General features: G+C 38.4%; 7 protein-coding genes and 2 non-coding genes across 12 annotated transcripts in view; 7 read left to right on the top strand and 2 right to left on the bottom strand.

Annotated features, from left to right (window-relative positions):
- thrb (thyroid hormone receptor beta) overlaps nucleotides 1-3649 on the bottom strand; it is a 27567-nt gene extending 23918 nt beyond the window's left edge. The window contains exon 1 of the mRNA XM_058046779.2: nucleotides 3360-3649. The gene's annotated coding sequence lies outside the window, so the exon portion shown is untranslated. The remainder of the gene's footprint in view (nucleotides 1-3359) is intronic.
- A 2406-nt stretch (nucleotides 3650-6055) lies between these two features.
- Nucleotides 6056-9962, top strand: rab42a (RAB42, member RAS oncogene family a). Its single transcript, XM_058046782.2, has 2 exons — nucleotides 6056-6375; nucleotides 7836-9962. Exons 1-2 carry the CDS (start codon nucleotides 6092-6094, stop codon nucleotides 8275-8277), a joined length of 726 nt encoding a protein of 241 aa, XP_057902765.2. The 5' UTR covers nucleotides 6056-6091; the 3' UTR covers nucleotides 8278-9962.
- Nucleotides 9963-11435: 1473 nt separating this feature from the next.
- LOC131102459 (U11 spliceosomal RNA) lies at nucleotides 11436-11570 on the top strand. The gene has a single exon (XR_009119453.2). It is a non-coding gene; the product is annotated as a U11 spliceosomal RNA (small nuclear RNA).
- An 807-nt stretch (nucleotides 11571-12377) lies between these two features.
- Nucleotides 12378-12512, top strand: LOC131102458 (U11 spliceosomal RNA). The gene has a single exon (XR_009119452.2). It is a non-coding gene; the product is annotated as a U11 spliceosomal RNA (small nuclear RNA).
- A 1085-nt stretch (nucleotides 12513-13597) lies between these two features.
- gmeb1 (glucocorticoid modulatory element binding protein 1) lies at nucleotides 13598-21430 on the top strand. Of its 3 annotated transcripts, XM_058046771.2 has the most exons (11): nucleotides 13708-13730; nucleotides 13878-13974; nucleotides 15529-15707; nucleotides 15843-15895; nucleotides 15968-16083; nucleotides 16870-16973; nucleotides 18221-18366; nucleotides 18603-18725; nucleotides 19784-19921; nucleotides 20028-20150; nucleotides 20274-21429. In XM_058046771.2, the coding sequence occupies exons 3-11, from the start codon at nucleotides 15580-15582 to the stop codon at nucleotides 21047-21049; spliced, it is 1707 nt and encodes a 568-aa protein (XP_057902754.2). In that variant the 5' UTR covers nucleotides 13708-13730; nucleotides 13878-13974; nucleotides 15529-15579; the 3' UTR covers nucleotides 21050-21429. The 3 variants fall into 3 exon arrangements, with proteins under 3 accessions (XP_057902755.2, XP_057902754.2, XP_057902757.2); XM_058046772.2 differs by lacking the exon at nucleotides 13878-13974 and having other exon boundaries at nucleotides 13598-13730; XM_058046774.2 differs by lacking the exon at nucleotides 13708-13730 and having other exon boundaries at nucleotides 13850-13974; nucleotides 15971-16083; nucleotides 20274-21430.
- A 2404-nt stretch (nucleotides 21431-23834) lies between these two features.
- On the top strand, nucleotides 23835-26338 carry tmem97 (transmembrane protein 97). The gene is made up of 3 exons (XM_058046784.2): nucleotides 23835-24030; nucleotides 24103-24247; nucleotides 25899-26338. The coding sequence occupies exons 1-3, from the start codon at nucleotides 23914-23916 to the stop codon at nucleotides 26174-26176; spliced, it is 540 nt and encodes a 179-aa protein (XP_057902767.2). The 5' UTR covers nucleotides 23835-23913; the 3' UTR covers nucleotides 26177-26338.
- Nucleotides 26339-28290: 1952 nt separating this feature from the next.
- stmn1a (stathmin 1a) lies at nucleotides 28291-32473 on the top strand. 2 transcript variants are annotated; one of them, XM_058046982.2, is made up of 5 exons: nucleotides 28291-28408; nucleotides 29694-29735; nucleotides 29819-29991; nucleotides 31530-31721; nucleotides 31799-32473. In XM_058046982.2, exons 2-5 carry the CDS (start codon nucleotides 29720-29722, stop codon nucleotides 31874-31876), a joined length of 459 nt encoding a protein of 152 aa, XP_057902965.1. In that variant the 5' UTR covers nucleotides 28291-28408; nucleotides 29694-29719; the 3' UTR covers nucleotides 31877-32473. The 2 variants fall into 2 exon arrangements, with proteins under 2 accessions (XP_057902965.1, XP_057902964.1); XM_058046981.2 differs by having other exon boundaries at nucleotides 28335-28460.
- A 3658-nt stretch (nucleotides 32474-36131) lies between these two features.
- Nucleotides 36132-62638, top strand: LOC131102185 (immunoglobulin superfamily DCC subclass member 3). The gene is made up of 14 exons (XM_058047688.2): nucleotides 36132-36180; nucleotides 44386-44691; nucleotides 46573-46717; nucleotides 47809-47939; nucleotides 49002-49139; nucleotides 49224-49382; nucleotides 55706-55871; nucleotides 57167-57417; nucleotides 57491-57655; nucleotides 58568-58756; nucleotides 58980-59093; nucleotides 60579-60705; nucleotides 60780-60873; nucleotides 62540-62638. Exons 1-14 carry the CDS (start codon nucleotides 36132-36134, stop codon nucleotides 62618-62620), a joined length of 2115 nt encoding a protein of 704 aa, XP_057903671.2. The 3' UTR covers nucleotides 62621-62638.
- A 6685-nt stretch (nucleotides 62639-69323) lies between these two features.
- The window catches only part of gnrhr1 (gonadotropin releasing hormone receptor 1), a 9963-nt gene continuing 7954 nt past the window's right edge, over nucleotides 69324-71332 (bottom strand). Inside the window, exon 4 of the mRNA XM_058047304.2 lies at nucleotides 69324-70892. Coding sequence (XP_057903287.2) covers nucleotides 70477-70892 — 416 coding nt within the window. The 3' untranslated portion in view covers nucleotides 69324-70476. The remainder of the gene's footprint in view (nucleotides 70893-71332) is intronic.

Genomic DNA, 71332 nt, shown 5'->3' with positions numbered 1-71332 from the left:
AATATATATTAAAATAAATCTAAATTTCTATATATATAAAAATGGGATATCGGTTTGATATCGATATAAAAAGGGAGCAGATTCGCTTTCATAGCCACCGTTTTGCTGGACGCAGACGTTACAGGCACCAACAGAAACCTTACGATCGCTGATCTGATCATCAGGCGTTTTTTTTCAATGGCGTCAAAACAACTTCATGTAATCTATTACTCTCCGTGGACTCACCCAAATGACTCCATCGGCTTCAAATCTTGACGGAAAACAACATCTGCTGACCTTTTTGTGATTGGAGTACCATGATGATTAGACTGTATCAAGTTTCATTGCGCAAAGCCGAATCGTAAATGAGGCATTAGGGGACGACACACGCGCCGCGGTCTGTGCATCACATATTGACTTTGACTCAGAATAGAACTTCTGATCTGATGCACGATCCTAATCGAGGCGATCATTTACTGCTTTTCATTCATTGCGATGTGAGATTAAATGTGTACTCCTAGTAGGGCTGACATTTAGACGTAGATTATGCACTCATAACGTTTGTTAGCCATCTTCATTGTGGGTCAAGTTTTCACCGGAGTCGTCCACATGAATGTCACAGAACCATAAAACTTGGGGCTGCACGGCGGGCAAGTGGTTGGCACGCACACCTCACAGCTAGGAGACACGCGTTCAATTCCACCCTCGGCCATCTCTTGTGTGGAGTTTGCATGTTCTTTCCGTGCATGCGGGGGTTCTCTCCGGGTACGCCGGTTTCCTCCCACATTCCAAAAACATGCTAGGTTAATTAGCGACTCCAAATTGTCCATAGGTATGAATGTGAGTGTGAATGGTTGTTTGTCTATATGTGCCCTGTGATTGGCTGGCCACCAGTCCAGGGTGTACCCTGCCTCTCGCCCAAAGACAGCTGGGATAGGCTCCAGCATCCCCCGCGACCCTCGTGAGGAAAAAGCGGTAGAAAATGAATGAATGAATGAATAATAATAATTATTGTTATTATTAATTTTTTTAGTTGGCCCGTGGAGTAATTATTATTATTATTATTATTATTACTCCACGGGCCAATTAAAAAATATATTATTATTTGTGAAATCTATATGAATGTGAGTAATATATATTATATATATATAGATATATAATATAGATATAATAGATATATATAATATATAATAGAGATATATTATTATTATTAATAATAATACAAATATCACTGTGTTCATCAGTTATACAGTATATCAAAATGAAATCATAGATCAAATTCATTATTAATTATAATGCTGTAAAGCAGGGGTCCCCAACCGCCGGGCCGGGGACCGGCACTGGTCTGTGGCACATTTGCTACCAGGCCGCACAGAAATTATAAATAATTTATTAATTTTTATTATTAAAAAAGTTTGGGGACCTCTGCTGTAAAGAAACCAAAACAACATGGATGTCTCCCAGGTGAGTCCATATTATGTCTTATTTTCTCTTATTATGTCTACTATCTTGGGTTATACATGCACAAACATTACTATAGGGGTGTTATTTCATGTCTACAGGACTCTAATAAAGTTTATAACTCTATTTGGAAGGTTGTAAACAGGTTTTCCATGCTCCAACTACGGGAATATTTAATTTCATACATAAGGAATCCTAATGTGCGGAAATTCACTTATCATGGTCGAGGAATGTTTTATGAGGCAGATATTTTTTTATTAGCTGTAAACGCTAATCATCAAAATCATTTTAAAAAAATGACACACATTCTTGAAATGTTTTACTTGTCATGTGACTCTATGAAATAGAAAAGTGTGTATTATCTATCTAAAGATATTTTAATAAGAGATATTCGACACTGACTGTTATACGGATATCCATATATCGATAGAAATTATACAGCTCTTCACTCAAACTAAAGAACATCTGATGCTTCTTTTGCTGTATGAATTTCATAAACAAACACTGTTTGTGCAAAATAAAACAAATACTACAATACTACAAGCTCTAGAAAAAGTGCCCCTTTCTTCAACACTTAGCCGTTAAAAGCACGCCTGTGTCTAAGCGCTCGACACAGTGGTCTTGTTTTGATAGCACTGAGAATCGAATGAACGACACGGTCAGCTGACATCAAAGTCCCAGTGAAAATCCCCTCAGGCAGAAGCAATCAGCAGCATGCAAAACTGCATTTTTCATCTTTGTTGCTGACTTAATCCAATGCTGGTTAACAAGTCATTGATCAATGTAGAGTTTAATGCCGAAGTGGGTGTGTACACCTGAAACGTTTTCATATACTCGTCATATTAAAATTTTTTGCATGGGGGCCCGTACTTGCTCACGGTGCCACAAAAAGAAAACACAACGCAACCCAAAATGTGGGCCGAAAGAGTACCACAAGCTACCCAGCATGCTCTGCGGCAGAAATATAACAGTGTTTTTTTGCACATTCCAAAAACATGCTAGGTTAATTAGCGACTCCAAATTGTCCATAGGTATGAATGTGAGTGTGAATGGTTGTTTGTCTATATGTGCCCTGTGATTGGCTGGCCACCAGTCCAGGGTGTACCCCGCCTCTCGCCCAAAGACAGCTGGGATAGGCTCCAGCACTCCAGTGACCCTTGTGAGGAAAAGCGATAGAAAATGAATGAATGAATGAATATTATTATTTTTAGTTTTCTTGTTAAATTATGTTTTTAGAATGTGTCGGCCACACTTCCGACACCCCTGTACTGAATTGAACCGTGAATCTTCTGTATCACTGCACCCTTAATAAGTTTGGATTTGTGTACTTTTTGGCATTGGCAGTATTTTTATTATTATGCCCTCCCACTGGGGGGCGCCATAACCCGAGCCATGTCAAAACAAGCTCCAATCCTCAAGCAGCACAAGTATGCTTGGCCTCTTGTATGACAGAATCTCTGTCCAAATATCCCTCGATTTTAATAACACCACTTTGAATTTTTCCAATTCTGAAGCGGATATCAATAAAGGTATATTTCCTCACAATGTAAACACGTCGCTGTTCAATTCGGCATGAATAAGAAGCCCGCAAAAATGGTGTCAGAGCGAAAGTTTTTCATCATTTCAGCTTTCATCCGAGCCATCCCATCTCGCAGACGAACGTCGTGGGCGGAAAATGGCAGTCCTAAGTCCGCTGTCAATTGTCAATATTACTGTCAACACATCCTATTTGTTGTATAAATTGTCCCTGGAATTGTCCAAAAGGATGATTTAATACCGAAACTACCCAAGTCTGTCTTAAAATAGAATAAACTAACCCGTATATTTCGACACAGACTGAGGTTAAAAAGATAAAAAAACAAGCGACTAACTGGCTGTTATGGCCATCCGTTTCACCCCAAAATCAAACCAAAGCTTACCGCAGAGTCGATGCAGGTCTCACCGTCAGCGGCGGTGCTCCTGCGTGTCCATTCGTCCTCCACGGCAGCCTGAGACGACCTCAGCCGGCAGAAGAGAGCAGGACGCGGCTGTACTTTCACCTGGAATGACCCCCCTCCCCAGCTAGCTTGTTTGTCGGCGTGGAGCTAGCAAGCGCAAAGCAGGGCTGTGGGAGGAAAGAAAAAAAAAACACACAGCACTTCAACTCAAAGGCAACATTATTTCACACTACGACCGGATAATCACGCAGCTGAAATAGGACTCCGACAACACAGGAAGCCTCGCCCATGTTACTGTTGCTTTTTACTATTACTTTTTTTTGTTTGCTTGTTTTTTTTTTTTTTGCAGTGGGGCCTTCCTGCTACATTATCTTGCAAGTTGTCTTTGCGTAATATATGTGCACATCTTTCTTTCTCCATGGTGTCCAAAGTGGGGCCTGGGGGCCATTTGTGGACAGCAACACAACAAATTACCATAGCAGACGGGCTTGTGCAAAATTCAGTTTTGCTGTAAGATAACTGTCGTACAGATTATTCTTGTTGATATCATTTTTGGGGCTGTTTTTTTATTAAATATATGGTATCATAATGAGACTAGGGCGGCACGGCGGTCGAGTGGTTAGCGTGCAGACCTCACAGCTAGGAGACCCGGGTTCAATTCCACCCTCGGCCATCTCTGTGTGGAGTTTGCATGTTCTCCCCGTGCATGCGTGGGTTTTCACATCCGGGTACTCCGGTTTCCTCCCACATTCCAAAAACATGCTAGGTTAATTAGCCACTCCAAATTGTCCATAGGTATGAATGTGAGTGTGAATGGTTGTTTGTCTATATGTGCCCTGTGATTGGCTGGCCACCAGTCCAGGGTGTACCCCGCCTCTTGCCCCAAAGACAGCTGGGATAGGCTCCAGCACCCCCCGTGACCCTTGTGAGGAAAAGCGGCAGAAAATGAATGAATGAATGAAAAATAATACATAATAATAATAATAATAATAACAATAATAATAACAATAAAAAAATGGATTTTGGGCTGCACGGCGGCCATGTGGTTAGCACTCAGACCTCACAGCTAGGAGACGCGGGTTCAATTCCACCCTCGGCCATCTCTGTGTGGAGTTTGCATGTTCTCCCCGTGCATGCGTGGGTTTTCACATCCGGGTACTCCGGTTTCCTCCCACATTCCAAAAACATGCTAGGTTAATTGGCCACTCCAAATTGTCCATAGGTATGAATGTGAGTGTGAGTGGTTGTTTGTCTATATGTGCCCTGTGATTGGCTGGCGACCAGTCCAGGGTGTACCCCGCCTCTCGCCCGAAGACAGCTAGGATAGGCTCCAGCACCCCCGCGACCCTCGTGAGGAAAAAGCGGTAGAAAATGAATGAATGAATGAATGTTCTGATGACACCTAGTGGCCAAAGTAGAATGCTACAGTATACTGTAGTAGCAGAACTTCCTTCTGCCTTGTATTTATTTTAGTCAATTTTGTTTTTTATGCGCAGAAATACTTAATTTGGACTCAGAATACACACAATTTGCATAAGTATGCATTCATCTTTCTCACAATAGGTCATATTCAACTACAAAATAGTGAGTGTTTACTTTTGACTTTTTTTTACTTTTTACTGTTTACTTTTTGGCTTTTTTGGGATTATGATCCAAACTAACCGCATTGCTTTGTTTTAAAAACAAATCGTCACTGTTGTAAAAAGTCCCATTTGGAGTCCGCAACTAGCCAGATTATTTTAGCTAGCTAGCTGGTTAGCTGCGGCCATCAACAGCAAGGCAAAGTGTGTAAAGAAAGATGCAAGAGAGGTTGAACACCAATAAGTTTGGGAGTGATCAAACTTATGATTGGACTGGTCGTGCCTGTGTGCAATGGCTCAATATGAAATAAACACAGAAGAGAGTGAGCATCTTCTCAGATATTAAGCCTCTTTGTGCCAGTCACGGGGTTACACGAGTGCTAGCAAAGTGGCGAAATTTTTCATTTTTCATTTTTCGTAAGGGGTGCTGGAGTCTATCCCAGCTGTCTTCGGGCGAGAGGCAGGGTACACCCTGGACTGGTGGCCAGCCAATCACAGGGCACATATAGACAAACAACCATTCACACTCACATTCATACCTATGGACAATTTGGAGTCGCTAATTAACCTAGCATGTTTTTGGAATGTGGGAGGAAACCGGAGTACCCGGAGAAAACCCACGCATGCACGGGGAGAACATGCAAACTCCACACAGAGATGGCCGAGGGTGGAATTGAACCCGGATGTCCTAGCTGTGAGGTCTGCACGCTAACCACACGACCGCCGTGCAGCCCTCATTGGAAAACTGCTAAAAAGAAAACACCCACAGCTTAGCTTAGTGTTATAGATAATAATATAAGAATACAATATAATATATAATAATAATAATATTCATTCATTCATTTTCTACCACTTATCCTCACGAGGGTCACGGGGATGCTGGAGCCTATCCTAGCTGTCTTCAGGCAAGAGGCGGGGTACACCCTGGACTGGTCGCCAGCCAATCACAGGGCACATATAGACAAACTAATAATAATAATATAATAATAATAATATAATATTATAATAATAATAATACATGTTACTATTAGAATAAGTCGATGCTAAAAAAAAAAACTGGAGCCGCAGGCCGCACAGCGTCCCCGGGCCGCCCTTTGGACACCCTGCTGCGGCTCAGAGCATCTGCTGGGCTTCATGCAAAGAAGGTCGGCGGAGAGCTTTGTTCGCCACTCGCACATCGGCGGCACGGCGTCGAGTCATGAGATGGATATTTTGTGGCAATATCAGTTCAGGATGATATTACTCGGGGATTCCACGGTGGGGAAGTCGTCGTTGCTGAAGCGTTTCACGGATGGCGTTTACACCGACGTCGCCGACCCCACCGTAGGGGTTGATTTTTATGCCCGCTCGCTGGATATCGAACCTGGAGTGAAAATCAAGCTGCAGCTTTGGGACACTGCGGGCCAGGAACGATTCAGGTAGGAAAGGTTTCTCGGATTCAATATATGTTTTTATATTTGATATTCATATTCATCGGCGTCATTTGGAGGAGTCGCGCATTGCGGTCATTCACGGTGTGTGTGTGTGTGTGTATTTGGAAATAACACTAACGTACTGTGCAACATAGGCCCGTTTACATATTTATATCTTTATAGATATAGATACAAATGTATATCTGTCAAAATGTGTCAATCATATCCGGACAATGCAACAATCGTCGCTTTAAATGATGAATAATGTATCATCATAAACCAAGGCTACACAGCTGTCAACCTATAGCATATTGACGTATTGTCGTTAGCATTGTTGATTTTATGCTGCATATTCACAATGGTGTCCAAACTGCAGCCCAGGGGCCATTTTGGGCCCGTCACTTGTTACATCTTCATTATTAACTTTAAAGTTTGTCTATATGTGCCCTGTGATTGGCTGGCCACCAGCCCAGGGTGTACCCCGCCCTTCGCCCGAAGACAGCTGGGATAGGCTCCAGCACCCCCTGCGACCCTGGTGAAGATAAACGGTAGAAAATGAATGAATGAACATTCTTAGAGCCCTGTAGACATGATATAACACCCCTATAGTCACGTTAGTAGTCGCAATGAGAGAAAAGAAGACATAATATGTTAGCATGTTTTTGCAACAGTTCTCTTCACTCAGATTCCCAAATAGACAGCTTACTGGTTTCCATGTTGTTTTCACCTCTAAATGTAGTCTATGCAGGCAAAACCTATCCTTCCCAATCTGAAAGCGTAGAGGTCGAGCAGTGGTGTTCAAAACTCCGCTTTAATGTCGATCTCCTTCAGATCGAGAGGAGTTAGTTGAGGTGGCTCGGGCATCTAGTCCGGATTCTCCCAGAAGCCTCCCTGGCAGAGCTAGGACACACGCTGGAGGGAATATGTCTCACAGCTGGCCTGGGAACGCCTTGGTGTCCTCCCGGTGGAGGAGGTGGTTGAGGACCGGGAAGTCTGGGCTTCCTTACTGAGACTACTGACCCCGCGACCCGGACCCGGATGCCTCCCGGACGCCTCCCTGGTGAGGTGTTCCGGGCATGCCCAGCCGGGGAAAAGATCCCGTGGCAGAGCTAGGACACGCTGGAGGGATTATGTCTCACAGCTGGCCTTGGAACGTCTTGGTGTCCTTCCGGTGGAGCTGGGGATCGGGAAGTCTGAGCTTCCCTACTGAGACTGCTGTTTTCGTGACCCAGAACAGGATAAGCGGAGGAAAATGGATGGATGGATCAGGATTTCAGGTTTATTCTCCCAGTTAGATCCTCACACCAGACGGTCTATAAGATCTATAAGTATGGGTCAGGGAAGTTAGGGTTGTCTTCACAGGAAGTAACACCCAAGAGAGCATTACCAGGTAACGTTGTGTGGTGGTCTTGAAGGGGTTTTCATATGGGTTGTGGCTAACACGGCGTTATCTGTCCATCCACCAGGTCCATTACAACATCATACTATCGGAATTCTGTAGGAGGGCTTTTGGTGTTTGACCTCACCAGCCGCAAAAGCTTTGAGCACGTACGGGAATGGCACCAGGAAGTGAGCGAGCACATCTTGCCCCACCGAATGGTCTTCATCCTCATCGGTCACAAAAGTGACCTGAACAAGGACCGTAGAGTCGGGCGGGACGAAGCCGAACAACTGGCGTCCGAGCTGGGCATTCGCTACGTGGAGACGTCCGCCAAGTGCAACAGTAATGTCGACCGCGCCTTCGAGCTGCTAACCAGGGACATCTATGAGCTGATGAAGATCGGCGCGGTTGTCACGCGGGACGGCTGGGACGGCGTGAAGAGCGGTCTCACGGCTAAGGTCCTCTACCCGACCGATGATGAAGAAGAACAAGCCAGGGCGTCTGCTGAGAGGAGCTGCCATTGCTGACTTCTGAAATCACTTTTTCTTGTCTCACGGTCGTCCGCTCCACCCATCCTCCACTTCCTTGTGCTGTGTGCCTTCTTCGTGTGTGACTTGTACTGACGACAAAATGATAGACACAGTTCACGCGTATCTACCAGTCATCATGTCGAGGAAAAACAAAACCAAGCATGGTCCAGTTTTTTAGGATTTTCACCACCACATGTATCCCAGAGGGTTTGGACATACATCGTATTCCAAGTTATTATGCAAATTGTGTTTAAGTGTCATAAAGGTCAAATATTTTGTTGGATAGTATTGTGTCTCAGGGCTCTTTGGGTCAGTGAAATCATTAAAATATCTAATTATATTAAAATAATGAAGTCTAATTCAAGGGAAAAACTACTTAAAGGGAACCTATTATACTCATTTGTATTGAGTTGTGGACTCCTACAGAGCAGCTACACACAATAACCAGCATAGAAACATCTTCCGGACTCTGTACCTCTTCCAGCGTCCTGCCTCCTTTGGTAACACTCCCAAGCACTCCAGAGAACTTCCGGATAAGTTTACGTTGACGCGTTGGCATAGTTTAAGACAAGAAAAGAACATTTTAACATTAATAGTTCAGAAAAGAGGAATAGCATAATAGGTCCCCTTTAAGAAGGACGTTGCAAATAATGAAGCAGAAGCAATATGGGGAGAAAAAAAAGGATCTCTCGTGCCAAAAAGTGTGAAATACTGAAAATGTCTTGGACAAGGTATGAAAACCTTAGATATTTCACGTTTAGGGTTACGCATAAAGCTTCGATTCGGCAAGCGGAAACAGCTCCAGTGGGCCCGTATTCATTTCCAAGATGGTCAAAATGGATGGATTGGTGGATGGTACCTGGACAGTCATTGTGTCCCAAAAAGGCTACTCATCAATCAATCAATAAGGTGTGATATGACCCGTGTACAGTATGTTCAGTTTCTCACTGACCACTAACTTCCATTGTAACAAAAATCATCTTCACGCATGACAACGCACCATCTCATGGTCCAGGGAATACCTTTGAATCATTGGCTGCTGTGGGGGCGTAAAACGGTGTGGCCTCCATCAACCCTACTGAGAACCACTGGAGCATCCTCGGCGACGGCGGGACAAGACATTCTGTAAAGAAATTCAAGCAGAAACTCAGTACAAACTCCCCAAGTCCAATGAAAGTAAGAATTGTGAAGCTCCTATCAAGTACGGAGTCCGATGTACAAATGTAACATGGCCTGTTAAGATGTATTGAGTGAAATAGCTTTTGATTTTTTGTAAATATGACCTACTATTCTGATTTCACAAATGACCATTTTCAGTTCCTGACATGAATAAAATGGTTTGAAACTCTCTTGAGCATAATAAATTATGTTTTTATTTTTGAAAAAGATACTGTTATCATTGGGAGGTTTGTTCAATAGCATTCAAATTGTCTGGAAATTCATAATGTAATTTATATGGACTATTTAGCAAAATTAGAGAAACACAATCATCTTCAGTTTATCCTTCCATTTTTATGGCTAAAAGTACATTTGTTTGGACAGATAAAGATGCTAACAAAAATAGCTCATAGAAATGGTATCTAGCAAAGTATCTAGCTACTTTTGTTATTGTTATATTTGCCCATGTTGTGTCAGGCATTTAAATAAACAAGGAAACTGATTAAACAAAGTGATCTAATCATTTTTTTCCATGACTGTATATAATTTGCATAATCATTTGGAGCACGGTGTATGTTTATATGTGGCACGCTCTCGTAACCTGCAGTGATCTTAAGAGGGAGGATGGATGGATAGATGGATACAATTTGCACTCGATTCTAATATTTTGATTTTATTCTCATAAAATTTCAGCTTTTTTTTTACATTATCCAACTACTTAAACGTTTTTGTCATTTCTTTCTCATAACTATGACATTATTCACATAATATTTTCACTTTTCTGTATTACTATTTTCATAGTAATACAGTAGTCCCTCGTTTATGGAGGCTAGTTGGTAATGATTTAATTTATTTGAACATGTTACATTCAAATACTTTCACAGTTGTCCAAATGGAGTAAAAAGAAGCAAAGCTAATTGGTGACCCGAATGTGATAAATTAATTGAAGCAAAGTAGGATTCCTTCAGAAATGTAATATTAAAGTAGCTATTTATTCTACTTAAATAAATATATATAATAAATATAATATAGTACAAATATAAGAATAATATCTTAAAACATGCGTAAAATTAAAAAGTAAAAAATTGTGAAAGAGCGGCCAGGTTTAGAACTATTTTAGCAGCATTAGGGCAACATAAAAAAGAAATACGTATATCTGCGACATAAAATAAAAAAAACTCACTTAATTGTGTGAAGTTAACGCCTACCAACCTGTTTGGATCACACCACAACCTTAATCTGTGACAACTAAATAACTAAGGCTAAATCAACAAAGTAATTTACATTATATACAATAAACACCGTCTGCTGTAAGCTAGGCTTTCACTTCCTGTTTATATTGGCGCCTTACGGAAACAACCAATCACACGCCTTCTTCTTTTTCTTCTTCTGATTGATTGGCGCGGACATCTTAGTATTTCTCGCACCGATTGGCTGCTCTAAAACAACGAAAATGACTAGAAACACACGGCCTATCAATTTTCTTTCTTTGTGTGAAGTACAAACATTTGAAAGACGACTTACGTGTGCAACACTGCTGCCATTGACACGATTTTTTAATTGCATTGACTGCACAAGAACATTTGAAATTGAATTTACAGCACCACCTTCTGGCAGTCTAAGAGAACATCAATAAAGCATCACCATGATGAATAAGTTGCCCGTTGTGGTATCAATGGTAAAAATGCATGCATTCTGTTAATTATAAAGTGATGGCCATTGACATGCTAATATGCATACCGATGTCTATACGAATGTCACAAAAATGAAAGTGAAACTACAGACCTTTACCCATCATGCTTTGCGTCAACCGTCTCAGTGAACTGGTCATATTATTGGCAATGCCGTCACTAGTACGGACTATATGTAAACACTCTGTGTGTATATTAAGCTGTATATAGTGTGTAGTAAAGCGTATTCGAGCATGTAGGATCATGGCACCGTGATAGAGAAACGTTGTACTATTGGACATGACTCAAGCAGTTCCAACGATCCGACAAAAGGGCTTCAATTACGAAAGTGATTCGGATGCAGCCAGCATTGGCTGTCGTTCGCGGAATCTAAATCAAGAGATTTCGGAAGCATAATTTTTGTTCTAGGGATCGCTATTAATCTTAAGTTATGGCGTCCCACTTGAATTGTCAAAAGCAATTACAACCTCAATTCGTTTCTCTTCGTTCACGAAAGCGAGCTGTTCAATAGAGCCGATTCGTTCGTGAACTCTCCTAAAAGATCCGGTTCTTTCTGTTCCCAGAGGGTTAAACTTATTTAATGTTGCTTAAATTGATATAATAATACCAAAAAATAATAATCAAAATGAGTTAACGATACAGAAATACAATCCAAAATTTTGTGTGTATATATATATGTGTGTATATATATACAAATGGCATTTTTATATGCTCAACATGGAACAGATTGCTACAAAAAACACATGATGACACATCTAAATTAGACATAAAGGGCCTAAATCTTAAATTGATATATTAACAAAAAATAAAAATTAAAATGAATTAACGATATAGAAATATAATCCAAAATTTTGGTTATTTATATATGGCATTTTTATATGCTCAACATGGAACAGATTGCTACAAAAAACACATGATGACACATCTAAATTAGATATAAAGGGCCTAAATCTTAAATTGATATATTACAAAAAAATAATAATTAAAATGAATTAACGATATAGAAATATAATCCAAAATTTTGGTTATTTATATATGGCATTTTTACATGCTCAACATGGAACAAATTCTTACAAAAAAACACATGATCACACATCTAAATTAGATATAAAGGGCCTAAATCTTAAATTGATACATTACCAAAAAATAATAATTAAAATGAATTAACGATACAGAAATAAAATCATGGCACCGTGATAGAGAAACGTTGTACCGTTGGACATGACTCAAGCAGTTCCAACGATCCGACAAAAGGGCTTCAATTACGAAAGTGATTTGGATGCAGCCAGCATTGGCTGTCGTTCGCGGAATCTAAATCAAGAGATTTCGGAAGCATAATTTTTGCTCTAGGGATAGCTATTAATCTTAAATTATGGCGTCCCACTTGAATTGTTAAAAGCAATCACAACCTCAATTCGTTTGTCTTCGTTCACAAAAGCGAGCTGTTCAAAGTGAATGCACAATAGTGAAGATATTGACTATATATGCTTATACATAAATAGGTAAAAATCCATTATACTGCAGAAATATGACCTACATGTTGATGTAAATTTTATTTTTTTTTAAAAAAGATTTTTAAAAACCTGGTTATTTTTCATGACCATAAAGAACCGCATTAAGGTCCAAATGTGCAAAATGTATATTTTAGTAATTTTTCAATTGGTCTTATGATTTTGATCAGGCCTGTATTACAATGTATATTTTTCATTTAACATTTCAACCATATGCTAATAAAATTACAAGTTTATTCTTATAAAATTTTGATTTTTCTCTCTCGTTACAATGTGACTTTTTTCTCCTAATATCCATGCATCCATTTTCTATGCTTTCTCATCATTATGACTTTATTTACCTAATATTTTGACTTTATTTTTGGGACATTTCCCCAAAAATTACAACTTTAGTCATTGGGTTGTTTGTTTTTCACAATATTTTTACACTTTATTTATATATTTCACAATATTTTTACACAAAAAATGTCTTTCTTTACTAATTCAACTTTTCATACTAAAATTACGTGTTTTTAATTTTCATTAGATGTCAAATTTTCTTTATTCTTGTAAAATAACCGTATATTTTCCATTTTGCTGTGTTGTTTTGGGGGGTTCTTGTTAAATTATACTTCATATACTTTAAATTATACTCACCCCTGGACTAGACCGTGACTCAAACTCTATTGATCATTATCATTATCATTCATCGGTTGATCTCCATTTTCTACTTTAATTGCAAAAAATAAAAATAAAAAAACAGGATGGTTGGCAATCAAAAAAATAATGTATTTGTGAAGCGTATAACAATATATAAATCCAACAATATAGTAGTAGTTCAAGAACTAGTACCGCAGTTTGTAAATAAAACAACTATATATAATTATAAGAATATCATCAATGTAAAAATACCACCAACACAATAATAAAATGAAAATAAACTCTATAAACCTAACATATACGTATTTCCCCTCCAGTCATTTACGGTGGTGGACTTGAAAGTTTCTGTGTGCGTGACAAGTAGGTCTGTTTATACCGGAAGTATTCCTACTTTCGTGGACAGCGCATGCGCACCATCTTTAGGACCTTGGGATGCAATTGTACTCATTCGGTAAGGAAAGAGCTCTTAAATATAAAAAATAGATATGTGGTTGTAAGTTACTAACGCGTTTTTACGACGCGAACAGCACGTTTAAAGTGTGTGAATCACGAGTTGTGAGTGTGAGTGGGTTTTTTTTTTTTTTTTTACAAAATGGAGGACTGCGTCGCCTGCTTGTCCGCCGTGCGTGGCGCCGCACGGGGAGACGTCACTTCAGGGGGGAGCGGAGCGTTAAAATGCGGCGTTACGGAAGGACGTACGTATCATGGATAAGTAGCACGTAACGGTCACGCGGTAACGGACGCTTTAGGAAGGATTCGGTCGTCTCGGGTGGCCCGGGTTCAACAAATACCACGGAGTCATTGTGTTTGTCGTAATGGCTTCCGGATTTAAACACTCCCGGTGACTACAGTGTCTCATTTTGGCATCCACGACTTTGTCGGTTGTAATCAAGTGGATGGAAATAGTTTTTCCGTGTCACCAAACGTGACGTGACGTCGACAAAATATAATACACGAAAAGCAGGGGTGTCCAAACTTTTTCAAGGGCCACATGGTGAAAAAATGAAAGGACAGAAGGGTCACTTTGATATTTTAAGAAGTTTCAAGAAATAAACTGCAGTTTTGTGATATAGATGGAAAAGTCCATAATCACTATCAACTGTGCTCATTTTTCTGCAATTTTTGCATTTTTTTTCCAAATATATCAACTTTCTTCTTAACTATTTTTGTAAATCTTCTTTTTGCAATATTTTGATTTTATTCCCATAACATTATAACTTTTTTTCCTCAATCAAATTTGTCAATATTGCTGAATTCAACTCTATGCTATGAAAATGAGCCAATTGCAGCTTTTGTTCTCATTGGAATATTACTTTATTATTTTAATATTTTTATATTCTCGTAAAATTACAGCTCTTTTTCCATTTCTCCATCTGTTGTCTTTTTTTTATTTTCCAAAAATTACATCTTTTTTTCTTGTAATGATGATTTTACACCCATAATATTTTGACTTTATACTCGTAACATTAGCATTTTTTCTACAACCAAATTATCAAAAAATTTCAACTTTTTTTCTTGTAATGATGACTTTATACCCATAATATTTTGACTTTATTCTCGTAACATTAACATTTATTTTCTGTAACCAAATGATCCGAAAATTCAAACTTTTTTCTTGTAATGATGATTTTATACCCATAAAATTTTGACTTTATTCTTGTAACATTAGCATTTTTTTTCTGCAAGCAAATGATCAAAAAATTCAAACTTTTTTTCTTGTAATGATGACTTTATACCCGTAATATTTTGACTTTATTCTCGTAACATTAGCATTTTTTTTCTGCAACCAAATTTTACAAAAAATGACAACTCATAATTTAGTAGTTTCTCATAGTATTTAAAAAATGTATTTCTGCTTCATGCTACTAAAACCACATTATTTTTCCTCACAATATTATTCTCAATGTCATTCTCAGAAAATTATTATATTTTCTGTTAATGTGTTGACTTTTTAGGTTTTTTTTTTCTGTTTGTTAAATTATATTTTTTCAATGTGATGTGGGCCAATAGAAAAACAGTTGTGGGCCGCAAATGGCCCCTGCGCTGCATTTTGGACACCCCTGCCTTCAGCTATTAAAGGTTTACTCTATCAAGGTAAACCTTTACATTTCAACCAAACACCTCATTACAATGATTAAACATGTCAGTGTTCCATATGATGGCCGCAAAACAAATGTTTCTATTTACATCAGCAATAGAATGTTTGCAAGATGAATTGTTTATGTTTTGAATATTTTTTTTTTTTGTAGGACAATGAAAGGCTTATAGTATATGAATGCCCGTAGCAGTACAACAGTGGGATGGCAACCACTGAGGATGTGAGCGTGTCCACGGGGCAGGTGATGATGGTGAAGACGGAGGATGGAAGCGACGCCGACGATCTGAATAAAACCCAAGTCATTCTCCAGCTGCAGTCCATTACTGCTGGGTAAGTTACCCTAAGAGTCACAGCGCTTTTACCTGGGACTAATAGTACTAATACTAGTGGTAGTCTAGTACTAGTACTAGACTAATCTGGCACTGATTAGACACCATTTTAAATTAAATATTACAAACGTTCCAGAGACCAGCCTGTTGAAACAGATGCATCTGTCATGGCGGATCAAGAACAAGCCGGTGAGAGAGTCGCTTTACCAAATGGTCACCATCACCGTGTTCATGTTTCACGTGTGTTTTTCATTCTGGTAGAAGAGACCGACGAAGGAGATGTGGAACTTGGCTGTCCGATAACATGCGGAGACAGTAAAGCCATGTTGCTTGTGAAGAAATTTGTATGCCCAGGAATCAACGTGAAATGTGTAAAGGTTAGTTTATAATTTTGCTAAGTAGTTATGATTAGATCATTCTTCAGTAATTTTAACTTCTGGTACAAATAAAGGTACCTTTGTTTTGACAGATATCATGATAACAACAAAAATAACCCGTATTGGTTTCATTTTTGGCAGTACAATGCTATAACTTAGTGGTTTTCAAACCGTGTGGGCCCGTTGTTATGTCTGATCCACTTGTCATACTTATAATTTTCATAATTTTCAGCGAGATATCGAACACTGCTGCTGTCTACGCTATTAGAAGTATATTTCCTTTAGCGGATATTCTCCCGCGGCTGTGGCTACTTCCACGTTTTTTGTTTTTCTTCTCATATTATTAGCTGAAAACCTGAAAGAAAAGCAGGTTTGCCTACCTCTGCTGGATCCCTCCAGTCGCATCCGCTGCCGACTCCATCTTCTGTGCCTGGAGAAGAGAGACAAAATGCCATCACTCGTTCGTCAGCTTGGCAGCGCTGCTGAAATCAGTGTGCACAATGCACGTTTCAAGCGCGGCCATGTTATCTATATCTTCAAGCTATTGCAAAAGGCAAATCAAGACGTTTTGAAGGGATTATGTCATGATGGAGATCAGATTTCATACACTCCCTGGATTTTCGCCCAGGTTTATTCTATTATTGTCATATTTCAAATCCATTGTTGTAGGAAAGCAAAATCATCATGAACCTCTCTATCCATATATATAAGTAGTCTGTTGTTTATCCTCTGACATGAAGCAAACTAATCATGGCTACCTAACCTTCCCAATACTCCCATCCTCAGTATGAAGACCAGCTGATCAGTCCAAAGCAGTTTGTACATATTTCCGGAAAGGCCACACTGAAAGACTGGAAACGAGCTATTCGGATGGGTGGAGTCATGTTAAGGTGAGCTAGCCATTACCTATATTAGCCTCGACCTATAAATACAAATCTTTGCGGTCAAGTGTTCGGGTCTATAAAGTGTAGTTCATGCTCAAAGACTAGGTGGGACACACACACCATTCAGACTAGATAGGACAGCCTAGTTTAGTTCATGTTCAAAGACAAGAAGAAAGACACACCAGTCGGACTCGATAGGACAGCGCTAGTCTAGTTCATGTTTAAAGACTAGGTGGGACACACATCAGTCAGACTAGATAGGACAGCTCTGGTCTAGTTCATATTCAAAGACTAGGTGGGGCACACACTAGTTGGACTAGATAGGACAGCGCTAGTCTAGTTCATGTTTAAAGACTAAGTGGGACACCCACCAGTCAGACTAGATAGGACAGCTCTAGTTTAGTTCATGTTCAAAGACTAGAAGAGAGACACACCCCAGTTGGACTAGATAGGACAGCGCAAGTCTAGTTCATGTTTAAAGACTAAGTGGGACACCCACCAGTCAGACTAGATAGGACAGCTCTGGTCTATTTCATGTTCAAACACTAGGTGGGGCACACACCAGTCAGACTAGATAGGACAGCTCTGGTCTAGTTCATGTTTAAAGACTAGGTGGGACATACCCCAGTCGGACTAGATAGGACAGCTCTGGTCTATTTCATGTTCAAACACTAGGTGGGGCACACACCAGTCAGACTAGATAGGACAGCTCTGGTCTAGTTCATGTTTAAAGACTAGGTGGGACATACCCCAGTCAGACTAGATAGGACAGCTCTCGTCTAGTTCAAAGACTAGGTGGGACACACACTAGTTGGACTAGATAGGACAGCTCTAGTTTAGGTAATGTTCAAAGACTAGAAGAGAGACACACCCCAGTCGGACTAGATAGGACAGCTCTAGTCTGAGCCTGGTGCAAGATCCAATGGCAGGTCCAGACAGGGATAGTTGACGGTTGTTAGGATACGATGGAGGGGGGCCTTTACCCGCCCAGTGAGAGTCGTTTGGGTGATCACCTTGGTTAGCATCCCATTCAGATGGAACAATGATCATTGACCCAATTGACCTTGGTTAGCATCCCATTCAGATGGAATGATGATCATTGACTCCATTGACCTTGGTTAGCATCTCATTCAGATGGAATGATGATCATTGACCCCATCTGAATCCAAGGTGGCTATTCGTTGTTTACTTCTTAGATGCTAATAAAGGCTAATATGTTTTTCACCAATAATAGTTGTGTCCACTCCCTCCAGGAAAATCATGGATTCAGGCCAGCTTGACTTCTATCAACACAGTACGTTGTGTACAAACACTTGTCGCAGCACCAAGTTTGACCTCCTAATCAACAACACGCGGTTCCCACCTGACGGCAGTGGACTCACAACCATATCATCTCAGGGTAAGTCCTGTATGATGTCTTATGTAATGTCATGTAATGTATTCTGGTTTTCATGTTGTTTTCACTTCTAAATCCAGTCTCCCCATGCAAAACCTATCCTACCCAATCTGAAACTGAGTGTAGACGTGCTTTTTATAAGTCATGTGATCGGACACGCCTGGGCAACAAACACTATACTGGGTGTTTGAACTTGTTTCAGTGAAGGTATGAAATGTTGTCTTGCCTAACCGTTGCAGCTCAGGAGTCCTTGGAGGATGCCCGGACCGGAGGTGACCATTCCACGGAGAAGCCAGGCAACAAGGTGGACTGGGTCTCGAGTTCGCTGGAATCTGGAAACAAGGACTCACATGAACTCCCAGGTACCCAAGCACGACAGTATTTCAAAATACATAACACGAGGGGGACCTCACATTTCAGTAACTACGGTATTTGTATTACAGTATATACAGTGAGGATGGAAAAAATATATATGTATATAGTACAAGCGTAGTATAAGCGTGTCCAAAATCTTTCCAGCAGGGGCTGCTGTGATATTTTGTAAAGTAAATATGCTAAGAAGTTGTATATATTTCAAGAAAAAACAAAGCAAAGTTAGAGCATAGAAAACCTGTTAATGACCTTCTAAAAAAATGTTTGTTTTACATTAGAGCCTTTCAAACATGAAATAACACCCCTATAGTCACGCTTGTACTTGTATTTTATTCATGACAATCTGACACGCTTCTGCCATACATAGACATACACTCCGACAGTACCGCTAGCTGTGTTTACATCATATTGCGCACCGCTTGTGTTTTAAGTGACACAAGAGACAGACGGCGCTTTAAACATAGCAACTCTGCATTCCGAGCTGACGAGTTAGCTTCCAATTTATTTATCCTAAACGTAAAAATGGGTAGGGAACTGATGGACAAAAATAAGCAGGCAAAAATGTACCACTTCCACACTGAATTATAGGCTGTAGTTAACCACAAAACAGTGATCATTTATGAATTGTTAACAGTAATATAGTGAGGGAGCAATATTAGAACCACTATAGTTTTACTTTATTATTGCAACATTTTTTTACAATTTTACCTTTCTTCTCCTAAATTTAACTTTTTCTCCATAATTGTAATAACATAATATTTTTTTGCTACCACATTTTTTGTTTGTTTCTCATAATTTTCACAATACTCACAAAAATCACATCTTGGTTCTTGTACTATTTCAACTCAATGCTACTAAAAATGACTTTTTAGGCTATTTTTCCTCCTAACATAACAACGTTATTCTCTTAAAATGATGACTTTTTACTGCTTAGATTTTACTTTTATTGTTGTTGTTGGTTACTTTCTGTCATCCAATATGGAGCATCCTTCCTCGGTACTGAGTCGTACCCAAGACAACTTAGTCTAACTCTTGTGGTGTTCCCCAGAGGATACGCTCAATTTCTGGATCGGGATTGCCGATGTGGGTTTGCTTGGAGAAGTGGTGTCCAAAATCAGCAGCGAGCTTCTGGATCTGTTAAACGGAATGCCGTTGCTAAAGGAGTCGGCTGTGTTACAGGACACAGGTACGTGGATGTTTGGGTTTTTTGTTTTGTTTTTAAACTGAGCGCTAGAAGTACCAACAAAAGGGTAACATGGATGAGAAATAAGATCTCACCTCCTCCCTGGCAGACATCGCTGTGCTCAGTAATCTTGGTCAGGTGTTTGGGCTCCTGGACACGGTGAAGAAGATGCTGGAGAAGAGGAGGCAACAGACCGATTCCAACCAGGAGCAAATTCTCAGCATCCTCAGCAGTGAGTGATACACACATTTAATCAAATTATTCATACAGAATATTATTTAAAAAATGACATACCTCCTTTAGTTAATGGACTCCAGGTATGACTTCAAGGTGTTTTTGTGTTGGTTCGGTGCAGACTTGGACTTGCAGTTGTCGGAACAGCGGAAGCAGCAACAGGTCCAAGCTCTTCTATCCAAGCCTGCCAAAACAGTCACGGCCACAAAGCGTCAAACAAAGCGTCCCCGTTTACAGAGGCCCGTGACCCCCGCCGCCACCCTCCTGACCTCCACCTGCAACAATCAGACCGTGGCGACGCCGCCGCAGTTCACCATCCTGTCCCCGATCTCGTTATCGTCGCTGGGTCAGCCGTTCACCGTTGCCGACCTGCCCATCACGTCCCTGGCTCAGCCGTCCAACACGGTCACTCTGCTCCCCGCCGGGTCACAGCTCTTCACGCGCTACATGGTGACCGGGGACGGAAAAGCCGACAGCATCACGCTGGTGGACGCCAGCCCGGTGCAGGACCACGCCCACTTAGGTACAATGGTGAGCCCTGTGGAGCTGGTACACCTCAGCCAACAGACTGTGGGTGGCGAGGTGCTACCTATGGACGGCGCCATGTTGGTGCAGGGGGAGGTGGACGCCGGCCAGGAGCACACGGTTATAGAGATCAACCCACCTCCAGTAGAAGAAGACATAGGAGTCATGGAGCTACACTTGACTGAGGAGTCCGGGGGAGTGGAGTCCGGCTTCATTGGCAGTAGGACGATGGAGGTCACGATTGGAGAAGCGGAGGGGACACGGCCTCAACTGCAAGTAGCGCAGGCACGAGGGGTCCAGGGGTTGGAGTTGGATACTCGAGGACCGGGAGTGCAGATTGTGGTGGTTGGGGAGAATGCTCAGGGCAAATAAGACACGTCTATGCATTCGGCGTAGGTATGGACGGGAGAAACGTGTCAAGAACTTCCTCGACCCTCATTGGTCATTCTATTTATTTGCAAAGTTGATACACTTCTACTAGTTTGCATCAAATCAGTTGGACCTTTTAATAGGGGGGGGGGCAGTGTATGTTGCCCAGTAACTGCTACACAACGCTTGCATCAATACAGAAGAATCACAAGCTACAGCAGGGGTGTCCAAAGTGTGGCTTGAGTGCCATTTTTAACTCACAACCATTTTTGTTCACATTGTAATATTCATTCATTCATTCATTGTCTAACGCTTATCCTCACAAGGGTCGCGGTGGGAGGGGCCAGCCAGCCAATCACATGACACATATAGACAAACAACCATTCACACTCACATTCATACCTATGGACAATTTGGAGTGGCTAATTAACCTAGCATGTTTTTGGAATGTGGGAGGAAACCGGAGAAAACCCACGTATGCACGGGGAGAACATGCAAACTCCACACAGAGATGCCCGAGGGTGGAATTGAACCCGGGTCTGCGCGTTAACCACTCGCCCGCCGTGCAGCCCCACATTGTAATATAAAAAAACAGCAAAAAGGGCAAAAACTGCAGTACATTGACTAGAATAAAGTTGTAATCTAAAGAGAAAAAATATTTTAATATTATGAAGACTATAATGTAATTTTTGTGATTAAATATTAAAGTAATATGAGAAAGAAAATGTAATTTGGGGGAAATTAGGTGGCGAAAAATAAAGTCATAATTATGAAGATTGAAACAGTTGGAAAAATGAAAACAACAACAGAACTAGCTGCACAGCAACCGAGTGGTTAGCACGCCGGCCTCACAGCTAGTAGACCCCAAGTTCGATTCCACCGTGGGCCATCTCTGGGGGTTGGAGTTTGCATGTTCTCCCTGTGCATGCGTGGGTTTTCTTTTCCGGGTACTCCGGTTTCCTCCCACATTCCAAAAACATGCTAGGTTAATTGGCTAATTCCAAATTGTCCATAGGTATGAATGTGAGTGTGAATGGTTGTTTGTCTATATGTGCCCTCTGATTGGCTGGCCTACAGGGTGTACCCCGCCTCTCGCCGGAAGACAGCTGGGATAGGCTCCAGCAAACCGCTACCCTTGTGAGGATAAGCAGTTGAAAATGAATGAATGAACAACATAACTAGCTGTAATTTTATGAGAATGAGGTCAAAATATTATAAGAGAAAAATCATTTATGAGAAAAAATAAGAATAAACTTGTAATATTAGGAGGAAAATTTACAGTTGAAATACTAAAGCAAAAAGACATTTTTAAAAATGTAATGTGAAAAAAAAATTAAGTTGTCATTTTTTGGAACTTCATAATCATGAACTTCATAATAATAAAGTCAACCGTTTGGACACCCCTGCACTAGCATAAAAGCTCACTAACCAAGCAGCTTTGTTTGCTCTTATCCCGTAGTAAAACTATGTTCATGTTCATATCTACAGTAACCATCCAAGTCTTTACTTTCATACCTTCATCCACGCCATTTTGATTTATTTGATATATCCGAGCAAGCCTCACAAGCCCAGGTTTTCAGAGGCTGAAAAATTCTTTTTGTAAACGCGTCATCATGAACATTAGGACATTTACTAGCCTAAAGTCAATAAATGACTGAATCGAATCTAGTAGATACGTACTTTTTGGCATCCCTGTACTTCTAAAGTATGCACATTTCTACGTCTTCATAGGAAAATGGCATCTCCACGTTCCTCACATCCATTATTAAAGTGCACCCACTTATTGTTTCTTAAACTTTCCCCCATTTGTAACACGCACTGAAAATTATTATTAGCTTTCTGAGTTTATTATCGCTTTTTAGTTGAACATCCCCATTACAGGCAACACAGTATGATGAAGTTGTTGCGTGCTTCCTTGGTTTTTGCTGTGTTTCATTTTTCCCAAAGTAAAGAGAGCAGTGTGTATAAAGTCAACTGAAGCAGTGTTTTATTATTACATTACTACATCAAAACAGTCCTGCTAGCCTGGCGTTGATGTTCTTGGATTTCGTGTCAACATTTGTAATAAAAGTGACTATTATATGGGTGGTCATCAAAGAGAACATACTTACTCATAGTGCAACTGCAATGTTAATGGTTAATGACGTGTCATTAATTCAAATGAGCATCCGGACAAACAAAGCAGCTATTATATAAAGATATTTTGTGTGAGGCTACACCTTGAATTGGCACTTGTATTATTTACAAACGTTTTACAACACATACCTGTCCTTGTTTTGGGGAAAGTGGAAAAATGAAGTATACTGTAGTACGTGTACTATTAACAGCGAGAGTAGGCAAGCTTAACTTCCTGTTTATTTTGGCGCCTCACACAACCAGCCAATCATACGCCTTCATCTTCTTCTTCTTCGTTTCATTGATCACAATACTTCCGTCATTGGCTGGGAACAAAAAGCGGAAATGAACGAAGACCGACTACGCTTATGATGACGCACCACTGAGAAGGCCAACTATCGTGGAACTACAATATTACGTCACTTCCGCTGATGAGTCCTCGTTAAAAACTAATCCATATGGTCGATAATGCTAATTTTGGCTCTAATTCAAATCCTGAAAAAGCCAACCGTGTCCAAGGAATTATATACAAAAATTATATACAATAGAACAACAAATAAACGGACGTAAATTAACAAAAAAGATAGGAAAATATTTATTCACAACACTTGGATCGATGCAATGTGATATTACTTTTGTATCGGCATTATCGATATTTGGATCGACCTGCCCGCCCCAACGTGTATTGCTGAACCACTTTTGGATACAAACCACATCGCTAACCGGCGGTTCGCCTTAAACTACAATATAAAATGGCGGCTATTCGTTTATTAGAGATATTATTTTTCTTGTATTTTGTATCTCACATTCCTATCACATTGTTAATCGACTTGCAACTTGTTCTACCCGGATATCTATATTCCCAAACTGTAAGTAAGATCATTAATGTTTACTTTTTATGCTCCGGTGAAGTTAAAAGTTTGTTTTAATATGCCTTGTAGCTGAAAGACGTCGTCAGTGGCTACGCTGAGAAGTTTAACGATGCAATGGTGTTGGATCCTCCCGAGTGGTTTAAGACTTTCGTTTTCTGTGAGGCTTTGCTCCAAACTCCATTCTTTCCCGTTGCAGCCTACGCTTTCTTTAAAGGTAAGTAAAGGAAACATTTTTTAAATCTGTTTAGCTAAGCTAATGACTCAAAACTGCCACGTTTTCGAAGCAACTTTTGAGCCGTGACGTAATACTCGGGGCGTCCAAAGTGCAGCATGGGGGGGGGCAAGGTTGCCAGATGGGAAAATACGCATAGTTCTAAAAGAGGCTTAAAATTTACTATTTTGAGGAAAATTGTCCCACATAATCGAGTTAACATAACTTAGATTATTCTACTTAAAACGTCACCAAAAAACTTTATTTTACACGGCAGCGTTACCTTTTTAAATAAACACTGTTGGGGAAAGAACAGCGACCTCACCTGGCGTAACAATGACGTGCAATAAATAATGAATGTATATACGTATATAATGAATAATGAATATATATATATATATATATTATTTTTTGACATACATTTGACATATATTTGACATACCATTTTTTAAAATAGTTTTTTATGTGTAAATTGTTGTTTATATCTTCAATATTTCAACTGTATGCCGCTGAAATGATGCTATTTTCCCTCATAATATTCTCATAAAATCAAAAAATGCTATTTCTTCCCTATTATTGCTCTTAACTTGCATATGAGTTTCATCATATTTTTACTTAACATGTAAACATTTTTAAAATAGTTTTTTAGGTGTAAATTGTTGTTTATATCTTCAATATTTCAACTGTATGCCGCTGAAATTATGCTACTTTCTCTCATAATATTAATATTCTCATAAAATAAAAAAATGCAAATTTTTCCCTATTATTGTTGTTGACTTTTATATGACTTTCATCATAATTGATGTACAATTTTTTATAGTTTTTTTAAGTGTAAATTGTTGTTTATATCTTCAATATTTCAACTGTATGCCGCTGAAATTATGCTATTTTTTCTCATAATATTATTCTCATAAAATCAAAAAATGCTATTTTTCCCTATTATTGTTGTTGACTTTTATATGACTTTCATCATATTTGACGTACAATTTTTTATTGTTTTTTTTAAGTGTAAATTGTTGTTGATATCTTCAATATTTCAACTGTATGCTGTTGAAATGATGCTATTTTCCCTCATAATATTATTCTTATAAAATAAAAAAAAAATGCTATTTCCTCCCTATTATTGCTGTTGACTTGTATATGACTTTCATCATATTTTGATTTAACATGTACAATTTTTAAAATAGTTTTTTAGGTGTAAATTGTTGTTTATATCGTCAATATTTCAACCGTATGCCGCTGAAATGATGCTATTTTCCCTCATTATATTATTCTAATAAAATCACAACTTTTTCACATTCGATTAAATTTTTTTCTCCTAATATTTTGACTTAATTGTGCTGATATTTCAATTTTTGATGTTTGATTTATATTGGCCGGTTTAAGACTAAAACAAAACAAACACAAATCAGATTGCAAGGCGGCATTGAAACTACTGAGATTGAGGTCGTCCTACACTGCCATCTAGTGGCCGGTTCTTGTAGTTGCAGTGACCTGCAATAATTTTGCAGGAAAAGTTATAATATTGTGAGAATAAAGTGAAAATATGAGTCATAATTCTAGCTTATAGCCCACGTTAGCCCGGCTTTCCACTCAACTGGCTCGGCCGAACCCTGTCTGTCCGTCTGTCCGAACCCTGTTTCCTGTCTTCCAGGAGGCCGCCATTGGATCCGGACTCCGGCCATTGTTTATTCCACGCATGTGGCCACCACGCTGATCCCGATTCTGTCCCACATCTTATTCCATCAGTTCCCCGAAGACGGCCCCCGGGGCCCACAGACGCCGCAAGAGCGCTGGATGCTGGCCTCCATATACGCTCCGTACTTGTTCATCCCGGTCCTGCTACTCTGCACTATGCTGATGTCGTCCACGTACAATCCCAAAACCAGGTCTAGGAACATGCACTCGGCCAAAGGCAAGAAGAAAAACTGATGTTTGTTTTTTTTGTCCATTTCAAGCCTTCTGTAATGTACATCTTTATTCCTGAGGTCAGTGAAGGTACCTTGGGCATGGAACAAAACCACTTCTGTGCCGCCTGTCAGATCAACCAAGCTGTTATTGAATTGTGGGTAATAAAATACTGACATCCCGCTATTGAATTTGAGTGTTTCGTTTTATCCAACTGGTTTCTCTCGGTATCAGTTCCCAGGGGTAGCTTGACCTCTGGATCCTTTGGAGCCACCGTTTATGAGGTCATGCTAACAGCACTCGATTCATCACACTGCTACTTAACACTCAAAAGGTGTATAAACAATACTAATACTAATTTATACTGACACTAAAATACTAATACTAAAACACTAATTTCGCAAGGGGGCGGCACAGCCAGGGTTCAATTCCACCCTCGGCCATTTCTGTGTGGCGTTTGCATGTTCTCCCCGTGCATGCGTGGGTTTTCTTTTCCGGGTACTCCGGTTTCCTCCCATATTCCAAAAATATTTAGTAAAACACTAAACTCATCACACAGTAACTTAACACTCCAAAGGTGTACCTAAAAAATATACAATGAAGTACCAATATGAGTTTTGAAGTTTCCCATTCTGCATTGTGTCTGAGCAAAGCAGTTCATTGGAGGACATGCGGCATAGAAAGTGGTTAGTGCGCAGGCCACACAGCTAGGAGACCCGAGTTCAATTCCACCCTCAGTTTGCATGTTCTCCCCGTGCATGCGTGGGTTTTCTTCGGGTACTCCGGTTTCCTCCCATATTCCAAAAACATGTCTATGTCTATTAGTTTATTTAGTAAAACACTAAACTCATCACACAGTAACTTAACACTCCAAAGGTGTACCTAAAAAATATACAATGAAGTACCAATATGAGTTTTGAAGTTTCCCATTCTGCATTGTGTCTGAGAAAAGCAGTTCATTAGAGGACATGCGGCATAGAAAGTGGTTAGTGCGCAGGCCTCACAGCTAGGAGACCCGAGTTCAATTCCACCCTCAGTTTGCATGTTCTCCCCGTGCATGCGTGGGTTTTCTCCGGGTACTCCGGTTTCCTCCCATATTCCAAAAACATGTCTATGTCTATTAGTTTATTTAGTAAAACACTAAACTCATCACACAGTAACTTAACACTCCAAAGGTGTACCTAAAAAATATACAAAGAAGTACCAATATGAGTTTTGAAGTTTCCCATTCTGCATTGTGTCTGAGCAAAGCAGTTCATTGGAGGACATGCGGCATAGAAAGTGGTTGGCGCGCAGGCCACACAGCTAGGAGACCCGAGTTCAATTCCACCCTCAGTTTGCATGTTCTCCCCGTGCATGCGTGGGTTTTCTTTGGGTACTCCGGTTTCCTCCCACATTCCAAAAACATGTCTATGTCTATTAGTTTATTTAGTAAAACACTAAACTCATCACACAGTAACTTAACACTCCAAAGGTGTACCTAAAAAATATACAAAGAAGTACCAATATGAGTGTTGAAGTTTCCCATTCTGCATTGTGTCTGAGAAAAGCAGTTCATTAGAGGACATGCGGCATAGAAAGTGGTTAGTGCGCAGGCCACACAGCTAGGAGACCCGAGTTCAATTCCACCCTCAGTTTGCATGTTCTCCCCGTGCATGCGTGGGTTTTCTCCGGGTACTCCGGTTTCCTCCCACATTCCAAAAAACATGCTAGGTTAATTAGCCACTCCAAATTGTCCATAGGTATGAATGTGAGTGTGAATGGTTGTTTGTCTATATGTGCCCTGTGATTGGCTGGCCACCATTTCTCACCCAAAGACAGCTGGGATAGGCTCCAGCACCCACTGCGACCCTCGTGAGAATAAACGGTAGAAAATGAATGAATAATAGTATAAATATTGACATTGAAAAGCTGTGTTAATAATGTGTTAATGTATTCATATCATCAATACTACATAATATACTGCATGTATTATAGTATGTACCCACTACTACACACTCCACAATGTAATTCCTACCAGGGTTGTAATCAGGGAATTGTGTATTTCTTTCCTTAAGCCTTCCTGGTGTAAAAAAGAAAAAAAAAACACGCCCATAAATAATAAGTAGAATTGTCATGTACACACAATGGATTCGAACAACCAATGGCGGGCGGCTACAAAAGCTATGACGGCATCCCCCGTGACATATTTAAGTGTGCGCTGCTAGACTGGCGCAATTTGTGCGAAATAAGCGTCCAGTCTGCACACTGTGCAAGGTGGGTGTGATTGAAAGCATATTTGTCAGCGTGTCGGACATATTTGTTATTTGTAAGTATTGTTATTTTTTGATTTTGTTGCGTTTGAATTCATATTATGTATAGAATATTATGTTTCATATTGATATTTGTGTGTGTGTGTGTAAGTAAGAGAGATGCGTGTCGCTAAATTGATGAAATGAGTGATAAACGATGCTAAATGGATGCTTTATTACAAAACGTTGCCATATTCGCCTGCTCGAGACATGAAAAAAAAGATGCGTTCAACGGCACTGGGAAATTAATATGCACTTTACACAGAATATCGCTGTTAGTGGTTCACACGAAGACAGTCCGGTTCGCTTGAAAACAATAGGTGTTATTTATCGTTTTTACGTTTTTATCACATGTTCGCCCCCGAGAACGAGCGAGTATGTTGTTATTGTTCGGAGGCGATGTCAGTGTGTGTCTTTGTTTTCCCACACCGCCGTCAAAGGCGTCTTTTGTTTGCCTTTTGACAGCCTGGCTTCATAGTCGGAGTAACAAAAGATGAAATATATCTCTTAATTTCCTCTAAAAAATTATTAAAAAAAGATTACTTTCTTATTGATGCTAATGTAAACGTCGGGACACAACAACAGTGGGCGTCAACCGCTTTGCAAGGTGTCTGCTCGTAATATTACACTCAATATTAGCTAACATACCTATTCTAAATATGATTATTATATGATAATGCGTAATAGATTCCGGTTTTTATTCAATAAAACGCTATGCATGTGTGTATTTTACCGTTAAACAAGCATCGTTTCAATTTCAGCACAACAAACACACAATAAGAAGGCATTTTTTTGCGTCAATGTTTGCATATTTACGCAAATAATGACACCCGACGTGGATGGTTGATGACAAAGTAGGGCTGGGGCGGATCGATCCGAATTTAGACGACTGGCGATACCACGGTTGAGACAATATTGGATCGATTCTGTCGTGTTGAGAGTGCTATTTTTTTTTGATAAATATGAATATGTTGTTGACATTGTGAATGTGTATTATTGTTATAGTGTTGTTTATTTAAACAGAAAAACATTTTTTTTTGGTTTGGTTTAAAATCTTTGTCGGGTGTTTTCTCGAATCGGTAACTAAATGCCCAGTATCGCTTAATCTTAATGATCAGAGTTGTCATGTATTGATGGGCGTGGTTGGTTGTAGTTCTCTACCAGGCCATGAGGTGTCGCCACTGAGCTATTATTTTCCAGTCCAATTTATTTTCAAATGAATGAATCCAAACGTGTTTGTACATTTGAAGGCAAACCCACCTGCACCGTTTTCAAGATGGCAGCCCCTGAAGGTGAATATGTCACATGTTTGATATTTCTACTTCATATTGACTTGGGAGTATTTGCTTATTTGTGATATTTTTACCTTTTGTAGATATTCAGGTCAAAGAGCTGGACAAGCGAGCTTCCGGTCAGGCGTTCGAGGTCCTCCTCGGTGCTCCGGCCCCAGACGCTAAGGGAGACTTCCCCTTGGCCCCTCCCAAGAAGAAGGACGTCTCCCTGGAGGAGATTCAGAGGAAGCTGGACGCCGCTGAGGAAAGACGCAAGGTATCTCAGAGAAATATTTTCCATAGAAGCTAGATGCCTTGAACATGTACTTGAACATCACGTTTTTTTTTTTTTTTAAATACTATACTGCATCAACATGGAAACATTCCGCTCCTTCGGTCTCTCGAACACTTCCTCAAAATTCCATATTTTCTAAATACAAATTCCATTTGATCGGAAGAAGTCTTATGGCATCTCAACCGCTTCTAAACATTCCAATATCAAAAGCTTTAGCTCAATCAGACAATCTGTTTTCCACGTTACAAAAATAGACTTTTTCCCCCCAGAATTTCACATTTTCTGGCCCATAAATTCCCACTCAAATGAGTGGACAATTTTTAAGTTCCACGTTTCTCAACCAATTCAAACCATTTCATTGTCAAAATGTTGAGCTCATTCAGGCAATGTTTTCTATATTTAAAAAAATCTTTTTTTTTTTTTTTACAGAATTTCACATTTTCTAGCCCATAAATTCCCACTCACCTGAGTGCACAATTTCTAAGTTGCGCATTTCTCAACCGATTCAAACCATTCCAGTGCATTCCAATGTTGAGCTTATTCAAGCAATCTGTTCTCCATGTTACACGTTTTCTGGCAGAATTTCACATTTTCTGGCCCATAAATTCCCAGTCAAATGAGTGGACAATTTTTAAGTTCCACGTTTCTCAATCAATTCAAACCATTCCATTGTCAAATAATTGAGCTCGTTCAGACAATCTGTTTTCCACATTCCAAAAATTGCATTTTTTTCCCCAGAATTTCATGTTTTCTGGCCCATAAATTCCCACTCATGTGAGTGCACAATTACTAAGTTGCGCATTTGTCAACCAATTCAAACCATTCTAGTGCATTCCAATGTTGAGCCTATTCAATCTGTTCTCCATGTTACGAAAATGTACATTTTCTGGCAGAATTTCACATTTTCTGGCCCATAAATGTCAAAATGCCCATAAAGGTCACAATGTTGAGCTCATTCAGGCAATCTGTTTTCCTAATTACAAAAATTCAGAATTTTTTTTCCCCCCAGAATTTCACGTTTTCTGGCCCATAAATCCCCACTCACATGAGTGAGCAGTTTTTAAATTCTGTGTTTCTCAACCAATTCAAACCATTCCAATGTCAAAATGTTGAGCTCATTCGGGCAATCTGTTCTACACATTACAATTTTATTTTAAATTTTAAATTTCAAATTTTCTGGCCCATAAATTCCCCCACACAAGTGGACAATTTTTGAGTAAGTTTTGCATATCACAACTGATTCAAACCATTGCAACGTCTAGCAAAGTCTTTAGCCCATTCAGGCCATCCGGTTTTTACATTTATAAAAATGTCAGTCGTTTTCATTTTATGGCCCATAAATTCCCACTGACATGAATGTACAATGTTTAAGTGATGATTCAAACCATTCCAGACGGGTCCTAACATATAATAACAACTACAATGACGAGTTAGTTTGCCCAGCCCTAATATAAAAAAGTACGCAAGGTATAATATGGACAAAATGGCTGCTCAAGAAAGCTTCTCTTGTTTTCTTCCAGAACCATGAAGCAGAAGTCCTGAAGCATCTGGCTGAGAAACGTGAGCATGAAAAGGAAGTTCTCCAGAAAGCCATGGAAGAGAACAACAACTTCAGCAAGATGGCTGAGGAGAAACTCCAACAAAAGATGGAGGCCAACAAAGGCAACCGCACGGCCATCATGGCGGCAATGAATGAAAAATTCAAAGAAAAAGTAAATTTTATTCTTTGTTTTTTTTATATTTTCCAAGCTTCAGTATTTTAGGATTCATTTTATTCTCCTCTTGCCAGGACAAAAAATTGGAAGAGGTGCGGAAAAATAAGGAAACCAATCCAACCAACATGGATGAAGATGCTTCAGAAGACTGAACCGCAAACAGGAACCTTTCTTATCTGGATTTGTTTTTGGTAAACCGATATATTTGTGTGCACCCTCCACTTGAAGTAGGAAAACGTCAGTTTTGTGATTATTATTTTTTTTATATTCTTAAGCTTGATGTGCTGATTCCATGTGGCGAACCACCACCCTCCAGAACACCTTTAGTAACCGATTAGTCGGAACTTTTGTATAAATTCCCACGTTCCGGTATCCTAACCCGTTATTTTCCTTCAAGCACAAATGGGTCCTGATTCTTATGGCTTTAACTTTGATTATTCCTGGTTGTTCTAAAAAAAAAAAAGTGCTCCGTTTTGAGTCCTGATTCTGCTGATAAAAAACCTTCTTTACATGTCAAGCATGTATGGCTTTGTCTTAGGAATGACTTGTGAAAAAAAAAAAAAACAAGAGCAATACATACACCCCGGCATCTGCATCAGTTCATTAGCTGTACTCAAACGACGTGAAGGCACCATTTTTTCCTCGTACTTTAGATCACACCAAGTGTTAAGTCAATGTTAACCTGCCGTATGTAATCTCTCTCTGTTAACAGCACAGTTTCAACGTTTGAAATAAACTATTTGCACTTATTTTCCTCACAATGTTATTCTTTCAAATGGCTTAACTGTCTGTTGCTAACAATTAGCATGCTAACACCAAGCAGCGGAAATTTCTAAGGCAGTTGTGTGACGATATGACTTCACGCGACGGAGGTAGTGAAAATAATGTTGTGCACGAGCAAAAAGGTTAAAATGCTAACATTCTGACCTTTAGCATGTTAGCACTTAGCGAGATGACACTGAGGACTTAAAGTGCCCAGGCAGTTATACAGTGTTCTTACATCATGCCATGTTAATATCGGCAATTTGACATGGATAAAATAGCTACAATGCTAATATGCTAATGTTAGTATGCTAGCACTTAGCAAGATGACAGTGAGCACTCAAAAGTGCCCAGGGAGTTATACAGTGTTTGTATATGCTGCCATGTTAATATTAGCAATTTGACATAAATGACATGAATAAAATAGCTACAATGCTACTATGCGACAGTTAGCATGCTAGCAAGGTGACAGTAAGCACTCAAAAGTGCCCAGGCAGTTATACAATGCTGCCATGTTGATATCAGCAATTTGACATGAATAAAATAGCCACAATGCTAATATGCTACAGTTAGCATGTTAGCACTTAGCAAGATGACAGTAAGCACTCAAAAATACCCAGGCAGTTATACGGTGTTCGTACATGCTGCCATGTTAATATCAGCAATTTTACATGAATAAAATAGCTACAATGCTAATATGCTAATGTTAGTATGCTAGCACCTAGCAAGATGACAGTAAGCACTCAAAAGTACCCAGGGAGTTATACAGGGAGTTATATCATACCATGTTAATATCAGCAGTTTGACTGAATATGAATAAAATAGTTACAATGCTAATATGCTAATATGTTAGAGTTAGCTTGTTAGCACATGACAATAAGTACTCAAAAGTGCCCAGCGTTCTGACATGATCCAATATGTGCAATTTGACATGAGTAAAATAGCTAATATGCTAACAGTTAGCACCTAAGTGTCAAAAAAGTGTCAAGGAAGTTATAGTTAAGTTATACGATGTTATTAAGTCACACCATGTTAATATCTGCAATTTGATATGAATTTAAAAAATGCTAATACGCTACATTTAGCATTACAATTATACATGACATATATACATATATAGTACATATACATACATTGCATTACAATAATCACAGCACAAGAATTTAAGATGAAAATAATAAATCAGCGCCTCACCACATGTCACTTGAGCTTTAGTAGCACACAAGGTAGCATTCATACACATAAACATATGTCGTCATGACACAATTGCAGCCATTTTGGTCCCAAAGGAGTAGCTATTTTTATCCATGAAAATAACACCTTGTCGCCACTCGGTGGCGCGTTTTCATTACATAAGAATGAAGCTCCATTGCGTCACGGTAAGCTGGTTTTCTCCGGTACACCAGAGGGCGACAAACTCTGTCTTTATGGCTTTTCAAAATTACCGAGTGAGGGAAGGAGTCTCTTTTTCCCTTTTGTTGTTCGCGCCGCATTGCTAGTTGAATCATACGTCGACGTGGCTGCCATATTGGATGTGCCAAGCCCTCACGTGCTGCATGGAGTTGTGTCTTCCGGCTTCCAAAAAAAAAAAATCTTCCGGCTTCTAGTCCAAACCGGATCATGGCATTAACTTTAACAGTTAACAATGAAATAAGCATTTTTATTGTATTTTTCCACTGAATATATTTGTGTATATGTATGTATGTATTATTCTGTGGAAAACAGTTTAAGCTGCTGTTGTTTACCGTCATTTACATTTCTGTATCACGGCACGTGACGTAGTAAATACCGCGAGTGAAGGAAGTGACGTAGCTATGTTGTCAATAATGACATTAAAACCTGTATAATTCACAGAATAATTGGTAAACAATAAAATAAATTTAATATATAGATTTATATTTACATTTTAGAAATTCCTTTTGATCAAAAGAGAATCACAATGAAATAAAACTTGTATATTATATTAGCATTAGCTTTAGTATTGTACTGTATATTACTTGTATACACGTATAAGTAAAGTCATATAGTTGGCTAACACCCATGGCTTCAATTGAGGGTCAATCTTTGGGAATGATGCATCCATTAACATTCACTCCAGTATGAGTGAAAAACCAGTCGGTTATGGATTATTATGGATTATGGATTTAACAGATTCAGTGATGTGGAATGAGAGTGGGAGCTTGGTGAACTTTCTTACCTATAACGTTCTTGTTAGGGTCTCTGCTTTGCTATGTTAATTTAGTCTATTCAGCCTCCCAGGTGTGGACACCCCTGGACTGGTGGCCAGCCAATCACATGGCACATATCGACAAACAACCATTCACACTCACATTCATACTTAGGGACAATTTGGAGTGGCTAATTAACCTAGAATGTTTTTGGAATGTGGGAGGAAACCGGAGTCCTCGGAGAAAACCCACGCATGCACGGGGAGAACATGCAAACTCCACACAGAGATGGCCGAGGGTGGAATTGAACTTGCGCACTAACCACTTTCTATGCCGCATGTCCTCCAGTGAACTGCTTTGCTCAGACACAATGCAGAATGGGAAACTCATATTGGTACTTCATTGTATATTTTTAGGTACATCTTTGGAGTGTTAAGTTACTGTGTGATGAGTTTAGTGTTTTTTTGCAAGCATAAACATGGCTAAATAAACTAATAGACATAGACATGTTGTTTTCTATAATAGACATGTTTTTGGAATGTGGGAGGAAACCGGAGTAACCAGATGAGAAAACCCACGCATGCAACGGGAGAACATGCAAACTCCACACAGAGATAGCCGAGGGTGGAATTGAACTCGGGTCTCCTAGCTGTGAGGCCTGTGGGCTAACCAATATTCTATTTCTACTTTGCTGAAATGAACTTATCATAGTTCTTGAACCAATTACCTAAATGCGATCAACGATATTTGAGAAAAATGGTGGTCACACCAAATACTGACTGTTTTTTTTTGTGCTGCGAGCCAATAAAAAAACAGATACGAACAGCAAATGTCCCCAGGCTGCACTTTGAACACCCCTAGGCTGGGTGTACTGGTGTATTAAAAATATGAATAAGGGAGATTATTGCTTTATTATAAGCAAGTGTTGACTTCGACGCTGTAGAAATGACTTCAATAATGACAACGTTTTTTTTTTGCTCATCTTAATAAAAGCCGAGTGGGGTCAAAGGTCTTTCTGTCAGCTGACCAGGACCCGGCGTGTCCAGCTCAGGCCACAGCTGGTCTCGGAGGCACAGCTTTTAAATGAATATGAATCGAGTGAGCCACCACACCTCCCGCGCCGCCATTGGTCCAGAAGACAGGAAGCTGCCGTCGGCCGGTGAAAGCCACTGCATCATTGTCCCTTCGCCGGCAACAATGAGGCTGCATAACTAATGAGCCCCCCCCCCCCCCCCCCAAGTCCGGGCTGAGGTGTCGTCCTCTCGGTATTCTCAATGTGGCTTTGGACATGACCAGCAGCCTTGGACGGGGCCTGTCACTGGAGCAGGAAACCAAAAGAATAGAAATGCTATAACAAGAGAAGATATTTTGCTTAGCAACCAAAGAATACATATACTACATTTGGATTACTTTTTTTTCTATTTCTATATTTTTTTGTTTTTTTTTTTGTTTGCAGAGAACTTTGAAGAAAACCAAAATGAAAGCAAGAATATTTCTCAGCAGCCTTCAAGCTTTGCTCTGTTTGGGTAAGTCCACTTTCTTCAGAACTTAGGATGGGAAATGTGACTTTCACTCAAATATGGAAGCTATTTTAGCTCCTGGATGGACATGCATGTTTCTTACTGAAGTTCCTCTTCCGTTCTTCGCCTGTATTATAATTATTAAACGCTTATTAAACGCATGATCATCACTAAACACGTACGGAGCCACCTCTTCCTGGGGTGTCCTGCACCCTATTAGGGTCATAAGTTAGTTAGACTATTTATTGTACATCCCATGTTTACACCTGCATAATTTAACATGCCTGAAAAGGAGAAGGAAGAAGCAGAGCTCATTTCATCCTTAAACTTCTCTCTCTTACTTCTTTATGTTTTTGTTAGAAATTACTGATAGTTGTTCACTTCCTGTGTTTGACAAGGACCAAGTTACCAATTTCTTATAAAATAAATTAATTGTTAGTATATAAATAATATAATAATTGTATTAAATTGTTTATTAATATTATTATATGTAACATTAATATATTACTAGTGTAATATACATTATATAACTAAAATAGGTAATGATTAAAATATGTATTAAATTGTATATTATTATTATATTTAACATTAATTATATTAGAAGTGTAATATATATTACATAACTAAAATAGATAATGATTAAAATATGTATTAAATTGGATATCATTATTATATTTAACATTAATTATATTACTAGGGTAATATATATTATATAACTAAAATAGGTAATGATTAAAATATATATTAAATTGGATATTATTATTATATTTAACATTAATTATATTACTAGTGTAATATATATTATATAACTAAAATAGGTAATGATTAAAATATGTATTAAATTGTATATTATTATTATATTTAACATTAATTATATTAGAAGTGTAATATATATTACATAACTAAAATAGATAATGATTAAAATATGTATTAAATTGGATATCATTATTATATTTAACATTAATTATATTACTAGGGTAATATATATTATATAACTAAAATAGGTAATGATTAAAACATGTATAAAATTGTATATTATTGTTATATTTAACATTAATTATATTACTAGTGTAATATATATTATATAACTAAAATAGGTAATGATTAAAATATATATTAAATTGGATATTATTATTATATTTAACATTAATTATATTACTAGCGTAATATATATTATATAACTAAAATAGGTCATGATTAAAATATGTATTTAAATTTTTTATTATATAATGTTTTAGATGAAAGGAACTGTATGAATACCATAATATATATACATATAAAAATATAAATGTAATAATGGAGGGGGGGTGCAGACGGTGAGGGGTTCAAGTCAGTGACCTATGACCTGTGCAATAGGGGGTAGGGTCGTGCGTTGTCCTGGCTGGCGGTGCAGCCTGTGAGGGTGCGTGGGGATGTGGTGGTGGGGGGGGGGGGTGTCACCCCTGGACACAATAGGCTGCCCCCTTTTCTTCAGCGTTCAGTGACATGACCCTCGCACCCTCATCTCCATAAGACTCCAGCCTCCAGCCTGTGCTCAGATTGAGACTTTATTAAGGAGGGTCCGGGGGTAATCGACCCCCTCCCACGCACCCTGCTATCAGTGTCCACCCCCTGGTTTAATCCACGGCTAGGGTGGCCGGTGTCGATGTAACCCTAAATCCTGACATCTGTATCTGCAAAGAGCCAGGGTTTCAACCAAAGCAGACGTCCATTTTAATAATTATTTGGGCCCAAAAATGATATATGCTGTATGTATTGTTTATTACTTATTTATAAATGGAATATTTTCATAGTTACCAGTCCGGGGTGAACCCCGCCTCTTGCCCGAAGACAGCTGGGATAGGCTCCAGCACCCCCGCGACCCTAGTGAGGAAAAGCGGTAGAAAATGAGTGAATATTTTCATAGTTTCGACATTCTAAATACAGCTTTTAGTACGATTAGAGCCCTCCAGACATGAAATAACACCCCTATAGTTACAGTTACATTCCTATTACCCAATATAGTAGGCATAATAAAGGAAAATAAGACAAGTCATGCTTGTGTGTGTTGTTATAACTGTGTTCTGGTGCGAGTGGAGCTGAGTGGGAGGTGCGGACAGGAAGTGATATCATAGTTTCATGGTTGAGTTTTAGCTTGGTGTAGCGTAAGGCCACAGCAGTAGTTGGGTTATTAGGGATTATTTTGCTTGGTGTTAATGTGTTCCAGTGATCTGATCAGGTCTGGTGCTTGTGTGTTGTGTGTGAAGTTCAGGGGCAGGACTAGGGGGTGGCGGGTGGGAGGGGGTACTTGTGACTGGACACATTCTCCCTCCCCCATTGTGCACATCCATCCTCCCTGCTCCTGACTCTCTCATGACCCCTGAGGGGCTCGGGGTTACAGACACGGGGTCCTCGTGAGGCGGTTGCTGGGTTGCTGGACACCCCCTTCCCTTGAAAAAAAAAATCTCATTATTAGTCCTTCCCCGATATTGAACAGGCTTCAATCTCCGACGGAACATATGATGTGTTTTCTGCAACATAAATTTCCTTTGATCTGAGAATTCTTAGTCCAGGAATTGTTTCCAGACCCGACTATGATAAGTGAATTTCTGCAAAGTACGAGTCCTTATTTATAAATGGAATATTTTTGTAGCATAGAAAACCTGTTTACCGCCTTCTAAATACACTTTTTAACATTAGAGCCCTGTAACATGAACTAACACCCCTATAGTAACATTCACACTCCTATTACCCAATATTGTAGATATAATACATACATAAAATCATACAAAATGTATACATTTTCACACAAAACCGACTGTATGATCTTCTAAATATGCTTGTTATGATTATTAGAGCCCTCTAGACACAAAATAACACCCCTATAGTCACATTTACACTCCTATTACCCAACATAGTAGACATAATAAGGGAAAATAAGACATAACATAACATTGTTGTTGTTGTTCTTTTTACTTCCTGTTCTGTACATTACTTCCTGCGTCTTTGAATGCATCTTCTGAATGCCATTTTTACCTTGAAAATGGCTAATTTAGAGATTTAAAAAATTTTAAGATTCATTTTTTAAAAACTAAATCATAGGTTGTATTCAAACACAAACAGCACGTTTGTGAAAAACCGTCTTAGAGTGAAGGCCGGAAATTTGAAACAGGAAGTGGCGAGAGATTACTGTATAAGCAGGTTTTCTGCATCTTTGCGTACATATCATACCATAATAAATCAGAAATATTGTTGTTTAATATGTTGGAGTGACTAATATGTCAATTAAATGACAAAATACACTAATATAGGCTTTGTGCTGTCCTCACAACACATCTGTGTGGCGCTAGAACCCATGAAGAAAACTCCGCACACAAGGCTAGCTTTTCTTGCTTTATGAAGCTTTCTTGTAAAAATAAGTAGTAAATGAAACATACAGGAAGAATAAAATAAAATTCCAGTACTGTTGCAGGCTAAACACACATCAGCTAACAGTTAAGCTAACAGCTAACACCAACTGCAAATTCAAGCTAGCACTAGCATGAAGCTAGCGAACTTGACAAAACAAGTACAACTTTTGAAATAAAAAATGCATCTATGTAAGTGCTTTATACACCAATATACTTACAAAGACGACAATTTCCCAAGAAACAAGCGTTTAGAGCAACTTTCAGCGTCTTTATGAGGTTTTTTCGTTTCGTTTCTGCCGTGAGATTAGCCTGCTTTTCACCGAGAGAAAACGACAAAGCTTGTCTATTTGCAAGAGCACTCACTCTCTAGTGGCCCAAAACGATACTTTCTAGAGAAGATGTCTCACTCTGTACACTTTTTAACCTTAGCGTTTTTTTTAACAATGTTTATTAGAACTTTTAGCTATTTTTTACTTTGATTTTAACTAACTTATGAAATGTATGAATTATTAAAGACATGACAGGCTTGTTTAGTCCAAAGATTGTAACTCTTTTAATATTAGAAACAAACAAAACAAAACTGTGATGCAGCTTCTTGTTTTTTGTTTTTAATTTTTATTTTTTATATAAATGGGTTGGTTTAAATAATGTAGTGCCCTCCACATCCTTTCATTCTACGGTATGTGGCCCTTGGTGGAGAAAAGTTTATACATCCCTGATTTATGCCAAAAAATCTGTAAAATCTGTTTAAATACTTCAATTTTTTGGGTAATATTAGAGCATGATATACCAATAAACCGTGATATAGTGGAGCTGCAAAGTACAAAGTGGAAGTGGGTGAGAGATGACTGTACTTTTTCAGCTCATCAGGACTGGCTGTCTATTGTCCATATTCCCAAAATTCCCAGTTTTTGCTGACGTGCCATGAAATGAGCATCTGCCCCCACTTCTAATGAGAGATGTCCCATTCAGCAGATGCAGCAGGCAGGGGTGATTGTTTGAGGGGGGGGGGTGGAATCGAGCGGTCAGCTGTGCCTGAATGAGCCGATATGGCCTGGGACACCCCCCGCCCCCACTCCACCCTGGTAATGAAATTGGGGGCTCCCAAGGGGTGACGTACGTTGCATTTTGTGACTCTCCCATGTGTTCCATCATTAAGCACTTTCAAGGATAAAAATGGCTAAATAAAGTAAAATACAAATATAAAGATCCACACGATGCTGGTCACTAAGTGTCACTAGACACACAAGCACCAGACTTGATTGCCACAACCACATTTACAGCAACATACTTATTTGTGTTTTAAATGTCTTATTATGTCTACAATATTCGGTAATAGGAGTGTGAATGTTACTATAGGGGTGTTACTTCATGTTACAGGGCTCTAATAATGTTAAAAAGTGTATTTAGAAGGCGGTAAACAGGTTTTCTATGCTACAAAAATATTACATTTATAAATAAGGACTCGTACTTTGCAGAAATTCACTTATCATAGTCGGGTCTGGAAACAATTCCTGGACTAAGAATTCTCAGATAAAAGGGAATTTGTGTTGCAGAAAATTAGGAATTTTGGGAAAAAGTTGTGTGGTGTAAAAGTTCAGAATGAGCTGCAGACTTTAATGTTGGAATAAAATGTGGAAATTCCATTCATTTTCATTGGGAATGTTGTTGTGAAACATGAAGTATTGTGGAATATTTGGCTTGCGGTACATTGTATACATAAAATTTTACATAAAAAGTGTACCAAAAAACTCAGCAAAAATAGAAAATTCAGCAGTAATTTTCCAAGAATTTACAAAAATTAACAAAAATAAACAATAAATATTACGAGGAAAAATAACCTAATTTTAGTGCTATAAAAATGAAATATTAAAGGACAAATATTAAGTCCTAACATTATGAGAGAAAAACAAAATAAATTTGCAAATAAAGCAAATAAAATTGTACATTTTGGAAAATGAAGTTGGGAAGTATGCCATACTGTTATGAGAATAAAGTCAAAATATTATGGGAATAAAGTCATATTTACGAGAGGAAAACCTACTAGAAAGAAGTTGAATTAGTTGTGAAAAAACATACATTTTACAAGAATAAAGTTAGAATATTAACAGAAAAAAAAATTGTGTTTAACAAGAAAAAAAGTCGCAATTTTATGAGAATAATATTATGAGGAAAAAATTACATAATTTTTGTGATTTAAAATTGAAATTGTCGAAATATTATGAAAAAAAAACAGCAAATACAGTCATCCATTTTGAAATTTAGGTTGGGATAAATACTAAACATAAACATTCATATGTCCATAGGTATGAATATGAGTGTGAATGGTTGTTTGTCTATATGTGCCCTGTGATTGGCTGGCCACCGCCCAAAAACAGCTGGGATAGGCTCCAGCATACCTGCGACCCTAATACGGCATAGAAAATTGATATTTCTTGGTGGATTTAGGTCTGAGCTCTAGCCGGGTCGCCACAAATTATAACGTATTTTTCTCCAACGAGTTTCTTTACTGCTCGATGGAACGACACCCGGCGCCCCGAAACCAATCCAAAGTCAAGTCGAACCGTGGGTCGCTTTGTCTCGAATGTGGGAACCGATGGCTGACGACAATGGACGCATTTGGCCGGACAGACGCACGACTCCATCGTGACATTGATCGGCCATTGTTGGGGTTCAAGTGCAGCTGCGAAGGCGACGGCGGGCCGTGGCGTTTTGCATATGAGGTCATTACCACATCAAGACGTATACAAAAAATGGAGAAGACGAGGAGGGGGGCGTCGCCAAGGTCACAGCGAAGAGGTGACCAGGGTGCGATGGAGGAGATCTGGTGGCATGGGAAAGTCACCTCCGGGATGGATCTGAAAGGATGGGGAGGGGTGGAGGGGATGCATAAGAAAGGGCAGATGGTGCCCTTGGGTGCTTGATGGCTGACGGAGTTTTACAGAGGTGACCGGGGGCCGGGGGCTAGGGGGGGGCTGGGTGCAAATAAGCATAGTCACAACATCATTGTCGCAGTTTCTATTCAGGCACTCATAAACTTGACCCCGGCACCCCCCCTGCTAGTGTTCTCCCGCTCGCCCTCCGGTATTGTTGTTGCCCTCCCCGCATGGGCGGCTCACTGGCATTCTGTCGCTATTGTTGCTAGTTTTCCTAAAAGTGATAAATGCGGCAAAACCAACTCATCAGTCAAAAGGAAAAGTGGCCAGTGAAGTTTTTGGGGTCCGTTCTGAAGGAGGTCCGACTGTTTTATGAAGCATAAAACACTTTTTGTTGTTGTGTCCCAGCATAAATCTTTTTCCACGTTAAGAAGTTTGGATGACAGCTTTTCTTATTGACCGTGGTATCATTCCCAGGAATGCTGCATAATGTCTCTTTGGGAGACGGGGATAAAAAGTATCTGCCTTACTTTTTCATGTTGCATGATGGATTCGAATGTAAAACAATTCCATTTATTTGCAAAGTGTACATAAAGTGCATGTTTTGACAATGTCATAAATATGAATTTTCACCAGTTTTTATGGTGTCAATTTGCACCTTTGTACTATAAACAGTACATACAGAAAATGCTGCATTCTCAGAGCACTTAATCAATAATAATAATAATAATAATAATAATAATAATAATAATAATAATAATAATAATATATAATAATAATAATAATAATAATAATAATAATAATAATAATAATAATAATAATAATAATAATAATAATAATAATAATAATTATTATTATTATTATTATTATTATTATTATATCATTATATAATATATTATTATTATATTTTATTATTTTGTTTTAATATATTATTTTATTTAATATACTATTTTCTAATAATGATAATTTCTAATAATAATAATATTATTGTTATTATTATATTTTATTATGTTGTTTTAATATATTATTGTTATTTAATATATTATTAAACAAATATACACAATATATTAATATTACACAAAATATTAAACAATATTTTTTATAATAATAACAATAATAATAATAATATTAGTAGTTTTTTGTAATATATTATTTTATTGAATATATTATTAAATAATATTATTTGTTCTAATAATAATAATATTATCGTTATTATCATATTTTATTATTTTGTTTTAATATATTATTTTATTTAATATATTATTAAACAAGATTACACAATATATTAATATTACACAAAATACTAAACAATATTTCTAATAATAACAATAACAATAACATTATTATTATCATTATTATATTAATAATATAATATATTATATAATAATAATAATATTAGTAGTTTTTTAAATATATTATTTTATTGAATATATTATTAAATAATATTATTTGTTCTAATAATAATAATATTATTGTTATTATCATATTTTATTATTTAGTTTTAATGTATTATTTTATTTAATATATTATTAAACAAGATTACACAATATATTAATATTACACAAAATAGTAAACAATAAGAATTAATTCTCATACTTTTCATAACTGCATTCAAGACTAGCATAATGACCAGAGAGCTACGTTGTGAGGCCTCCGCGCTAACCACTCAACCGCCGTGCAGCCCCTTTCCCGATCATGTAACAGATATTAAAAAATGCAACACGTGTTCATTCCACCACAGGAGATATCGGCTGTCGGTATCGGCTCATATCGGCTCATATCGGTATCGGAAATCAACATTTATCCTCTGTTAGACTTCATCGGGTTAGCCTACATAAGCGACAAGGGCGAATTGTACGCCCGTCAATCAAATGACACCAAAGAAGTCACAACTGTCATAACCCGAGCAGAAAAGAGTTTTAACTTCCTGTCTTTCTCCCTCCCAGGCGTGTGTTTGGCCTCAGAGCTGTCCTTCCTGCGGGAGCCTCGAGATGTGATTGCAGTGAGGGACCGCCCGCTCATGCTGGACTGCACGGTGCAGGGCGAGGAACCCGTCCAGATCACGTGGCGTAAAAACGGGGTGCCTTTAACCCCCAGTCCACGGGTTCAAGTGCTGGCCAACGGCACCCTGTTGATCCAAAGCTTCCAGAAACGCAAAGAGGGCAGCGACGCTGATATGGGAGAGTACGACTGCGCCGCCCAAAATCGCTACGGCTTGCTGGTCAGCCGCAAGGCCAAAGTCCTGCTAGCGTGTAAGTGTCACTGGAAATACCCGACCGATATTCCATCCTTTACCTAAGACGCCGAAAGCCAATAAATAGCAAACTTACAGTAGCAAAGGCCTCTTGTCTCCAAAATAAGTCGTCTGGGCATGTGAGTCTTCCCACTTTCTAAGCACACAACGGCATATTATATAGTATTTCTCATTATTCTAATAGAGGTTTGAACCTGGCAACATACTGTACGGCAGGGGCCTCAAACACGCGGCCCGCGGGCCAAATGTGGCCCGCAGGACACTAGTTTGAGGCCCCCCGCCTTGATATGAAAGTTTAATGAACCAAGATGCGATTTTTGTGAGTATTGTGAAAATTATGAGAAGCAAACAAAAAAATTTGGTAGCAGAAAATATTATGTTATTACAATTATGGAGAAAAAGTTAAATTTAGGAGAAGAAAGGTAAAATAGTTGGAAAATCTGAAAAAAAAGTTACAATAATAAAGTAAAACTATAGTGGTTCTAATATTGCTCCCTGACTATATTACTGTTAACAACAATTCATAAATGATCACTGTTTCGTGGTTAACGACGGGCAATAATTCAGTGTGGAAGTGGTACATTTTTGCCTGCTTATTTTTGTCCCTCAGTTCCCTACCCATTTTTACATTTAGGATAAATAAATTGGAAGCTAACTCGTTAGCTCGGTATACAGAATTGCTATGTTTAAAGCGCCTCAAACGTCTCAAACACGCGGTCCGCGGGCCAAGTGTGGCCCGCAGGACACTAGTTTGAGGCCCCCGGCCTTGATATCAAAGTTTAATGTTAGATCGTCCCGCGCAAGTTTGATATGGATGCTGTATGGTATCATGTACCCGGAAAAAATGATTACGTTTGATTAATGTTCATGTTAAAGGTTAAATAACTGTTAATAGTTATCCTCCCTATCCGTGTGGAAGTGGTAAGTTTTGGGCTTTTTTTAAGTTTAAAGGAAATAACTTGGAGGCTACCGTTTAGGTGGCTAGCTCTCTAGTTTGCGAGTTAGCATGTGTCTCAAGACCCTGCAGTTGCGCAATATGTTGTAAATAAAAAAAGTATAAATGTGATTATAGTCGTGTTTTGTCATGTCTACAGGGCTCTAATAATGCTTTGTTCATTTTAATCTGAAAAAAATCATTTGTCTACCCACCAACTATATGTGGTTTCTTAAGTTTTTATTATTTGCCGTTTTATTATTATTATAATATTTTTTTATTTATTACTGATTGATTGATTTTCTTTATTCTTGATTTGTTTATTTATTTTTCATCTTATTTTGTGCAGAAAAACAAAAAGTAAGATATTTGAGAACAGTGGAATGTTTTATCAGAACTTTTATTGTAGAATATTGGAACCAAAGCAAAGTTTTTTTAATTTTTTTTGTTTTTAATAAATGTGTTTTTTGGGTTTTTTTTTTTTTTTGGGAAAACCTGATGTGGCCCAGTCTCACCCAGACCCTAGCTCCAGTGGCCCCCAAGTAAATTGAGTTTGAGACCCCTGCGTTCCCAAATGAGCTTTTATTTTATTTAACTACACCACTTTGGGTCCTAGCAATAACTGCAAGGGTTTACATGAAATCTAACAGTCTTGTTTTAACTCAATTAAGGGAGTCTCCATGGTGATGCTTTCTAATTGGCTGCCTCTCGTATCCATTACAGCCATCGCGTTACTGGGAAGGAAGCCCTGTATGGGAGTGGGTGTCAGCAAAGTGGAAACATTATACAGTCATCCCTCGTTTTATGGTTAATTGCTTCCACACCCGACTGTGACGAGTGAATTTCTGCTACAATATTTATATTTGAACCAAAACCGGGAACATTTTTCATTTTTCAACTTACATAAAAGCAGAGGTTTGATTGTTTCTATGTTTGCTTCTCTAGCTCTTCCCAAGTTTCACACCCACCCAATGTCCATGACGGTGGATGAGGGAGGGGTCGCACGATTCCAGTGTCAGATCAATGGGATACCTGAAGCCAACATCACCTGGGAGAGAGACAGAGTTCCACTGAGCACCAATGATAACAGGTAGTTACACTCAGGACTACCACACAGTGCATCATAATTCATTCAGATTATTAAGGATGTAATGGTAATGGTAATTGCTAATGGTAATGGTAATGGTAATTGGTAATGGTTTAATTTCATTTGAACATGCATCAGATTACAATTGAATGCATCCCATAATCAGTTCCCAGTTCCACATGTCCAAAAGGAGTAGGAAGAAGCAAAGCTTATTAAATCCTACCCCTCCATCTGGTACTTTTACAATCACTAACTGTGACATTTGTTCACTTCCTGCTTTCATAATATAGTTTAAGTTGTTTTTTTTTTGTTTTTTATTTTTTACATTTTATTTTTATTTTTAGTATTTTTATTTATTTTTATTTGTACCCCGGTTTCCTCCCGCATTCTAAAAACATGCTATGTTAATTGGTAATGGTAATGGTTTAATATCATTTTAACATGCATCAGATTACAATTGAATGCATCCCATAATCAGTTCACAGTTCCACATGTCCAAAAGGAGTAGGAAGAAGCAAAGCTTATTAAATCCTACCCCTCCATCTGGTACTTTTCCAATCAGTAACTGTTACATTTGTTCACTTCCTGCTTTCCTCATATAATTGAAGTTATTTTTTATTTATTTTTTTTAACTTTATTTTATTATATAAAATTATATTATTATATTAAATTATGTTAAATATATTATATAAAAAAAAATAAAAAATATATTTTTAATTAATTTGACTTATTTATTATTTTTTTTGTCACATACTTTATTTATTATTTTTAACATTGTCCTAGCATAAATGTAGTTCTTCCCTGAGATCATATTTCTCCTCTCTTGTAGAGAAGTATTGGATGACATTTTTAGCTAATTGCTTATTTTTAGCCTTATGCATTATTTTAGCTGTTTGAATATGAACTATATCAGCAAGTTAAAGTATTTGTGAGTTTAGAAATAAGGAGTTAGTATGTTCTCTGAATTATCCTTACTGACCTTTTTTGCAGTGAAGATTGCTTTTATCGTTATTACCCCATATTTCCACACAATAAGTATAAGTATTCTCATACACAAATACTGTAATACATTTTCCCGCCTCTCCACATTCCAGGTACACGCTCCTGCCCATGGGCATCCTTCAGGTGACGGGTGCGAGGCAGGAGGATGCTGGCGTGTTTCGCTGTGTCGCCAGCAACATTGCAAACACACGTTACAGTCACGAGGCCATGCTGAACATCAGCGGTACGTGGAACACTGTCCAAGGGTTCGGACTTAACTATTTAGTCAGGGGAAGAACATTCGAGAACGTGGGTCGGGAACCTTTCCGGCTACTAGACATGACAGTTAAATGTACACTTAAATGTATTTCCGGATAATATTTGTTTACATTGAATACAGCTAAGCTGCACGGTGGAAGAGTGGTTAGCGTGCAGTCCTTGCAGCTAGGAGACCCAAGTTCAATTCCACCCTCGGCCATCTCTGTGTGGCGTTTGCATGTTCTCCCACATTCCAAAAACATGCTCGGTTAATTGGCCACTCCAAATTGTCCATAGGTATGAATGTGAGTGTGAATGGTTGTTTGTCTATATGTGCCCTGTGATTGGCTGGCCACCAGTCCAGCTTGTACCCCGCCTTGATCAAGACTCGAGTTTCACTGATTGACAGCTTGAGGTAGACTCAGTTATCACTGACTCACCGGTGCTGGACAATGACTCGAATATGACTGACTCACTGGTGCAACAAGTTTATGGGCCCACAATGTGTGACGGGTATCTTGAGTACCCGATCAAGTACCCGATTCAGTGATTCAGATTCTCTTCCACACAGCCTGTTGGAGGAAGTAAACATTCATTCATTTTCTACCGCTTTTTCCTCACGAGGGTCGCGGGGGGTGCTGGAGCCTATCCCAGCTGTCTTCGGGCGAGAGGCGGGGTACACCCTGGACTGGTGGCCAGCCAATCACAGGGCACATATAGACAAACAACCATTCACACTCACATTCATACCTATGGACAATTTGGAGTGGCTAATTAACCTAGCATGTTTTTGGAATGTGGGAGGAAACCGGAGAAAACCCGGGGAGAACATGCAAACTCCACACAGAGATGGCCGAGGGTGGGAATTGAACCCTGGTCCTCCTAGCTGTGAGGTCTGTGCGCTAACCACTAGACCGCCGTGCCGCCCGGAAGTAAACATGGAAGAGTGAAAAAAAGAAATATCAATCTGACAGTTTTAGGCAGTTTTAAGTACTACAAGTACAAGTCCAGTAGTACTACTAATAATACTACACTTCTGCCATCGCAGGTGGAGCTCCCAGAACTTACAAGGAACCCGTCATCCTGTCAGGACCCCAGAATCTAACATTAACCGTCCATCAGACGGCCATCTTGGAGTGCATCGCCACAGGAAACCCAAGGCCGATTGTTTCCTGGAGCAGACTAGGTACCACCAGGAAGTGAACGCATAACAGGAAGTCATTGTACACTCATCTTTTACTAAACCTCTGTTTGTTTTTCTTCTCATCAGACGGACGCTCCATCGGAGTGGAAGGCATCCAGGTTCTTGGAACGGGGAACCTGATGATCTCAGATGTTTCTCTGCAGCACTCTGGTGTGTACGTGTGCGCTGCCAACCGACCCGGAACCAGGATGAGGCGTACGGCGCTTGGAAGGCTGGTGGTGCAAGGTCGGTGCACGTAACGCTATACTGCAAAACGATGTTACATTTGCTAGCCTTTTTAATTAATTAATCAATTAATTAATTAATTACAATCACCTATGCAATATTATACTATATTAGCGCATATTATATTAGCGCACAGGCGCCACAGCTAGGAGACCCGAGTGATAAATTGATAAAAAATGGCGATTTAGTTTTTTTTTTAAATGTCCGCTTTTGACCTACAACTACATTTTTTTTGGAAACCGAATTTGATCCCGAAGTAGAGACTGTAAAGTCCAAAGTTTCTCAAAAAAGAGGTTACTTCAAAATGCCGCTCAATCATAAGTAGCTTTAGCATTTTAGCGTTATGAGGTCGGGAAATGTGTCATAATAAAGTCATATTTACGAGAGGAAAACCTACTTGAAAAAAGTTGAATTAGTTGGGAAGAAACATACATTTTACAAGAATAAAGTTAGAATATTATCAGAAAAAAATTGTGTTTAACAAGAAAAAAGTTACAATTTTATGAGAATAATATTATAAGAAAAAATTACATAGTTTTAGTATATATTTAGTATATATATTATTAATATTATGATAATTATTATATTTTATTATATATAATATATATTATTATTTTAATATATAATATATATTATTATTTTATTATATATAATATATATTATTATTTTAATATATAATATATATTATTATTTTAATATATAATATATATTATTATTTTATTATATATAATTATACTATTATAATATTATGAGAAAAACACAGCAAATACAGTCATCCATTTTGAAAATTAGGTGGGAAAAGGCTATTAGCAACCCCACTTCCGGTATGCACACTCTATAATGCTACATATCCTAAATATATAATATATAATGCTACATAATGCTCATAATACTCCTGCTATAATGCTACACAGACAAGTGATTTTGCTATCCTATCCTAGCTGTCTTTGGGCGAGAGGCGGGGTCCACCCTGGACTGGTGGCCAGCCAATCACAGGCCACATATAGACAAACAACCATTCACACTCACATTCATACCTATGGATGAATTTGGCGTGGCTAATTAACCTAGCATGTTTTTGGAATGTGGGAGGAAACCGGAATACCCGGAGAAAACCCTCACATGCACGGGGAGAACATGCAAACTCCACACAAAGATGGCCGAGGGTGGAATTGAACCTGGTCTCCTAGCTGCAAAATTCGTATATTAGTATTAGTATTTTAGTGTCAGTATAAATTAGTATTAGTATTGTTTATACACCTTTTGAGTATTAAGTTGCAGTGTGATGAATCGAGTGCTCGACCACCGTGCAGCCTGAATGAAAAACTGCAACGCTGAAAACAAAGCTGCTTCGAAAACAAAACATAAACTAGCAAGGAAGCATGAAAAATACAACAACAAAGACACAACTGTCATGCAGAACAACACAATGTACATGTGTATGTTGTGCATGTGTGTGTGTGTGTGTGTGTACCTGACCGAGCGCACTTGCAGTAGCAGTGAGGGAAGGGAAGAAGAGAGATCAATAGTAAAGCATCACCCTTTCTTCTCACCTTTGCCCCTGACTTAGTGGGGGGGGGGGGGGGGGGTTGCTAGTAGTGGAGACCCATGACACACACACATACACACACACACAGAAACACACAATTACATATTTCTTGTCCCAACTTCACAAAATTACAAAAATCTTAATAAAACAAACTAAAAAAATGTGCACAATTCTCACAATACGCTCCTCTGATGGGGTGCTCGTGTCCGCCCAATGGGGGCGGACCATCCTGACGTGTCCTCATCCATCACCCCGCAGATGTCCATCGCCTCAGCCCGCTCATATTTCTCATTAGCTGCGTTGTAATTGGCTGTCCTGAGGCCAGCTCATTAGCGGCCGGTGGCTGTTAGAGGGCAGGACAAGGGGGACTCCACACCAGATATTCATATTCATTCATATCAGTGCCTCTCTTAAATAGAAATTAAAAACTGTGTGATGATGATGACTGTAATAGAACACCATAAAGATATTTTTAATGGTTGAATGTGGCCTGTTATTACTCAAAATCTGCATATTTAAGCACATTTTGTGTATTTCTTTTGCATCAATGTGTTGATATAGTTCATCTTCAAAGAGCTAAAATAAAGCATAAAACAACCAATTAGCTAAAAATTAAATTTAAAATTAAAATATATCACTATATATATATATATATTTATATATATCACTATATTGACACTTACTATGGTACCCATTATGTCATTGGATGCTCATATCACCTCCTACTTCGGTATGTGACAAAAATAAAAATAAAAATAAAAATAAAAATAAAAATAAAAATAAAAATAAAAATAAAAATAAAAATAAAAATAAAAATAAAAATAAAAATAAAAATAAAAATAAAAATAAAAATAAAAATAAATTTTTTTTTAAATTATATTATGGAAAACAGGAAGTGAACAAATGTAACAGTTACTGATTGTAAAAGTACCAGATGGAGGGGTAGAACACGTGCTACCGTTGATAAAATGCACCCCCGAATCCCCGATGTCACTTCCTGTTCTGCTGTCACGATCACCAAAACACATTTACAGCAACACACATGAAAATCAGTTTTATTTCTGTACTATATATCTTATTTTATCTACTATACAAGTTAATATGAGTGTAAAGGCGACTATAGGGGTGTTACTTATTGTGTAGGGGCTCTAATAATGTTAAAAAATGTATTTAGAAGGTCATAAACTGTTTTTTTTTAATGCTCTAACTAAAAGAATATTTGGATTTCTAAATAAGAAAGCCTACTTTGAGGAAAGTCACTTATGGGGGTTTGGGTATTGAACCAACTAATATATATATCATGTATAAAATAAGCATTTATTGTTGTCATTTTTACATCCTTTGTTATTTTTATGGCATGAATCCATTTTTGGATAATACCACCCTGACGGGATCGATCAATACCCCCCCACCCCCGCCAATGTGATTGGCAGGACCTCTGGTGTAGAAAAGAGAGTTCATCTCTAATATATTCATGAATGTATTGATCCGCGTTGTCCCTTATTGGCTTATGGAGAACAAAGAGCTTTGGACGTCTCTTAACATGTCCGCCACAATGCTGCTTCCTGACTGTGGAAATTGAGTTAGGAAGTTCAGATGTCTTGAACCGCATTAAAGCTGGTTGAGTGGTCGGGAAAATGCACACGCAGACGTCAAAGTGGTTTCACTTGTCGGGCTGAAAGGCGACCCATCGGTGGTTAGGAGGAAATGCGGGAAGGAAACACCAAAACAGTGGTAAAAATCATAAAAACATATTCAGTTAAGTACAGTCATCCCTTGTTTACTCAGTGAACTGCTTGTTAGAGCCCTCTAGACATGAAATAACACCCCTATAGTCACCTTTATATGTATATATATATATTTTATGCATTTTAAGAAATAGATTAGCCTGCGACACATTCTAAATATATAATGAACGATCTTCTCAATACACTTTTTAACATTATTAGAGCCCTCTAGACATGAATTAACACCCCTATAGTCACCTTTATATATATATATATATTGAGTGCATTTTGAGAAATGGAAGTGATGTTGTCGATTCAGAGTTGCGTTTCAGCTGAAATACGGTCCATGTACGGTAGGAGTGTCCAAACTGTGGACCGGGGGCCATTTGAGGACCCCGGTTGTTTTTTTTATTAGCCTGCGACCCATTCTAAATATATAATGAACAACCTTCTCAATACACTTTTTAACATTATTAGAGCCCTCTAGACATGAAATAACACCCCTATAGTCACCTTTATATATATATATATATATATTTATATAGAGAGTGCATTTTGAGAATGGAAGTGATGTTGTCGATTCAGAGTTGTGTTTCAGCTGAAATACGGCCCATGTCCGGTAGGGGTGTCCAAACTGTGGACCGAGGGCCATTTGAGGGCCCAAGCTGTTTTTTTTAAATTGGCCTGCGACACATTCTAAATATATTATGAATGATAAACAACCAGAGCAAAATGGAAAAAAACAATCAAATAAAAATGTTAAGTGAAAGAAGTCATTTTTACAACAGTAAACTTGTAATATTATGAGGAAAAATAATGACATTTTTATTAGTATAGAGGTATTAGGTAAATATTACATAAAAAAGTCATAGTATGAGAAACAAACAGAACAAAATTAAATTGTAATTTTTGGCAAATTGGATTGAGGAAAAGAATTATAATATCATAGAAATAAAATCTAAATATTATTCTGAAAGAAAGAAAGAAAAAAGTTGAATATACATGTATGTAAAATAAAATAAAAACTATAAAACTGCAGGAAAAAAGAGAAGATGATATCAAAAATATGTAGGGATGTCCGATAATTATTGGTATCAAGAATTATCGGCTCTATATCAGTATAAAAATGTGACACTGGCTGATATTAGTATCAGATTTTTATGTCTTAAGTCTTATAGAAAATTAGGAGGAAATTGAAATATTTCTTTTCTTTCTATTTTCATATTTGGTGCATAATGTAAATTCTATGGACTTTTGTATAAAATACAATATTTTGGCTGTTTAGTATTTATTATGACTGCTAATCCAGACGTAGTCGGGTTGGTTTTGCTGGTGTGGGAAAGGCTGGAAAGACACAGCAGATGCTCCGTGAGTGGAGACGCAATGTTTCCAGCAGCTGGAGTCAAGTTCAGGGATGTTCTCACCTAAACTTCCACTCACTCGACCCATCTGCGTGCTAGCGTGTCCACCACGGCCACGGTCAGGAAGACAAAGGATGGAGACAAAAGCAAGGATAGCGAGATGGTCAATACAGGGCGAGAAAGGGAAGGGGCGTGACCGATGACCTGTGACCTGTCATCCTAACCCCGACAGGAGGACGTGGGGGGGGGGGGGTATGACTGTGAAAAGTGTGGAGCTGAGCAAAGGAGGTGTGATGTCATTGTTAATTATTATGGAGGGCTGGAAGATGGATAGGATCCCACAAAGGGGGGTGGAAGGGTGACCCCGGGGTCACCACATTAGAAGGAAGCACAAAAGATGGCCAATTTATAAAACTGTGTTTAGAAAAAAAAAAAAAAAAGAAAGCCCTTCCCTCACCCTTTACACCCCCCCTTTTTTTGGTTTTGTCCCCTTCATAAAAGATATGCAGATCTTTTATGATGCTAACACTTCACGTCCCCTAAACGATACCAACACCATCTTTGCACTCATACGCATCATCTGCACCATAAATACACCAAGTATATACACTACATCCCTCCCTCCTTTATCACTGTTAATAAGTGAATAAGTGAATAAAGTGAAGTGATAAGTGAATTTCCTCAAAGTCTTTATTAAAAAATGGAATAACCTGTTTACGACTTTCTAAATAAACTTATAAGAGCCATCTACACATTAAATAACACCCCTATGCCCATCTCTATACTCCTATTATCCAATATAGTAGATATAATAAAACATAAATAATACTCATAATCACGGTTGGGCATTTTTCAATTGAAGTGATTCTTTGTTTCAATTCTGGTTCCTAACAATTAGCATCATAAAAAGTTTGTATGGTTTCAATGAGGGAATTTCTTGGATGAAATTTTTCCATGTTTATGATATGACATTTTTACGAATGACTTATTGATTAGCATGAATTTCTCCCAGAGCTATTAATAACCAGTATATGAGTATCACACAAGTCTCTATATTGTATTACTTTGAAAAAGTTTATGAAAAATGAATTAATTGTTGATGTGTTGGAGGGTGTGAATCGAGAATAAGAATAAGTGTAACTTAACCATTTTAGTGGTTAAAACAAACTATCTTCAACGCAATAGTAATTTATTGACGGTCCCTAGTATGTGAGTGGGAACTAGCAACTAGCAACGTGAAATTAAATGGCGGAAGGTTTAACATCAACGTCATTTATTTGTTCTGCTCATCTGATTGGTTGGGAAAATCATCAGTACCTGGTGAATCCGGAAGTGTTTAGTCCTTTTATTTGCATGGTTTTATCCAAGCTAGCTGTCGAAAGCTATCCATGGTTAAACACGAACGCTTCCTGACGCTTCTTCTTTGTTGGTGCCATTTTTGGCGGGCGATGCGGGCTGGCCAATCACCGAACATCGAACCCGGAATTGATTGTTTACAGTCTATACAGCAGGCACGTGCAGGGGCGGGCTAAAGCGCCTGTATTTAGGATAATTACACTGCACTCAATTACAAATAAAAGTAGAAGATATGTTTTTGAATTAATAAATGGAAAAAATGTTGTTCATTTTCATACATGTAAAGAGAAATGAAAAGCGTTCAACTCAACCGTGTTGCTTCCTCCTCAGCCCCTCCGGAGTTCCTGCAGTGGCCGCAGTCTGTCTCCAAACCAGCAGGGGGCAGCGCCGTGTTCACTTGCGTGGCCCAGGGTGTCCCCGAGCCTCACCTTATATGGCTGAAGAACGGCAAGGTTTTAATGCCCGGACATAACATCAAATTGACCAACAACAACAGGTAGATGACACAAGTGGATGGTTTTTTCTATAATTTACTAATTTATTATTATTATTATTATGCTGCTTCTCAGCATTGACTACATTAATGTAGACTCATGACGGGAGTTAGCATGTTAGCATCTATGGTAGTATCAGTCATTGACATACATTGTATCATTAGCTAAACCAGGGAGGGCCACACAGTGAAAAATTATAGGATGTAACTTTACCATTTTGATATTTAGTAAAGTAACATATGTAGATATGCTAAGGACTTACAGTATACATATTTCAAGAAAAAAAACAGCAGGTCAGCTTTGTCATGTGTAGTATGTGAAACAGACTATTAGCAATATTAGCTTGCGGTTGTTGTTTTTTGCACTTGCCAAATATTACAAATTTCTACTTACATAATCGGTGTAAATTTTCCTCTTGAAATATTGGGATTTTATTCCTGTAATATTTTTATTTTACTATCATAATATTATAAATTTCCTCCAACATAATTTTCCCCCCAAAATACGTTTTTGTTTGCTTCTCATAATATTATGACTCAGTAAAATACCATAATGCATACATATGCCACTAAAATGACATTATTTTAGGTTTTATTCTCATCAAATGACAGCTCCTTCCCTCCAATTTCTGATTTATTTTATTAAAAAAAATGTACAACTATATGTACATTTTGTTCTCATAATTATGACTTTATTGCCATAATATTTAGACTTTGTTTTCATCATGTTAGAACTTTTTCCCCAACCTAATTTTCAAAAAATGATTACTCTAGTCTTTGTTTTTCATAATATTACAACTTTAAAAAAATGTGTTATTTTCTTAATATTTAAATATAATGGCCCTAAAGGGACATTATTTTTCCTCATAGTATTATGATTTTTTTTACTTTAATATTTTAGCTCTATGCTACTAAAATGACATTCTTTTTCTTCAAAAAATTTCAACTTTTTTTGTTTGTTTGTCATATGTTTTGGCTTTATCCTTTTTCTTTAATATTTCAGCTAAATGCTGGTAATATGATGTAATTTTTTCTCATAAAATTGCAACATTATTGTTCTTGTTACATTACACTTTTTTCTCTTAATATTTGGACTTTATTCTTGTAAAAATCCTGATGATTGTTTTCATTTTTGTTTTATTTTGTTTTTTTCTTGTTAAATAATATTTTTTAGAATGTGCTACAGGCTCATAAAAATGTGTCCTAGCTCGCTGAAGGCCCCCGGGCCACACTTTGGACATCGTCACTGAGTTAGAAAATGTGCATGTTGTGATCCGCTTTGTGTTTTATCCGCACAGTACTTTGGCTCTGACTCGTATCAGCACCGAAGACGAGGCCATCTACCAGTGCATCGCAGAGAACAGCGCGGGAACCAACCAGGCCAGCGCCCGTCTGGCTGTGGCGCAGGCCAAGGACCTGCCCGCTGCTCCCCAGGGACTCACGGCCAGCGTCCTGTCCACCAGCGCTCTCCAGATCTCATGGAGCCAACCCCCTGCAGAAGTCACAGACGGTATTATCGGCTACGTGCTGCACATCCGCAAGATAGGAGGTGAGCGGCAACACGAGAGGACGTTATACTTGAATCATCAGGTCATCTGATACATCCGTGTTTGTTTTTGTAGAGCCAGACACTTTGGAGCTGCAGGAAGCCATCAGCAAAGGGGCCTTCCAGCATGATGTCAACAACCTGGAGCCAGCCACCACCTACTCCCTTTACCTGAAGGCCTATTCACCCCTGGGAGCCAGTCAGCAGTCCCACACTGTGGTGGCCACGACACTAGGGGGCGGTAAGGAACATCCTTCACGGCTTCACAATAAATCATTGCTTTTTTCTACTTAAATACGGCTATTTGTGGGCCGCAACAATTTTTTTTATTATTATATTTATTATTATTATTATATTATATACCATTATATTATTTATTTTAAAATATAATTTAATGACAACAATTAACAACAAAAGGAAAAATCAGCAGTAATTTTACAATAATAAAGGCAAAATATTCCATGGAAAAAGTTGTAATATTATGAGGAAAAATAGAATTTTATTAACTTTATTAATATTATTAATTATAAAATTTATTATAAAATAATATTAATTTTATGAATCCTGAATAAAATATTACATAAATATATATATTTCATCATTAAAGAAAAAACAAAACAAAAAACTAAATTAATTTAATTAGAACATTTTTGAAAACATTATTAAGGGAATAAAGTCAAAATATTAGTCATACTTCCAAGAAAAAAAATTACTAGAAAAATTTGAAATATTTGCAGAAATAGCAAAAACCCAGCTGTTAATAAAATCCAAATATTAACAGAAAAAGGTTGTAAAAACAAGAATAAAGCGGTCTAAAGTTGAAACAAACAAATAACAACAAAATAAAGTTGTAATTATGTTGGGGAAAAAGTAATAATAAGTATAATCAGACTTTTGCTGAGATGCAGTGTTTTCTTAAAATATATATAACTAGAAAATATCAAAGTCAAATATGTGGCTCTTCCTGGACAAAGTGTGGACACCCCCGCTGTATTATGTGTACTACATTGGGTCATAGGAGCATACATGTGACTATAGGGGTGTTATTTTATGTCTAGAGGTCTCTAATATGATAAAGTGTCTCACAAGTGTTTTCCCCATGTGTTTTCACACTGGTATGGTCTCACCTGGTGTGTTTTATCTCCCCACCCAGTTCCCACCCCTCCCACCTTTTTCACCAAGGTGGTGAACTCCAGCGCCGTCCAGGTGCTTTGGGAGCTCCCCAGCAAGCCGGGAAAGGCAGAAGGCTTCAGGCTGTCCTACCGCAGGGTCCCCAATGCTGACTTCCTGGGGCCCATCCAGCTGCCCTGTCACATCAATGCCCACACCATCGCTAACCTGGGTGAGTGTGCGGGCGATGCCACCTTAGCTTGAAGAGGCACCTAGCCGTACTTGCAAAGTAGGAAGCTAGGTTATACAGTAGCTTAAATGAATTATGTATTGATATCTAAAAACGTAACATTATACACTTCTATTTATATTTCTATTTTCTATTTTTTTTAATTTGATTGAACACCGCAACGCTTTAAAATTAACATTGTTTGGTGTGAATGCGTGTCTTTTAGAAGAGGGCGCGGTGTATGAAGTCAAGCTGGCGGCCTACAACGGCAACGGAGAGAGCGACTGCTCCAAGAGGCTGGTGTCCCTGGCAGATGAAGGCACCAGGGCCCAAAATACCGGTGAGTCGGACCACCATCTTCCTGAAGCTTCTCTGGGAGAGTACTCTATGAGGTACTATGGGAAGACAATAGGAGTACATTTATGCCTGGAGTCCCACAAAAGATCACGGTGCCAACACAAAAATGACACAACATATAACAGGCAAGTAAACACACATGGGGCAACTTCTAATACTAAGAGGAGTAATAAACAGCTTCCTTTTGCAAAAACAAGTGCCGCAAAGCATGCTGGGAAGGCGGAAGCGCTTCCTGTGACACTGTGCCAGGTCCTACAGAGCAAGAAAAGAATTTCTGCAAAGGATTCCTGATTTATAAATATAATATGTTTGTAGATAGAGCTTAGAAATCTTGTTTACAACCCTTTAAATATAGTTTTTAATATTATTAGAGCCCTCTAGACATGAAATAACAACCCTATGGTCACCTTTACACTCCTATTAGCCAATGTAGTAGACATAACGAGAGAAAATAAGATCATAATAAGATCATATAGACTCTCACATGTTAACATGAGCAGAGGTCCTTGTTTGTTTTTTTTACTTCCTGTTCTATACAGTACTTCCTGCAATGGCATTGCAGTTTATCTTTTATCTTACATTTATCTTTCTCTTCCTAAAATACAGTCAAAATGGGCATATTTTGCACATTGTTGCAAATGGTGATTAATCATGATTAACTCATGAAATATATTCATGAGTTAATCATGTTAATACATGTTAATACATGTCATTTATCTTTCTCTTCCTAAAATACAGTCAAAATGGGCATATTTCGCATTGTTGCAAGTGGTGATTAATCAGGATTAACTCATGAATATATATATATATATATATACGTACATGTCATTGATCTTTCTCTTCTAAATACAGTCAAAATGGGCATATTTGCACATTGTTGCAAATGGCGATTAATCATGATTAACCCATGAATTATATACATGTCATTTAGCTTTCACTTCCTAAAATACAGTCAAAATGGGCATATTTCGCACATCTTCGCAAGTAGCGATTAATCATGATTAACCCATGAATTATATACATGTCATTTAGCTTTCTCTTCCTAAAATACAGTCAAAATGGGCATATTTCGCACATCTTCGCAAGTAGCGATTAATCATGATTAACCCATGAATTATATACGTCATTTAGCTTTCTCTTCCTAAAATACAGTCAAAATGGGCATATTTCGCACATCTTCGCAAATAGCGATTAATCATGATTAACCCATGATTAACTCCTCACTAATGAGGAAAAAAGGTCACAATTTTCTGCCATTAAACTGGTAATATGAGATAAAATAATGTTGTTTGTTTGCCTGAAGTAAGCAGAATAAAACATCAGACCTGTTCCGTCATTTGACCACTTGATGGCACTGTTGGCTCACCTTCCCTCCTTCTCCCTCTGCAACCAAGCAGCTCTTCATGCTTCTTCATGCTCTTTATGCTTTGCTTGATTGATGACCAGCTTTCATTTTGGGTGTGTTCAGGCGAGAAGACGCCGTGTCAGTGCAGGGAAGGAGAAGCCTCTCTGGGCAGCATCGTCATCGGCATCCATATCGGTACCGCCTGCATCATCTTCTGCGTCATCTTCCTCATGTTCGGATATCGCCGCAGGTAAGTGTCAATCACTCCGCTCTGATTCTGTGTCGTGGTGTGATCCTTCAAGTGTCGGTTTTCCTCTTTTACAGTTTGTTTTGCAGTAAAGGGACTCAGGACAGCTGGTCTGTACCCAGGGACAACGCAGGACATGGAGGCGTCCACAAGGAGGCAGCAGCGCCTTCGGTAGGTCAACAAAGCCAGCAGGTTGATACCGTCGATACCGTGCTTTTTTTTTCACTGATATCGGCCCAATCTCGATCGGTGGCCGGCCGGTTGACAGAGCACCCCTACCAGTATTGCAGTCGAGGGCTTTGTAGGACTTCAGGAGGTTTGCCACCAGCTGCTTATAATGATCTGCCTTAGTTGTAGTTTACAAAAGTCAATTTCTGCTACCGTTCGTGGCATTTTACTACATGCATGAGAGAGATTTCCGCAAATTAAAAACCTTACTTTTCTTTGAGTGACCTAAACCAAGAAAGGTAACCTAAACCAAGAAAGTTGACCTAAACCAAGAAAGTTGACCTAAACCAAAAAGGTAACCTAAACCAAGAAAGGTGACCAAAACCAAGAAAAGTGACATAAACCAAAAAAAGTGACCTAAACCAAGAAAGGTGACCAAAATCAAGAAAAGTGCCCTAAACCAAGAAAGGTGACCAAAATCAAGAAAGGTGACCAAAACCAATAAATGTGACCTAAACCAATAAAAGTGACCTAAACCAAGATAAGTGACATAAACCAAGAAAGGTGACCAAAACCAAGAAAAGTAACCTAAACCAAGAAAAGTAACCTAAACCAAGAAAAGTGACCAAAACCAAGAAAAGTGACCAAAACCAAGAAAAGTGACCAAAACCAAGAAAAGTGACCAAAATCAAGAAAAGTGACCAAAACCAAGAAAAGTGACCAAAACCAAGAAAAGTGACCAAAACCAAGAAATGTGACCTATACCAAGAAAGGTGACCTATACCAAGAAAGGTGACCTAAGCCAAGAAAGGTGACCTAAACCAAGAAAGGTGACATAAACCAAGAAAGGTGACCAAAACCAATAAATGTGACATAAACCAATAAAAGTGACCTAAACCAAGATAAGTGACATAAACCAAGAAAGGTGACCAAAACCAAGAAAAGTAACCTAAACCAAGAAAAGTGACCAAAACCAAGAAAAGTGACCAAAACCAAGAAAAGTGACCAAAACCAAGAAAAGTGACCAAAACCAAGAAAAGTGATCAAAACCAAGAAAAGTGACCAAAACCAAGAAAAGTGACCAAAACCAAGAAATGTGACCTATACCAAGAAAGGTGACCTATACCAAGAAAGGTGACCTAAACCAAGAAAAGTGACATAAACCAAGAAAGGTGACCAAAACCAATAAAACTGACCTAAACCAAGAAAAGTGACATAAACCAAGAATGGTGACATAAACCAAGAATGGTGACATAAACCAAGAATGGTGACATAAACCAAGAAAGGTGACCTAAACCAAGAAAGGTGACCTAAACCAAGAAAGGTGACCTAAACCAATAAAAGTGACATAAACCAAGAAGGTGACCTAAACCAAGAAAGGTGACCTAAACCAAGAAGGTGACATAAACCAATAAAAGTGACATAAACCAAGAAGGTGACATAAACCAAGAAGGTGACCTAAACCAATAAAAGTGACATAAACCAAGAAGGTGACCTAAACCAAGAAGGTGACCTAAACCAAGAAAGGTGACCTAAACCAAGAAAAATGTTTTTTGTTCCGGAAGCATTTAGCTTGTAGTCCAATGTTATCCAAGTAGATACGACCATCCTTTACAAAGTAGGAAGTACAAAGCATTTTAACGTCTTTTTCTCGTCTTCTTCCTGTCAGCAGGCGGCGGTCTGTGCGGCCCAGTGCCAGATTGTCATTGAGGAACACGCGTCAAGTCTTCCTGGCACGGGCACCGGCTAGCACTGGTCAATATCCCCCACCCCTCCCTCCCAACACCCTTCAGCTTTACTTTGGTTCTTCACGGGACCTGGAGCAGGACCCGTGTACCATCCGCCCCCCCTCAAACCGCCTCCCCCGCTCCCTAAAACCAAAGCATATTTGCCTTTATTATGAAAAAGCCTTTAAAAAAAGCGTCGTCACCGCAGGCCCGTCAGGCTGTCCACGCGTGTGTACGCCACAAATACGGCGTGTCAGCACTCTGGCGGGGGTCTGTCCTATAACCAAAATGTTCCATATTCTCGGGGTCCCGCCCCCGCTGTGCTTGACACGCCCCTTTGAAGCCAAATATTTCACGCCTGACCAAGTCGTCTGCGGTGACGCCGCGCCTCACCTTGCCTTCGCTTCCTGCGCAACAATAAGGGAATGAACACAGTGGCCTTCGTGAAAGCGTCCTGGTGGACCAGCCATACGAGCCGCCGTCGTCTCCGAGCTGCACACCCCCAAAGAAACCTACCTCACGGTCTGAGTCAGACCCAACCCTTCCCCTTTCACTTTCACTTTCACTTCAAGCCTTTTTGACCACTGCTGCCCTGCCCGTGCCGTGTCCGCCCACTCGGGGGCAGAAAACGCCTCACCTTGCCCATCTAGAATTCATCCACATGATGCCTTCTACACCCCTTTTACCCCCAAACTTGGGTTGCCAGATGACTCCTAAGCATCACACCGTCCACACTCCAGACGCCCCCATGGCGGCAGCCTGGCATCTGATCAAGTTTTGAAAGGGTAAGAAGCTTGAAGGTACGGATGAGACTTTAATACCTGGCCGTGTCAGCCACCCCCCCCCAAAAAAACCAAGAAAACCAAGCTAAATGACACCCAAAGATGTTACATGTTTATGGTTTTCTTTCTTTTCGTCTTGCTTTTTTTGGCCTAAAAAGGGGGTCACACGAATTGCTTTAAGTCAAGTCAAACCAAAAACACCAAAAGATGACCTCGGCATTTCTTTCATATCCATTTGGATTTTCTTAGCCGTGCACCCCTGAGACTTTGGATACAAACTCAAAAAAAGAGGGACCAAATAAATGTCAGGCAGGGGTGTCCAAACTGCGGCCATTTTCAGTCCAAAGTCTCGTTTTTATTTGTATATGTTTTTTTTAATGAAATAATTATTAATGACAACAATTTTCTTTGTCACCTTTAACACAAAGCTAAGATGTTTTGGTCGGATAATTTAATACGGGGGTGTCCAAAGTGGGACCTGGGGGCCATTTACAGCCCATTGCTGCTTTTTTATTGGCCCGTGCCACAAGAAAAAAAAAGCAGCAAAAATTTAAAAAATAGGCATTAATTTTACAAGGACAAAGTTAAAGTATTATATAAAATATTAAGAGAAAATCACAATTTTACAAGAATAAAAATAACGGAATTAGAGTATCAGAATTGAAATATTAAAGAAATAAGACATATTTTTATTAAGTCATAATATGACAAAACATCAAAGTTGTAATTTTTGGAAACTTGGGTTGCAGAAAAAGTTGTAATATTACAAGAATAAAGCCAAAATATGGAAATAAAATGAGAATTATGAGAAGAAAATTAGAAAAAAAATCAGGTATTTGAAAAAAAAAATAGGCATATAAGAGAAAAAAGGAAAAAATAATTTTACAGGAATAAAACTGTAATATCAGGAAGAAAAAAATAATTTTTAATAAGTTGAAATATGAAAAACACAATTTTGTTATAATATTATGAGAAACAAATAAAACAATGCATAAAGTTGTAATTTTTGGAAGAGTAGGTTGTGGAAAAACGTATAATGTTACAAGAGTAAATATAGTCTAATTATAATAGGAATAAAAATGCAAACTGAAAATTTACAAGAATTTAAAAGAAAGTTGAAGTCTTTGGAAAATACAAAAATGAAACAGAAAAAGTCATAAAATAATAAATATTAGTGAGAGTTGGCAAAAATTGTTGATTCTGGTTGTAAACCCGTTTTGGACACCCCTGCTTTAGCGTATGTTGACCTACCTTGGATTTATTGCAGCATCTTTAATACAAGAAATATATAAAAGAGTTTGGACACCCCCGCTTTAAGGAATACTTCCTCCTTTTTTCAAAATAGTGGACATTTCTTGCCAAATATTTAGACATGAAATATGTAACCAAATAGTCATCCATGTTTAACACGTCCTCGCTGACCAAAGCACAGAACCGTGCACGAGTATGTGCGCTATTTACAGCAGGAGAAACTTGAGGGCGGCAAAGAGAGGAACCGTGTCATCCGGTATGTTGTCAAACTTTACTGAGGATAAAGCAATATTTCAGGCAGCATTGTAGTTTATTGTATATTTTATTTTGTTTATTCTTCAACCAGAACCGTATTTTCCGGACTATAAATTGCTCCAGAGTATAGTCACATAATATTATAGTATTATCTTTTATTTTCTCAGATTATGTCGACTAAATTTGGTACTAGTTGTGTAAAGGTGACTATAGGGGTGTTATTTCATGTCTGGAGGGCTCTGATAATGTTATAAACCTGTATTTAGAAGATCTTAAACAGGTTTTCTGTGCTCTAATTACTGACATATTCCATTCATTGCAGAAATTCACTGATGTGATATGTATTATCATTCATACAGTTATTGATTAGTTCCAAAAGGGCCAACAAAAAACAAAATATAAGGAAACTGAGGCAATGTTTCCGAGACATTTTTAAATTTTACGAGAATAACACAAAATATGCTGAAAAAAAAAACATTATTTTGGTAGCATAAAGTTGAAATAATAAAGATTTTTTTTCTTTTTTTTTTAAAGTGACATTCTTATGAGAATAAAAGAATAAAGCTAGTCCCAGCTAGTCAAAAATTAAAATAAAATTACTTTTTTTTTTTTTTTTTTTACGTGTGCCTGAATGGTTCCCTGGTCAGAATCTGTCTATAGTGTCTCATCTCTAAAAAAAAAAAAAAAAAAAAAACGCTGTGCATTCTTCACAGAGACTAAGTCTAGTTTGGAAGGCACACTGTTTGGCCGTACGAAAACCAATAAAGGTAGTACCAGATAGTCAAAATAAAGTTCACATTTTTTTTGGGAAAATCATGTGACAAAAAAAAAAATATAAAAATAAAAAGTATTATGTGAAAAAAGTATTTTTTATTATTCATTAAAAAAATAAATAAATTCACTTTTCACGATCAGGTCTGGAACCAAATCACTCCAATGCTTGTGACCAATCACAGCGGAGTGGGCAAGCCTGGAGGCGTTTTAGCAGCAAGCACAAATACAGCCGGAATAGGTGCAGATTCTGGAAAATCTAAAAAAAAAAAAAATTCTGTGCTGGTTATTGTGTGTAGCTGCTCTATAGGAGGCCACAACTCAATACAAATAAAAATCAGCATAATAGGTCCAATTTAACGTAAACTATGAACCATTTATTTCCTCCCAGCTTCTATAAACCAGTAAATTCACCAAGCTCCCGATCTCATTGAATCATAACAGCCAATATTAACAGACTTAGCATTTAAAAACATGTCCAATTAGATATATTTTTCATATTTAAGACATAAGATCAGCCAAACTATATAAAAAAAGTATGACTTATAGTCCGGAAAATACGGTATTTCTTTTCATTTTTAAACAGCGTTGGATTTCGGAAAAAGCCATTTTATAAAGAATAATTCTATTTTCATGTGAAACAAAAGAGGGATAATATGTTAATAATATGATTGACACCTACCTCCTCAAGCTGCCGTTTTTCCCCTTCCAAGTCGATCCTTTATGAGCAGAGCAGTTTATATTCTAACCTTTATTGCCTTGTTCACCCGTACTTTGATTTTTTTTTTAACCATTTCAAACGCCATACCAAAAAAAAATGTCTTTTTCTAGAGTGAAGTGTGTCTTTTTTTTTAATTTGAATTTCAAAAAATAGAACGCTTTCGCTGCTTCTGTTTGGACAGAAAAGTTGCCAAAAGAAATGTTGACATATTTTGGAATGTTTCTCTTTATTAGCTTAGCTTTGATGATTGATGGATTTTGTATTGTTTTTTTTTTCAAATGCAGAGATTGTAAATGTAAGGCTGGGATATTTTTATGTAGAATTGTTAGGAAGTAGCGGGTAATCCTTTTCTACGAGCGATTCTTTGTACTCGATAAGCTTTAACTTGTGTCGCCACGCCATGAAAAGGGTCTGCAGGTGAAAGCAGCAGCAGCAGAGCAGAGACCAAGCTGTAAAAAAAAAAAATTTATGGGCCTGCAAGCCAAGCGCTGCAGCACAACTTATGATTACTTATACTTGTTATTTCTGATGATTGAGTAGGAGGGGAGTCCTATTTGTACATATATGGTAACACTTGACGTTACTATGTAGACATAATTGATGACACGGAATTCAATGTACTAGCAAAACGCAAGGTTACAAGGCCGCAGCAATTTTTGTTAACACGGTTCATTTTTGTATTTATTTATTTATGCAAAGCTTTCATATCTTAAACGACACTATGATATTTGGTATTTGTGGATGAAATAAGTGGACATATTGGACCTTATCTTCAAAAGTCCCAGGTAGCATGAAGGAAATAATCATCTGCATGGCTTGGTCTCTGCTTTGCTTGCAACCTGGTAGAAATACTTGGACTGTATTTCCATTTCTCACACACACCAACATGCCTGAAACCAAATAAAAACATTTTTCATGAACATCCGCCTCCGCTCATTTGCCGAACGAGAAGACACAACATTCCAGAAGAAGCAATTTGGAATATGAATATTGATTGAAATATGCTAGAAATGTGCTGAAATGGATTCAAACACCGAGGAGCGAACCATCGGGGTTGGAACCACTCATAAGTTATGCCTGCACAGAATAAGCAGAATATTAATGTAAAACCAATTTCCACCAATAGAGGGTGACATTGACATTTATTTTCAATGGGAAAAAAATGTCACAGAAAATATTGAATTATGGAAAAAAGTTGACATTGGAATGGTTTGAAGTGTCTGAGAAATGTTAGGAGACAAAAAATGAAATGTAAAAATGGAGAATGATTGTTGAAATAACTATAATCAAAAATAATCATAAATATAAATAAAAAAAATAATAATTGCGTTGAACTATTAGGATCAAACCAGCAACCATGTCACATTATAGTATAAGAAGCTGTCGACACGAAACCGTCAGACGACAGCTGTGTCTACAGATATAGATTACCACCAACAGTATGGAGTGAATGAATAATGGCTTCACTTCATTGAAAAACATCTAAAATCGAATCCATGATTAAGTGGACTGTTAGTCTTGGAAAATGTAAAATAATTTTCCACCAGTAGGGGGCACCCCATTCGATTAAAAAATGCTGAATTTTGAAATGTCGGAAAGTAAATGTATCAAGGTGGGTAACAACCACAAATAAATGACCCATTCATTTTCAATAGGGAAAATGTCCCTATTGAAGTGAATGAATATGTGGTGCCCTTAACGTGTTGTATTGTCGGCTATTGATGTGGCGACACCTAGTGGACACAATAAGCCACTGTATATTCGTTGACTGCTGTTCAACTCGAACCATCGCCAAAAAACGCTGTCTTACTTGTAGTAACGGAATATCATCTATTACGCGTCTGCCTTGGAGACTACGCCCGTAAGTAACGTCTAATGTCATTTAAATCATTTTAATGCATGAGAAATTTATTTTTTTAGTACTGTTGTATAGTTTGTATAGGTTTGCTAAGTGTCATGCTAGTTGTGGCTAACTTCACGATTGTCGCTTTTATGCTAGCTGTACTCATATTGATGTTTATCTTTTGTATACATATCGCTGTATATCATATATATGTACCGTGTTTATGTTTCTGTACAGTTTTACAGTGTTTAGAAAAATAATTATTCCAGTAAAGGACGAGAAAATACAAAATTTTGTTTGTTTATTGGAGCACATTCAAATGTTAGCTAGCTGCCGAATGGTGGAACGAAGCACGAGCCATGTCCCCGTGTCAATGAAGAAGAACATTACGGTAATTAAAAATGTAACACGATTTTCCACCAGCAGGGGGGGCTGTAAATACCACTTTTATTGTTTGGTTCTGTTCGCAGAGAATATGAAATTGCATGTGCTACAGTCTCATTCAGCAAAGGCTACGTTTAGCATACACATACAGTATAGAAATACATATTCAGTATATGCCCACCCATTATAGAATATTTCACACTATACATGTCACGTGCCACTATTCAGCTTTCACAAACATGCAAGGCTATAGAATGTGCATTTTAGTCCAAAATAATCATACGGAATATGACATACTTGTCATGAACCTGTGCTGGAAAAACTGGAAAACACAAGACTATGCAGTACAACCTACTCCAAGTACACAAGAAATGTATTTCAAAAGATCTTTTACATCATTGTGCTTCATTGGATTGGGGCGACTAAACACTGCAGTACTTTTTAGGTAATATGCATAGAAAAATGTCTTTCATTGGGCAACACTATGACAATATTTAGCCATAAAAAATGCTAATCCAGAAGGTTTTTCACTATATTTAATGTAAAAGTCTAGGGAGGGGGTGTCCAAATGTTTTCCAGGGAGGGCCACCTCGTGAAAAATGAAAGGATGCAACTTTGCCATTTTGATATTTGCTAAGAATATAGAATTATTCTCATTTTAAATTGTATATATGTCTTGTATTGTTCTGTTTTTTTACAGTTTTTTACAGTTCTGTATCTTTGAGGACTCTTCAGTTTTCCTTGGAAAAAAATTGGGACACTACTGGTCTACGGCCGCGACCCTCGCGAGGATAAGCGGTAAAAAAATGAATGAATAATTAGTTCTAAAGGTATTCAAATAAATAAAAAAAAAAACAATGGTGCCCAAATTTAGGCACCTGCCTACTTTTGTTTAAATAATTATTGCCCACATTCTGTAAATCCGTCTATCCCAGTTTTGGTCTGCTATATGATATATTTAACTGGAGTGGCTGATCCCAACAACCAGTCATTTAGAAAGGAACATTATGAAACTTGGGAGGTTAAGGTTAAGGATTAGAGTTAATTAGCATTAAAGGGACTGATTGCAACTGGATGATTAAATTATTTTTTCAACCCAAAAAATATATAAGCACACCACACACAGTCGTCTTGTATGTATGAGTTGTATGTACGCGTACAAAAAGCAGTTCCATTAACGCAAACAACAATTTCCCATCATGCAGTTGATACACTTAGCAGCTAATCCTCACCACATTGTTATTATTAACATACATGTAGTATACATGTAGTATACATGTAGTAAGTAGCTTATTTACTGACAGTAAGAAGAGTGCAGGATGTAATGTCGGCAGTGCGATGCAATGTTGGCGCCCCCCCCCCCCAATTTGCATACAGTCCCTTTAAGGTTAGCGTTGGAGGGTTAGACTGCCGTGGAAGTAGAGTGTATCCCCGCAATTTCAGGATTTGGGGGGCTCTCATCGGCTGTCACGCTTTTTTCGGTGGTCCTTGAATGCACCATAGTTAGAAGTGGACATTATTATTATTATTATTACTAGTGGTTTTGCATCCAATTACAAATTACTGTACTTCCACGGAAGCCTGCTCTCCATCCCTATCCTGGAAATGACCTTCGGGATGAGAGCGATGGAGTCAGGCCCTTAAAGCCCCACTATGATGGGACTGAAGAACGGGCCATAGTACATTCCAAAGTGTCCATCCCTTTGACATCATGTACAGTACATTCATTTGAGTGTAAATGTTGCAGCATATTGACTTGTTATTAAAGGTGTTATTGTTATGATAATGTTGATGAAGGACTACCCTGAAACCCATCCCCCAATTTTCTTGTATACTCACAGTATTTCCATCAGTCTGACAAGACCAGGTAGTTCACGCCGGGTTCCCACTGTGCGGGTTGGAGCTCAAATCAGACTCCATCTCGCCGGCAGCTCCTCCGCTCCGAGTGGACAGCCGATCCACGGAGCGCGGCGAGCCGTCGCTGGCGCGGGCGTGGCAGCAGTACGCCACCACGTCGGCCAGGTCCGCCCGGAAGGAGGTCGTGTAGAAGCCGTAGATGATGGGGTCGCAGCAGGTGTTCAGGTTGCCGAAGACAAACAGTACGTGGTGCACGTACTCGGGGGTGTGCTTGATCATGCTCGGTTGGAACCAGTACCAGATCCCCAGGATGTAGTAGGGGGTCCAACAGACCACGAAGGAGCTAACAATCACAACGGTCATCTTGAGGGTCTTCATGCGGGCTTTGGGAATCTTGTCCTTCCCGCTGCGTCGCAGGCATCGCTCGCCATCTGTGAATATTGATATTGGGGAGGAAATCGAACACGTGGCTCTTTAAAGACAAAGTAAGTGAATCGTCAATCACAACCACAGTCTTTTAGGGTCCGGAATGCGTTCCAGAAGGTTACTTTTACCTTCATTGAAGACGTGATTGTCGACAAAGACACCATGAGACGGCGAGATCAACATTAATGCCACCTTCTTGTTTTGCCATGAGTTATTTCTTGAATTCAATCGTGCTTTAAACCTCAAGGCTCTGCTTTTCTTTTGATCACAGCTGCCAAATAAGACAAAATATAACCAAAGAAAGTTGCAAGTGGAAACATTTTGATGAAACACGATTGAATTCCAAAAATTACTAATAGCAAAACATCAAGGTGGCGTCCATGTTCACTTCTTCAATGAAGGTAAATGTAACTAAGTCATTTATATTCATCATTTATACACATTT

This window comes from Doryrhamphus excisus, linkage group LG7 (genome assembly GCF_037039965.1).
Source record: "Doryrhamphus excisus strain RoL-2023G ecotype Guam linkage group LG7, RoL_Dexc_Guam_v1.1, whole genome shotgun sequence".
NCBI lineage: Eukaryota > Metazoa > Chordata > Actinopteri > Syngnathiformes > Syngnathidae > Doryrhamphus > Doryrhamphus excisus.
The sequence above is the reverse complement of the archived record's forward strand: the minus strand, read 5'-3'. Positions and strand labels throughout refer to the sequence as shown.

Coding starts and splice junctions, on each gene's coding strand:
- rab42a (XM_058046782.2), top strand. CDS start 6,092: ATGCAAAGAAGGTCGGCGGAGAGCTTTGTTCGCCACTCGCACATCGGC. Junction 6,376..7,835: donor GCGGGCCAGGAACGATTCAG/GTAGGAAAGGTT, acceptor TCCATCCACCAG/GTCCATTACAACATCATACT.
- gmeb1 (XM_058046772.2), top strand. CDS start 15,580: ATGGCAACCACTGAGGATGTGAGCGTGTCCACGGGGCAGGTGATGATG. Junction 15,896..15,967: donor GGCGGATCAAGAACAAGCCG/GTGAGAGAGTCG, acceptor TCATTCTGGTAG/AAGAGACCGACGAAGGAGAT. Junction 16,084..16,869: donor TCAACGTGAAATGTGTAAAG/GTTAGTTTATAA, acceptor TCCCATCCTCAG/TATGAAGACCAGCTGATCAG.
- tmem97 (XM_058046784.2), top strand. CDS start 23,914: ATGGCGGCTATTCGTTTATTAGAGATATTATTTTTCTTGTATTTTGTA. Junction 24,031..24,102: donor GATATCTATATTCCCAAACT/GTAAGTAAGATC, acceptor TATGCCTTGTAG/CTGAAAGACGTCGTCAGTGG. Junction 24,248..25,898: donor AGCCTACGCTTTCTTTAAAG/GTAAGTAAAGGA, acceptor CCTGTCTTCCAG/GAGGCCGCCATTGGATCCGG.
- stmn1a (XM_058046982.2), top strand. Junction 29,992..31,529: donor CCGCTGAGGAAAGACGCAAG/GTATCTCAGAGA, acceptor GTTTTCTTCCAG/AACCATGAAGCAGAAGTCCT. Junction 31,722..31,798: donor ATGAAAAATTCAAAGAAAAA/GTAAATTTTATT, acceptor TCCTCTTGCCAG/GACAAAAAATTGGAAGAGGT.
- LOC131102185 (XM_058047688.2), top strand. CDS start 36,132: ATGAAAGCAAGAATATTTCTCAGCAGCCTTCAAGCTTTGCTCTGTTTG. Junction 57,656..58,567: donor GGCCACGACACTAGGGGGCG/GTAAGGAACATC, acceptor CTCCCCACCCAG/TTCCCACCCCTCCCACCTTT. Junction 60,874..62,539: donor AGGAGGCAGCAGCGCCTTCG/GTAGGTCAACAA, acceptor TCTTCCTGTCAG/CAGGCGGCGGTCTGTGCGGC.